The sequence below is a fragment of the Adiantum capillus-veneris genome, chromosome 22 (genome assembly GCF_014529385.1).
Source record: "Adiantum capillus-veneris isolate H3 chromosome 22, ASM1452938v2, whole genome shotgun sequence".
NCBI lineage: Eukaryota > Viridiplantae > Streptophyta > Polypodiopsida > Polypodiales > Pteridaceae > Adiantum > Adiantum capillus-veneris.
In genome coordinates, this window is record NC_140952.1 from 845,639 (window position 1) to 917,727 (window position 72,089).

A 72,089-nucleotide genomic window follows, 5' to 3' on the forward strand; every position below is an offset into this window, starting at 1 on the left:
ATTAAGTACACAGAGGTACTTACAGCTTCCGCCCAAAGCTCAAGCAGTAGGCCTGCATGTAGCCGCATGCTTCGTGCTCGTTCCATGATTGTCCTGTTCATCCTTTCCGAAATCCCATTTTGTTGAGGTGTCCTTGGGGTTGTCCTTTGCCTCCGAATGCCATTGCTAGCACAAAAGCTTTCAAAAGCTTGGCTGCAATATTCACCTCCATTGTCGGATCTGAGGCATTTAACCTTGGTACCTGTTTCATTCTCCACAAAGGCTTTCCACCTTTGAAATATGGAAAATACATCGGATTTATTCTTCATGACATAAACCCATGTTTTTCTAGTCGCATCGTCTATGAATGTTACATAGTACAATGATCCACCAAGTGATGGTGTACTTGCAGGACCCCAAACATCAGAATGAACCAACTCAAGTTTTTTATTTTTTCTTTCATTTCCTGATTTTTGAAATTTTACCCTCTTTTGTTTACCATAAACACAATCTTCACAGAACTCTAAGTCCACTTCTTTCAAACCTGGTAGAAGCTTCTTTGTTTGAAGGATTTGCATTCCTTTGGCACTCATATGCCCAAGTCGGTAGTGCCATACCGCACTGTCAAATTCTGTAGTTGCTGCACAAGCTGAAGGTTGCGTGCTAACAGTACACAAGTAAAGTGTACCGACTTTTTCACCCTTGGTAACCACCAAAGATCCCTTTGAGATCTTCCACTGTTTGTTTCCGAATGCAATGTTGTGACCTTCATCGTCCAATTGTCCTGTAGAGATCAAATTTTTACGAAGAGAAGGAACATGCCTAACATCTTTAAACTTCCATTCATTTCCGGTAGCAGTTTTGACAGAAACTGTACCTTTGCCGACAATCTCACAAGCTTCATCATCTCCCAAGTATACATACCCAAAATTACCTTTGGTGTAGTCTTGGAAATGTTGCTTGTGTGGTGTCGCATGGAATGAAGCCCCGGAATCTACTATCCAGGAATTAGACACATTGTCTAATGAGAGAATTAGAGCATCTTGCTCTACTTTACCTGCCACATTGGCCTCCGATGTATGCTTGTTGTCTTGAGACTCTGTCTCCTTCTTCTTCTTGGACTAGCAATCCTTCTTGACGTGGCCCTTCTTGCTGCAGTTCCAACATTCAAGAACTGACTTTGTGCGTGACTTGCTCCGCCTTGAGCGATCACGACCCTTTTGGTTTTTGAACCTCTCCTTAAGCCTTCCTCTTGTTTCCACTGATAGTGCAGCACTTGATGATTCTCCTGTGCTTCTCCTTCGCATTTCCTCGCTTAGGAGAACACCCACAACATCATCAAACTTAAGAGTATTTGTGCCAGAGATAGAATTACTTACAGCCATCACAAGGCTGTCCCAACTTATCCGGTAGAGATGATAGTATAAGGAGAGCTCGCACTTCGTCATCGAAATTGATTTTCACTGATCAAAGTTGACTTATGTTTGTGTTAAAGTCATTTAGGTGTTCTGCAACTGAACCATTCTCTGCCATCTTTAGATTGAACAAGCGCTTCATAAGAAATACCTTATTGGATGCCGATGGTTTCTCGTAGAAGTCGTCAAGTGACTTCATCAAGTCCTCCTTGGTCTTCATCTCCAAAACATTGAAGGCCACCGTTGACGCCAAGCTTAACCGGATTGTTCCCAGTGCCTTTCGATAAAGGACAATCCATGCTTCATCTGCCATTGTTGCGGGCTTCTTCGCAAGACCGCCTAGTGGCAAATAGAGGTCCTTCTGGTAGAGATAGTCTTCAATCTGCATCTTCCAATGTTGGTAGTTTTTGCCGTTGAACTTCTCAATCTTGAGCTTCCCTTCCTCCGCCATAACTCCCACTCAATTCAAGGAATCCTTTCCTTGAGATAATTTAGCTACGAGAAAACCTTGCTCTGATACCAGTTGTTAGGAAATAAGACGTAGCTAAATAGATAATTGAGTAGATTACTTAATGGAGAGAGACAGATTTATATACACGAGATTATAGAGTAGAGAGAGAGAGAGTACACACGATATACGTGGTTCACCCAATGTGGGCTACGTCCACGGGAAAGCAGCCACTCAATGGCTTTAGTACTTCAAAACAAGAAGTAGTTTACAAAGGGATTATACCCTTAATGGAGCTCCCGCCTTGCTTCACTCTCACCACCTCACACTCACCTTGTTGCATCAACTTCACACTATGAAATGTGTGTAGAAATGGCCTCCTTTTATAGGCCAAAAGGGCTGCCCTCTCTTATGAGAGACAGCCATGTGTAGCCGCCCTTGTGCGAATAAGTCCAAATCGGACCCTCCAATCCGCCCATGTGTGGCCGCCCTTGAGAAGACAAGTCCGCTTTTGAATTCGGCCACCGGCCACCGGCAATTGACTTTCGACCACCGGCCATTGACTTCCGACCACCGGCCATCGGCCATTGACTACCGGCCACCGGCCAACCGATCGGTTGTATTCCGACCACTTTCCGGCCACCGTCCGGCCATAATATTCCGGCGAAAAAAAAGTCTCGGGGGCCTCCGCCCCCGAGGCCTTTAAAGTTGCCCCTGATTCTTGTCCGTGAAAATTTTGGTTTCCGGTGAGTGATTTTCCTTCACGCACGATGGCTTCTCCTCATAATGGGGGCCTTACAAATGTGCGCTTTTACCATAGAAAATTACAAGGGTAAATCAGGTTCCATACTTAACAGGTACAAGCTCAGAGTTTTTGCAATGAGGCACTGTGATGTATCCATGCAAGCGTAATCGTGTAAGGCACGTATACTAGGGGCTCACATGATTGAGGCTATCATTGAAGCCAAGGGCTTATTATTCTATTTTTTAATATGTATGCATGGTGTACTAGTACAATGGACTTACGGCGACAGCCCAACATTGTATACACTTTTGCTATATCACTAGCTCCTTTGTCAAGGACGAGGTCAGTTATTGATATCTAAAAACAAAATTCATGTTTATTCACAGGCAAAGTGCCATACTTATGTCACACAATCACATACAAGGTAGGTCGGTCAAGATGTGACTTTTGGTACCTCTCTCTACGAGAGCATTGTACAAGTACATTGTTATATGCTTATAGGATAAGCTACCACACAACTATTGTCTTGCACAGAGGCAAATGCAGTGGGAATACAATACAGTAGAATAAGGGATTTTCCTCTTCCCATCATTCTCTCTCTCTCTCTCTCTCTCTCTCTCTCTCTTTGAAAGAAAGGTGAATTCAGGCATGCTTTTACTAAAATATTTTTATGTCAATATGGTAACAGGAAGGGCTAAGAGCCATCTGTTTTTGAAGGGCTAAAATGTACAAAGCTCCTTTGGAAAGATGGTAGTCTTTACTTATGTTCCATTTGCAGCTTCAAATCTCCCAACAAAGATATTGGCAAGTATCTTAGCTAGCTCCTTCTCTTATATGTGGGCTTTCTCATTTGAAGAGATATCCACCACCTGGTAGGGAGGAGATTCCCATTGCTTCCTTGGCCGTCTGCAAGGCATTCTATGATAAAAAATTCAAGTAATTACAATGGAATTTGGAGACTATGTTCACCAGAATATTCTCTTTTTGCTGAAATATTATGGCCGGCGGAGAGTGATCAAAAAATGCCCGATCGGTTGGTCGGTTGTCGATAGTCAATGGTGAGTGGTTGGTGGGCGAAATTCTTTGGCTGGTGGTTGATTTCTAGGGGGACTTTTCTTTTCAAGGGTGGCCACGCATGGGCGCATGGGAGAATTCAGCTCGGAATTGTCTACACAAGGGCGGCTATGCATGGCTCCCTCTCATGAGAGAGGGCATCCCTTTTGGCCTAGAAAAGGAGGGCCTCTTCTACACACAAATGGATTGTGAACTTGATTAAACAAGGTGTGTGTGAGGTGGTGAAAGTGAAGCTAGGAAAGATCTTCATTAAGGGTATAACTCCTTTGTAACCTTCTTCTAGTTTGAAGTACTAACACCATTGAGTGGTTGCTTTCTTATGGACGTAGCCCACATTGGATGAACCATGTAATCTCTCTCTCTCTCTCTCTCTCTCTCTCTCTCTCTCTCTCTCTCTCTCTCTACTCTATAATCTCTTGTGTGTGAAAATTATCTCTCTCCATTAACTAAACTAGTCTAATATCTACTTAGCTACATCCTATTTCCTAACAATCAGGTATCGAAGAAATGTTCTCTCATAGCTAAAGTATCTTAAGGAAAGGGTTGCTTGAATTGAGTGGGAGTAATGGCGGAGGAAGGGAAGCTCAAGATCGAGAAGTTCAACAGCAAAAAATACCAACACTGGAAGATGTAGATTTAGGACTATCTCTACCAAAAGGACCTTTATTCACTAAATGGTCTTGCAAAGAAGCCCACAATGGATTTTCCTTGACCGAAAGGCATTAGGAACATTTGGGAGGTCATTTGGAGGGCCTTATTGAGGAAAGAGAAAAGGAGGCACATCCAATGAGCAGCAAGCCAACGTAAAGTAGAAATAGGAAGAAATAAATCAAAAAATGCAAAGGAAAGTGAAGAACATGAGGGAAAACCTTGTTTTTACGGGGTTGAAGGTATCTGTATGTGGGCCCAAGGTCAGTATGTGATTATGGTACTGAAAGAGAGCTACGATACTGTATCATTCTCCCGCACCAAAAGCTCTTGCTCCATAACCAAGCGTTCAAAAATGTAATGGAATTGGCCTATTTAACTTGAGAGTAGCGAAAATTAATGAGAGTACTCTCTCTCTCTATCTATCTATCTATCTATCTATCTTTCTCTCTCTCTCTCTCTCTCTCTCTCTCTCTCTCTCTCTCTCTCTCTCTCTCTCTCTATCACCACAATCTCCATCTCACCAAAACAAAGGTTTATGTAAATACCACCTTTAATCAAGTTTGTCCTCACATCTGGAGGGGTTTCCATCATCTATGTCTACATTTCTCTCTCTCTCTCTCTCTCTATGTGTGATGTGCTATGTTAGTGTTATTTGAATTGATGTTCCTTAAAACAACACCTTGTACTTCAAGGGCAATGACCACATCCTCAGGCGAGTACCAATCTCTAGTGAAATCACGGAGATGATCTCAAGTTTCCATGATGGTCCTTGCAACGACCACTTTGCTCTAGATATTATTAGTGGAAAGATTCTAAAGTCAAGATTTTCTTGGCCTATTCTAAGCAGGAATGTGCATCATTGGTGTAAAACATGCAGAGTTTGTCAAGTATCGAGTGATCGGACACTAACCTATGAGCCACAGACTCCTATCGTCTCACATAGCCCGTTTGAGAAGTGATGGATAGATGCAATTGGTCCTTCACTAAGGGCCCAGTCGGGTAAACTATACATTATAGTTGGTGTAGACTACATGACCCGATGGGGGGAAGCAACGGCCACCGTACGTATTACAACCCAAGAAGTGGCGAAATTCATATTTGAGCACATCTGTTGCCGCTTTGGCACACATCTAGAGATAATATCTGATAGAGGACCAAGTTTCAGAGGCAACTTGGTGGGAGAACTGATGAAAAAGCTAGGTATCACACGCCGACACTCAACTCCCTAGTATCCATAGTGCAATGGTCTAGTGGAAAAGGTAAACAACATAATCTGTAAGATCATCACAAAATAGGTGAATAACCACACAAGTGATTAGGATAAGCATCTCATGGCCTCTCTTTGGGCCTATTGCACAACATTCTGAGCATCACTAGGTTTCACCCCTTTCGATCTGGTAGATGGAAAAGAGGTCATTCTACCCATCGAGGTACAGATAGCCAGGTTGCGAGTCATGGCTAGGTAGTTACAGTACCCAATTGCCCATCTCCAAAACCACATCTTAGATTTAGAAAGGCTTCAGTTAGACAGGGAAGATGCGATCAACTACTATACGACACAAGCAGAATGACATCAACTCACATTCAATCAAGGGCTTAAGGAAAAGGGTCAGAAGAAAGGCATGTTAGTATTGAGATACGACAACAGATTTGACACTAGAAAAGATAAGAAGTTTCAGCCAAGATGGAAAGGGCTATTCATCATCAAAAGGTGATACCAATGGTAGCTACAAATTGATGGAGACAGATGGTCGAATTCACAAGACCAGAGTCAATGGATGGAGGCTAAAAAGTTACTTCTTAAGGTTTGATCCGGAGTTCATGGCAAAAATTCCAGAGGGGAGAGAGCCCTCTAACTCTGTCGCCCGGGGGATTCACCATGGAAAACATACCACACCACGTAAGTGCAGGGGAGGAGGGTTTTTTTACAAGTTACATAAGCTTATAAGTTAGGGGCACGCCCCCAATAATTTATCTACCAAGCTTAAAAATAAGGGAGGGGGTATTACATTTTGGGGGGGGGGGGGGGGGGGGGGGGGGGGGGGGGGGGGGGAGAGAGAAGTGAGAAAAGGTGAAAATGAGAGGAAGTTTTTGTGTTTCAAGATCATGGCTTCCCAAAAGAGTCTGCCCTCAAACTTGTGAGTCAATAGCTACAAAGGTACATGCAAGAACTAGCAATCCTTTGTATTAATTTCTTGTTTTGTGATTACAATATATTTATTGAGGGATAAAATCTATAAAGAGTTTGTATAGATGCAATTTACATGGAGAACTTAACCCAACTTTATAACCATATTTTTTGAGTAATTTAGATGGATCAAAATTGGACGAGTAGATAGAGTGCAGGCTGAAGGAGCACATAGTTTGAAATTCAAACTAAGACACATTGAGGGTACATCTAGTTATCAACATAAGTAGTTCCTTAATACATTGCCAGTCACTATGCTACACACTCTTTAACTAGTTTTACTCAGTTAGATCATGTGAGACCTAAATTTTATATGTAAGATAGGGGTCTCGTAGTTTTCTGCATTGATTGTCGTATAAGTGTAGAAAGGGGGGTCATATTCCCTAATATGAGTTGTATATAGGGGTTTTATCAAAGTTGTCCGCTCGCAGGTGGCGTCCCATTTTGTATATAGAGTGAATCCCCCAGGCTCTGTCGCTAGAGAATCATAACTAGAGTAAGAGGCATGAATGCCTCTAGCTAGAAATGGGAGGGCTAATGATGGCCCACTTTTGAAGCCGTAGCCGCCGTAGGAACTAACCCACTCGGGGGAGCATTATATAAGTTAAAAACTATATTTAAAAAACCATTTTGTTGGTTGCAAGCTGCCACCACCCCCTGTCTCAGTGTTCATAGAGGGGGCCACCCCCCTTGGAACCACCCTTTCCCTCTCCTCCATGATCAGACTCTCTCTCTCTCTCTCTCTCTCTCTCTCTCTCTCTCTCTCTCTCTCATTTTCCATCAGCCAGGGGACGCCATATCTCTCTCTCTCTCTCTCTCTCTCTCTCTCTCCTCCATTATTGAAAGAAGCTCTCTCCCTCTCTCTCTCTCTCTCTCTCTCTCTCTCTCTCTCTCTCTCTCTCTCTTTTCCCGTGTTGACAGCCAAAAGAAGTAATCCCTCTCTCTCTTTCCATACACACACACACACTCAAAGGTTATCTCTCTCTCTCTCTCTCTCTCTCTCTCTCTCTCTCTCTCTCATTCAGCCCTTCCTCTAGTATCCTCTCTCTCTCTCTCTCTCTATGTAACTTCAGCCCTCTTTCTCTCTTTCCATACACACACACACACACACACACACATACTTACATACACACACACACACACACACTCACATAGACACACACACACACACACACACACACACACACACACATTTAGCCCCTCTCTCTCCTCTCTCTCTCTCTCTCTCTCTCTCTTCATTATCAGCTAGAGACAATATCTCTCTCTCTCTCTCTCTCTCTCTCTCTCTCTCTATGTAGCTTCAGCCCTCTCTCTCTCTTTCCATACACACACACATACACTTACATACACACACACACACACTCTCTCTCTCTCTCTCTCACTCACTCTCTCTCTCTCTCTCTCTCTCTCTCTCTCTCTCTCTCTCTCTCGTTCAGCCCCTCTCTCCATCTCTCGTTCTATGTAAGAAAACTCTCTCTCTTTCCACACACACACACACACACACACACACACACACACACACACTCACAAGCACATACATATACACCCACATACATACACTACATGCATGAGCACATGCACCATACACACCAACAATGCACACACACGGCATGCACGAAAGCAAAAAATGGAACAAAAAACGGACAACAATGCATTGATAAATGGACCAAAAACACACGATGGCGACCACAATTCAAAGAAAGACGCCAAAGGCATACCCAACCGGCACCGAAATCAATGAGTGCGCTACACCAAAGCACCAATAAAACTTGCAATTCACCGGCATCTCATTCATGATGCACTTCCTTAGTAAACATCTGTAGGGTAATCCATTTCTTTCAAGCCAAACCTTGTAAAAATCATTTGTATATTCCACCTCTCTCTAAGTGATGGTCACAAAGGCCCACCTAGGAGAGTACCATTTTTCTAATTCCTCCCGAAACAAAGCACCAGTCAACATTCGGGGACCCGACTGCCTGCTTTGTCTCTCCAGCTTAGGGCCCTAAACCTAATCAGTTTATGTTAAACTAATGCAGCCTACACCTATAAAAGAGCAGTGAGAGGTCACTATCGGGGGGGGGGGGTCAGCACTTGAGAGGGAAGCCATGCACACACACTGACTCCAAGGGTCACTATGCATAGGAATAGGACCTCCACACACGTGAATTTTTCCTAGAGAATGCACTATAGGCTCTCTCTCTCTTGCTCTCTCTCTCTCTCTCTCTCTCTCTCTCTCTCTCTCTCTCTCTCTCTCTCTCTCTATCACCACGATCTCCATCTCGCTGAAATGAAGGTTTTTGTAAATACCGCCTTGAATCAAGTTTCTCCTCACATCTCGAGGGGTTTTCATTTTGGTAACTTGAGTCTTGTGGATATGTACACACATTGTAGGCAATTATATGAGCAAGCAAATGTTGAAAAAATGCCATTTTATGGTTCACTCCCATGTATGCCTTCTTTCTTGTACTATTGAGGATGTATGCGGTGGGCTTGAAAAGTTGGCCACTCACAAAGCGGGAGATCTTCAAAGTATCAAGCCGGAGATGATCAAATGGACGGGATATTTTACCCATGAGTAGATGTGTGATATGTTTAACCTTGCACTTCAACATGGTATGCCTTATGATTGGAGTACTAATTGGGTTAAGCCTTTGCATAAAGGAGGGGATGTAAAGAATGTAAACAATTACTGAACTATAATGATTGGTTCTCTTATGGGAAAGTTGTTTGGGTGCATAATGGAGATGAAATTGAGTGATTGGGCTGAAGATAATGACAAGCGTGCAAAGGGACAAGCGGGTTTTTGTCGATGCCATAACACCATTGATCATATTGTCACTCTTCGTGTTCTCATGGAGGAAAGTCAGTTTGAAAGACAAGCGATTATATTGTTATTTTGTGGACTTTGAGAAAGCCTTTGATATGATTCCACGCAACAATTTGTGGAGAAGGATGGAAGAACTCCAAGTGCCAAATGAGTTTATGCTTGCGGTCTCTCAAATCTATGAGAAGGTGATTTGTCAATTGCGTATGGGAAGAGAAATTTCAGAAATTTTTGTAAGCACTATTGGGGTTAAACAAGGATGTCCGTCCGTTGTCACCAACTCTTTTTGGTCTATGCATCGATCAATTGGAACAAATAGTACTTGACTTTATGCAAGAAGAAGGCATTGAAGAGGTCACTATTTGCAATGCGGTAATCATGCTTTTGTTGTATGCGGATGATGTAGTGCTTCTAGCACACACTTTAGAAGATGTACAAAAGCTTATGGTTGTCCTTGAGAACTTCTTCTTGCATAGTGGGCTGATTGTGAACAAATCCAAGACAAAGGTTATGCTTGTGAAAACCAGCCATAAGGAGAAGCCATGCATTGTGTACAACAATGAGACACTTGGAGTTGTTGAGAGCTTGAAGTACCTTGGCCTTGAGGTTCCATCCAATCACAAGTGGCATGAATGTGCTATGTGTCGTTTGGAAGTGGGAAAGAGAGCATATTATGCATCTGAGAACACGTGTCATGCGGGAAACATCAAGTGTTGGGTTCTCAAAAAGTATCTTTTTGATGCAATGGTGACACCGGTTCTTCTTTATGGAGTTGAACTGTGGGGTGGGAGCATCTCAAATTCTACTTGGAAAGAGTTTGTTCAAAAGCGTTTTCTCATAAACTTTCTCCAAGTGAAGACACAAACACCATATATGCTCCTACTTCTTGAGTCGGGATGTCTTCTAATTGAGGTTATGGTCATGGAAAGGGTTGTGGAGTACATGATAAACATGTGTCAAAACCACTTGCATCGACTTCCTACAATTGCATGGGAAGCAAGCAAAAAAGTTCAAAAGACGCATAAAAGCAAGATCTTGAGCACGGGATGGATGCAAGACATAAAGAAGTGGTTCGGGAGATGGGATGGATTACACTTGGTACATGATGCTTCAATTGACTCCCAAGTGAATGAAGCTTTTCTACAATGCCAATTTGTTACGTCTTGAGCCAACTACAAAACCATGTTCTTCGCTGAAAGAGGAAACCATACTCACAGTTACATGATTGAGCCTATCCCCTTGTCGGTGATATGCACTATCGCAGCCATTCGGCTTAGCTCCCATTTCCTTTGATGCGAGATAGGGTGTTGGGTCAATGGAGAAGAGTCCAATCGATTGTGCACATTATGCTCACTGCAAGTTCGAGAGTCTGAGTACCACACACTACTAGAGTGCTCAGCTTTTGGTCACATTCAAACTTGCTTCTCCCACATTTTCAGCCATAACTTAGACCTACACACTTTCCTCTCCCAACCAAAGTGTGGGCTCTCCATTGTGACTTTCATCTCACCACAATTTTGGAGCATTGAGAGTCACTCATCATCTATACACATACTACATCACATGTAACTTTAGTCCCATAGGTCATATTTGACCTCCAAGGACGATAATAAAATCTATCTAAAATCTCTCTCTCTCTCTCTCTCTCTCTCTCTCTCTCTCTCTCTCTCTACGGTGTGTTATGTTAGTGTTATTTGAATTGCTGTTGTCCATGTCCTAGCCACTCGAAGCTAGGTGGTACCCCTGGTTCACTCCCCGTGACGATTTTGGCATGCACGGTCCTTGCGTAGAGGCCGTTGGGGTCCGTTTTGCATTTGCGCTTGTCAGCATTACATTCAATGCTCATTCAGATCATTAAAAAGATTCCTCTAGGTTTGCCTAGAGTACAAAAGTCATCTTTTAGAAACCACACAGTTAAAGTGTGTCTAGTTCAGTTGTGTAGAGGTGTCTTGGGAGTAGTTTGTATTTGTTGAGGACATTTAGGCTTGGATTATGTCATTTTTTAGTGGTTGATAGCTTAGACTATGTGAAATTCTGAGTATGGATGCACTTTTTGAGCGAAAAAAAAGAAAAACTAGTGTTGGTGGACGCTTTCCACTTTCTTTTGGGGCTGATGTGATTAGGAGTAGGGTAAGTAGGAATTAATGAAGGTTTCCAATCTATCTCACTCTCTAAATTGACATTACTAGAGTACTTGCACAAAATTTTAGAGTTTTCAGGTTCTACACTCATAAGGTGAGTCCAAAAGCTTCAAAATAGCATTTTTGGTCAACATTAATCTTGGAAAAGCTATGGTTACCCATGGGTAAGTCAAAAATCAGCCTTCAATAAAATTTTTGAAGTTTGATCAAAATTCTTCCAGTAATAGCTGCATGCAAAAGTGAGTTTAATTGCTTTGTGTAATATCTTGTATAAGACTTGAATACCATCAAACTTCCAAAAAAGTGCAGATTTTGTCATAAGCGCTTTCTTTTCTCAGGCTTAAAATTGAAGTTTTTTCCACATGAATAGCTTGCCTAGCTGTTAACGGAGCACTTTTTAGACGGTATAAGTGGTTATAGCTTCAGTGTGATTCCAATTTGGACAAAAATACTCCATTCTTTGAACAAACAGACAATTGAACGTGAAAATACTCAGAAGTTAATAGAACCTGACCAAACCTCTTGACAGATTTTAAAACACCTTGTTGAAACCATGTGAGAGAAAAAATTTGGAAAAAGTGCAAAAAATCACCACCGAGATAATAAGCGTGCTTATTATCTAAGGGATTAAGAAAGCAAGTTGTCAGCATAGTGCAAAGAGGCTTTGAATCAATTTAGGTAGAATTTGAACTTGTAATTTGACAGATAGACCTAGAAATATTTGAAACCAAAATGCAGACACAAAATTTGGCTTAGAAACCTCAAAACTAAACCAAACTTTATGGAGCTTCTTTTGTGGCTTGCTTAGAGTGTAAACAACCTATACAAGCCAAACTAGTGTGCCATGATTACTCCGTAGGGAACGATTCAGTTCGAGTCACATTCATGAAGTAAATCACCATTAAAAATACTGCAATAGAAGGGTAGTGATGTACCTGTATTTTGTGTCAAAAATCAATCCCGAAGCACGTGTGTACGAGTTGTCGTGCTCACTCTTGCACAGCCTTCTCCTGCCCCGGTCTCTGCGTTCATCATCGTCATTACTGTCAGCATATCTATTAGATCTATCCTTGTAATAATGATGCTCTTTGGGAGTCCTTCACTCCTCTTAGGGACTCCTTCGATCACCATTCTTGTGGCTTTGATCCCTTGTGTATTCATCCCTCATGGTCTGTTCCTCTTTCATACCATTTTCATGTTGATCTTTTCTATCGTGATTATCGTAATCATGGTCTCGTCGTCTTTCAGACCTCTCATGTCGATTTTTGCATCTGTAGCATAGACTGCATATCTTTTGTACATCTGAAAATAGAAAGCGGCCTCAGTTGAATAATGTGTATGTTGAAAGGAAGCTATGACAGACTTCAACGCTACTTTTCCTATGAGTAGCTCAATAATGGATTCATCAAAAGAAGAATGCCATCAGAAAGCTTTTCTTCCAAGTAAATCAAGTCTTGAGATAGTATTAACAAGCAAAAACCATTTCCACCCATTCCTTTTCCAGCCTGTGACAAAAAACGCTATTTGTGACTTCTCGAACCTTGTTTCGCATGGCATAGACATAGGCTTTTGAATGCATTTTTCTTATCGTTTGTGTCTTCCATGAATCGATCTTGCAATGGCATTTCAAACTCTTTTCCAATAGACTTTTGCAGATCAATTTGCGAGATCCCTCCAACAAGCGAGTCAATCACGCTGATGTGTGTTTGCTTGATGTTAGCCTTTTTTCACCACGATGAATGCATCATACAAAAAACAAAAACAAACATAAAGCTGAAGGGCTTCCAAGGCTCAACCGTACTTTAGAGTGTTCTACATCCATTTCACTCGGTTGCTGCTTAAGAACTGAAGCTCCATTTTCATTACCACCTGCTGCTGCACCTGCCCTCAGCCTCCATTTTTCCATTACTAGCAACATTTCAAGCAAAACCTCATTATGATTTGCGAGGATAGTAGCTGGTGTTGTCTTGGCCCTTGATGTCGGCTTTAACAGTAGGACATCTTGTGAATAGTCACTTGAAATATAATCGCTCAAGTCGAAGTCTGGCTCAAGAAGCACAAACCAGTGTTTGATTTGAACCTTGAAATTGGAAGGAAGTGCTCAATACTGCACTTTCCTACTGCTAATCTTGTGACATTGGGGGTGTGCAGGCCGATGGAAAGCTCCAAAGTTTATAGTCCCAGTACAGAGCAAGTTCTGTATTACAACAGAAGAGTTCAATGATGTTCATGGCCTCTCCCTGGCTGGTGCCAACCCCAAACTAGTGAGGTGGGATCAGATCAGTGATGTGGAGTGGTTCAGTGTTTTCAGAGAGTCAAAGAATCGTAGTCACTATCGCATTAAATGCAGTTGTTTGCATACTGATATGTTCAACTAGGTGATGTAGCTGCATTACAAGGTGTACCAGAAGCGCCCAACAAACATGGAGATCAAATTTGCATTCTCCAAGGGGTTTGTAAAAGAATTCAGCCCGGCGGCAATTGCAAGTAGCTCAGCCATGCAATTCAATTGGGCTGAATTCGCTGTCCAGCATTTGTAGGACCTCTGAGAGAAAGGGTACTACGAGGCCCATGTCAAAAAGTGGAGGATGCGCAATGTATGTCTAAACATCAAGGAGGCGCAAGCTGAAATGAAGAAGGATACCAAGGAGACACCCATCTCTCGCCATAGCACTCACCAGCAGGCTGAAAGCCTGTCAATTTTTTGCGTTGAGAATTTGCAGCACATAAAGGCTGCCTCTGAAATTCTCCGCAAACAACTGCAAGATGCTAAAGAACATCTTCTAACTGCAAAATCAGACTTTGAAGCTGCGAGGGTTGTCCAAGCAAGCAATGCTAGGGTCACCCCAATTGTGCTTGCTATGAGACAAAAGCTTCACGACGCTGAAAATGAATTACAGAGGTTACTACAGAGCGACAGCGTGGATGCAAAGAGGGAAATAGAGTGTAAAGTAAAAATAGAGACATTTAAAGAGACATTGGAAGGTTTGGCATTTCCTGACAGTGAGGACACTCTTGCTGCTGACTCAACTTGTCAGCATGTAAGTTCGTGACTTTTATGCTTCTACCGTATGATTGGAATATGTGCAGAACAAACCTATGTACTTACCATGCTCCTCTTTTTTTTGGTGTGCAGATTAATGTGGAGGTTATGGAAGCAAAAGTGAATGCATGTGAAGGTCAACTGCAGCTCCTAATGCACATGAGAAAGATGCTACAAGGCTCCTCCATTCCCACTGCCCTGTGTAATATGGCTATGGGCACTTTTATCAAAAGTATAGAAGGGGTATGCGATGGTGCGATGATCAACCCGTGCAGTGGCTGCAGTTTGCCACTTGAAGTAAAGGGAATCTCCGCAATGGTCAAGATGCCCTGTGGGCATAGCTACCACTTTCTCTGCTTTGCAGCTGCATGCTCCTTATCGACAAAATGTAGAGTTGTGACCTGCCAGCAAAGGATACCACAAGAATGGTGTTGGAAACCCACAGGGCAAAGACATCCAATCACACCAACATCTGGTAAGATTGTACAGGGTGTGCTAATTAGCATACCCACTGTGTTAATTAGAATATTTAGTGTGTTAACTGGATATGCTAATTAGCATATCTTGTATGCTGATTAGCATACTGGGTATGCTGATTAGCATGTCCAATATGCTGATTAGCATATTGGGTATGCTAATTAGCATACCCAATGAGAATATTGAGTGTGCTAACTGGATATGCTAATTAGTAGACCTTGTATGCTAATTAGCATACCCTGTGCTCAGTGAATAGATTAGAGTAAGTTTGGCATATTAGCATATCTAGTAAGTTAACTACCATATCCAAATGTTAACTAGAAAACTGTATATGTTGATTAGCATACTGGGTATGCTGATTAGCGTACTGGGTATGCTGATTAGCATACTGGATATGCTAATTAGCATACCTAGTGAGAATATTGAGTGTGCTAACTGGATATGCTAATTGGCATACCCTGTGCTCATGAACAGATTAGAGTAAGTTTGGCATACTAGCATATCTAGTAAGTTAACTACCATATCCAAATGCTAACTAGAAAACTGTATATACTGATTAGCATACTGGGTATGTTGATTAGCGTACTAGGTATGCTGATTAGCATACTGGATATGCTTATTATCATATTGGATATGCTAATTAGCATATTGGATATGCTAAATAGCATACTGGGTATGCTAATTAGCATAGTGGGAATGCTCATTAGCATACTGGGTATACTGATTCACGTACTGAGTATGCTGATTAGCATACTGGATATGCTTATTAGCATATTGGATATGCTGAATAGCATACTGGGTATGCTAATTAGCATACTGGGTATGCTAATTAGCATACTGGGAATACTAAATAGCATATTGGGTATGCTAATTAGCATACTGAAGACAGTCCTTGTATGCTAGCTACCAGCAGTCCCAATATGCTTATTAGCATATCCAGTATGCTAATTAGCATACCCAGTATGCTCATCAGTATACCCAATATGCTAATTAGCATACACAATATGCTCATTGTAAAGAATGAGGATGCAAGAGAGCTACACAAGACAAGAACAAAGCACACAGAGATGGAAAGCTTCTTCTTCTTCTTCTTTACAGAAAAGAGAGTACAAAATGACTAAGTGCTAAAGCTGAAAAGTAGCACATATGTACATGCGGTCACTAAGTGTGAACTCGCTAGAAGCGTACTAGGCTGGCACTATAAGTATAGTCCAGCTGTAGAATCACTGGCAGAGATCCTCCGTGTCGGTCACCTAACACGCCAGTGAGTAAATGCCGTAAGCGGCCAAGACCCGTAGTGGATGCCAGCTCAAGGTGTAGAGCTCGACATCTCAACACTCCCCCTCGAGCTCTGCATGTCGCAGAGTCCAAGCATAGTCCGGAAACGTCGAAGCTTCTCAGCTCCGAGGGCCTTGGTAAAGATATCCGCTATCTGCTCCTCTGTGCTGACGTAGACCAAGTCTATGTCGCCCGCCAACACTCGCTCTCGAACGTAGTGGTAATGGACCTCTATGTGTTTGGTCCTAGCATGGAACACTGGGTTCCTAGCCAACTGCATGCTGCTGAGGTTGTCACAATGAATGACAATCTGCTAGTCCACCTGCACTCCCAAGTCCTCAAGTAATGTGCGTAGCCAAGCTACCTCGCACGCCGCAACTGCTGCACCTCTGTACTCGGCCTCTGTGCTCGATAAAGCAACCGTAGGCTATTTTTTGCTGCTCCAAGTAACAGCAGCACTCCCAAAAGAGAACATGAAGCCACTCGTAGATCTCCTATCAACAATGCTACCTGCCCAATCTGCATCTGTATACCCATACAATGCTAATGGTGCATCTGCTGCATAGAACAATGCGTAGTCAAGAGTCCCTTGCACGTACCTAAGTGTGCGTCGTACTCCATCCAAATGTGGCTTCCTCGGAAGCTGCATGAACTGACTCTCCAAGCCTACTGTGTAGCTCAAGTCTGGCCTTGTGATAGTCAAGTAGATTAGACTACCCACCATCTTCCTGTACATATTGACATTCTCAACAACATCACCCTTCTCTGCACTCAGCTTTGCATTCATATCCAAGGGAATGGAAATCGGCTTACAATCAGCCATACCATACTTTGACAACATGTCCAAAGCATATTGTCTCTGTGACAGCCATACACCCTCTGGAGTCCTGATCACTTCAATGCCAAGAAAGTAGTGCAACTCGCCCAAATCTTTCATTTCAAACTCCTGTTTGAGAAGACCCTTCACATGGTCAATCTCCATAGCATTGTCACCAACAATAATAAGGTCATCTACATATATGGTAATGACCACAATCCGCACATCACTCTCACGTACATAGAGTGAATGATCAGCATGAGCTCTCCTAAAACCAATACTGACAAGATACTTGGCAATCCTGTCATACCATGCTCTAGAGCCCTGCTTCAAACCATACAAAGCTTTGAGAAGTCTGCATACATAATCTGGGTAACCTGGATCGACATAACTAGGTGGCTGATCCATATACACTTCCTCTTGCAACTCACCATTCAAGAAGGCATTCTTTACATCCATTTGATGCATAATCCATCCTCTAGATGCAACCACTGCTATGAAAGCTCTCACAGTCGTCATCTTTGCCACTGGAGCAAAGGTCTCCTCATAGTCTATGCCATACGTCTGTGCATAACCCTTTGCGACCAGCCTTGCCTTGTGACGCTCAATGTTACCATCAGCCTTATGCTTGGTTTTATACACCCATTTACAGCCAATAGCTTTCTTGCCACTTGGCAATGGCACCAGCTCCCATGTGTCATTTGCTTCCAATGCAGCCATCTCTTCATTCATTGCATCATCCCAATGCACATTTCCAACTGCATCCTCAAAACATGTGGGCTCCACATCCTGTATCACCTTAGCCATGTAGGCTTGGTGATGCGCTAGATACCCATCATAAGTCAATTTCTGAACTGGATTTCTGACTCTATTAGATCTGCGCGGTCCTTGGTCACTCCTTTGCCCTCTAGCATCTTCTTGTACTTTCCTTACACCAGGTGTCCTGACAGCCGGAATTCCAAATTCCTCATCAAGACTTTGTTCAGAACCATCTGAATCCATGTCTACATGTGAAAAACCTGATGATGCATTAACCATAAAGGGAGGTTCATCAACCTTTTCCTTTCCTTTTCGTGATACATTCCCTGTACCTGTTGGTGGAGTAACCTGCGTACGTAGTCTACCATTCCATGGTTTCTCAACAGAGCCACGAGAAGAGGACTCTTGTGGTCCACTCAAAACCTGTGACTGTGGCCTCACATTTTGTACAACCACATCATCTTTTACATTAGCCCCAATAGTGCCATGTGCATTACTGTACCAGTTGCTCATCTCATCAAAGACTACATCTCTGCTCACTCGTAATTCTCGTGTAGTAGGATTGTAGCACCTGTACCCCTTTTGTTCAAGGGAATATCCCACAAGAATACATTTCTCTGCTTTAGGATCCAATTTCCTACGCAACTCATCTGGTACATGCACGTAAGCTATGCAGCCAAACACTTTCAAGTGTGCCAAATCAGGCTTTGTACCTGTAAACTTTTCCTCAGGTGTTACATCATGCACCGCAGCTGTAGGTGTCCTGTTCATAATGTACACAGCTGTATTTACAGCTTCAACCCAGAAATGATGAGGCATGTTCTTCTCATTCATCAATGCACGTGCAACCTCTGCAATGTGCCTGTTTTTCCTTTCTGCGACCCCATTCTGCTGTGGAGTATATCTGCATGTAAACTGCCTGTGTATACCATGCATTCGCAAAAAATCTGAAAAATCATTGGAGAAGTACTCTCCCCCTCCATCTGACCTCAATGTCTTGATTTGCATATCTGTCTCCTTCTCAATCATGACTTTGAAGTCTTGAAAGTGACCAAACACTTCACTTTTGTTACGCATGAAGTAGACCCATACTTTCCTTGTATGGTCATCAATGAAAGAGACATAATACCTGCAACCATGTATACTTGCAGTATCGATTGGACCCCAAACATCTATGTGCACCACCTCAAGTGGCCTTTTACATACATTGCGCTCATGTGGAAATGAGCCCTTTGACTGTTTTCCAAACTGGTATGCTGCACACACTTTATGCATACCATCCACCTTGAATTTGGGCAAACCTTTTACAATCTGTTTTGATTGCATGCTGCGCAATCTCTGCTCATTGACATGGCCAATGCGTTTGTGCCAAATGTCAACATCAGCCACAACACCTGTGCCCTGTGCAAATAATGCAGCTTTTACCTCAGGCATGTCTACATTCAGCGTAAACATTCTACCCACACATTTGCCCTCTGTGATCAGCTTACAGCCATTTTGGAAATCTTCTACATAACAGCCATTTGGATTGAAGCGAACCTGCAAACCCTGCTCAACCATTTGTCCAACAGAAACAAGATTCTTTGTAATGTTTGGGACATGAAGTACATCTGCTAAGTACTTTGATTTCCCACTCTTTGTATTTAGAGGTATGTCCCCTACATGAGCAATGGGGTGAGCTGTGTCATCTCCTGTCTGCACATAGCCTGACACATCTGGTTTGCGCATATCTCTAAACCACTCTCCACGAGACGTCATGTGATTAGAGGCACCTGAATCCACATACCAAACATCATCTTGGGTGGAATTCTCTGCAGTCATTGTATTCATTACATGCTGCATAACAAACATGCGCTCGTTTTTGCTGTCATCTGCATCTCTGCTAGTAGATGCATAGTTGCCCTGTTCTCTCTTTCTACTTGCTTTTCCCTTTGGACAGTCACGTGACATGTGACTCTTTCACCACAAGTCCAACATTCTCTACTATCTGGAGTATGTTGCTGCCTGCTTGATCCTGCACCACGACCTCTTTGACTCCCCCTGCCTTGAGACTGGTTTCCCCTGCCACCTGTATTGTTTTGATTTGATTGACCTTCCAGAAATTGGCCCCTGCAACCCCTTGGGCCTTGACCACGACCTCTACCTCTACCTCTGTTGGAGTTAGAATAGAAGGCCTGTTCAGAATTATTTCTGCCATGAGAAGAAGATGTGTCAAGGTTCTTCTCCTCAAGAATAAGCATAGAAATCAAATCTTGGAACACGGGGATGTCGTCTCTTGTATTCATGGAAGACCTAAAATGTACATACTCATCTCCTAGACAATCCAAGCATGCACGGACAATGTCATCATCTTCCACTGAGACTTTAATAGATCCAAGAGCCTCAATGATACTCTTGATCTTCAAGGCATAATCATTGATTGAGAGGTTGTTCCTCTTAACCTGATTTAGCTCCGACTTTAGTTGAAGCTTCCTGGCCTTGGTGTTCACCTCGAACACTCTGCCTAAGTTTCTCCATGCAATGGCGGGGGTTTCAGCATCCTGTAGATAGCCCATCATGCCATCTGTGATGCTCATAGACAACCAATACATCACTTTGCTCTGGCCTTGTTGCCAGTCCCTCAAAGCTTTCCTTTGTTCTGCTGTAGCATTTGCCTCGGGAATCTCTGGTTCCTTTTCATTGTCTCCTTCTACATAGTCCCAATAACCTTTTCCTTTTAGGAAATTTGTTATTCTGAACTTCCATGCAGGGTAGTTATTTTTCTCAAGCTTCTCAGTAACAATCTGACTGAAACCGTCAGACATCTTGAAGCACTAAGACAAAATAGCTGCAATCTGCAAAAACCTGCAAATCTGCTGAACCTGCTATCGTGGTTCCTGTAACGCTTTCTACACTCAACGAGTGTCCACAATCAAGCGTTTCACAACCACTGTACTTGTGCAGTAAATCTCTGTATACTGCACTTTGGAGAACGAACGAAGGGATTGTGATGCTCTTGCTCTCTTAGCCTCTCTTGCCTGCACCAGGATCTGATACCATGTAAAGAATGAGGATGCAAGAGAGCTACACAAGACAAGAACAAAGCACACAGAGATGGAAAGCTTCTTCTTCTTCTTCTTTACAGAAAAGAGAGTACAAAATGACTAAGTGCTAAAGCTGAAAAGTAGCACATATGTACATGCGGTCACTAAGTGTGAACTCGCTAGAAGCGCACTAGGCTGGCACTATAAGTGTAGTCCAACTGTAGAATCACTGGCAGAGATCCTCCGTGTCGGTCACCTAACGCGCCAGTGAGTAAATGCTGTAAGCGGCCAAGACCCGTAGTGGATGCCAGCTCAAGGTGTAGAGCTCGACATCTCAACACTCATTAGTATACCCAATATGCTAATTAGCATATCTTTTATGCTAATTAGCACACTTGTGCTCACTGTACAGACTAGAGTAAGTTTGTCATAATGGCAAATCTAGTAACTAAGCTACCATCTCCAGATGCAAACTAGCATATTGGATATGCTAGTTAGCATACTCAGAAATTCGAATTAGCATACTGGGCTTGTCAGCATAATGGATTCCAATGTATGCCAGGCTGCACACATAGTCACAGCATATCAAACATTTTCTAGCATACATGACATGCTTATATGAGTCTTAATCCATGTTTTTTGTTGCAGGCCTGGGGCAGTCCCTCCGCAATGTGGGCAGTGTGCATGACACGAAGGACAAGGGAAAGGCTATAATGGAGGACCTTTCGATAGAGGAGAGTGATGAGCTGGATATAGGTGAGAACCCTTCAACGGAGAAGGGTGTTGAGCTGGATGCAAGGAGTGAAGGGGTGAATGAGGGCTCCCAGCAGATGCCAAATGAAAGCATGAAAACAACGGAGGAAGGCCGTGATGTGAGCAGGAACTCAGAAGATGAAAAAGAAGATGATTTTTTTGTCATGGCTCCTCGTGTGCCCCATGTGCCAGCGATGCCTGCTGCAACTGACAAAGCAGAAGCTTCTTAGCAAACAGTGGCTAGTGGCTCAGGGGAAACTTTGAAGAATGACAACATAGAAGATGAGCAAGAAGTTGGTGACAACATCCCTCTCGAGGGTTTTTTGCGTAAAGCTCAGCTAAAAAGAAAAGTTGGCCTTGAAGAGGTACCCGAAGACATTGCAAGCACAGCCTGTGGTTCGGACAAGGCTGAAAGCTCCAAAGGTGAAAAGAAAGCCACCCGCTCAAGAGCTTGCAAAAAATTGTGTTAAGACTTATTGCTCCCTACCCGATTGTTCCCTTCACTGTATATGCTAGACCATTTTGAAACCCAAATGCGTATTGTAACTGACATGCATTTTGTTTTCCAATGAAAATGTATTTTTGTGCAATATAAATCTGAGCAGCAGTTCATTGTAATTTTTGCGGTTTTTCTTTTTTAAACTTATTCATTTCGTACTGCGGTTTCCCTGCAGAGGAAGAGAAACAGGCATTAATCGTCATGCCTGATGCAACTGCGGCCATGCAATGGCAGAAATTACGGAGATGGCGAGTCCACAAAGCGAGACAGTTTTTGAGACAGAAAATGGAGATTGAAAAATGCCTTGAACGATATTCACAACTTGCCCGTAGTATTATTGAGCGCCTAAATTATGCACCCAAGTGGGACGGTTATTTTTGCTGAATGGTATCCTCTACCAGACCTAATATGGGTGCCTAAGCATTTATGTGATGAAAAAAGGGCTCTGGTGCTGGACCTGAACGGTCTTTTGGTGGCAGTGGTAGAGCCTCGTTTTGGTGAAAAGCCCCCGGCATATGCAGATGAAATGCTGAAATACGATGTACTTGATAAGCAAGTGTTCTGTCGCAAGGACAACCATTTTTTTTTGGACTGGTGCCTGCAGTTCTTTAATGTGTTTATATGGAGCACAAGCCTCAATAGTAACGTCATGAGTATTTGCCGTACTGTTTTTAAAGAGCAGATGCCAAAGATTACTGGGTTTTTTGCTCAAGCGCACTGTACAAAGCAATCCTGGCAGATCCAGAGAAAACCTGTGTTTATGAAAGACTTATCCTTGTTCTGGAAACACACTCCGGGGTACAACGCCCAAAACACACTTATAATCGATAATAGCTTCTACAAAGTGTTTCAGAACCCACCACAAACTTGGCTTGTTACTCCCATTCTAGAGCACCAGAGTGCTGAGCAGAGGGAAAAGTTCCTTATAGAAACTTTGAAGTCCTGGATTTTTCTTTGGCTACAAACGGATGAGCGGAAAGCATATGTTGCTGATAATGTGTTTGAGACAAGCTCAGATGAGTTTTCTGATGCAGTCGTCAAACGTTTGCTTGACATTCAAAAGAGAGATATAGAGGCTAAAAGACTGAAAGAAATTCGTCGCAAACAACGGGAAGTTGACCTAGAAGTAGAAAGAGAGAAAGAAAAGCTAGAGAGGGAAAGAAGAGAAAGTGAGCAGCATAGTGCCAACCTAGAAGCAAAGGAGGAAGCAGAGAGAAAAGAAAAGAGGCAGCAGGAAGAAGACAAACAGCGAGGACATCTCGGTCACTACAAGCGCGCTCCGAGGAGGCCTTAAGGGTTTTTGGGGCAGTGACTGTCATTGTAAAATTGAACCCTATGTAAATAATTTGATGCTGGCAATTAATGTAAACAGTTTTATAGTTAGCATGCTGACCAAATTTATAATAAAACTGCATACCCTTACAGCAAAGTGGTATATAGAAAATCCCGTGGATACAACTTAAAAGCTGAAGGGCATGCTATTACAGATTGCTTCATAGCTTTCTGGAGTGATTGTGTACACCTGCCTTCTCCTTGGGACGTGCTCCATGGGTATTTTGATACATCGCACCAGATGTGAAAGTAGGTGGACGATAGGCTGCTTGTGGTCTAGCTTGAAGGTGTATGCATCCAATTGCTTGTAATACAGTCCTTTCACAACATATGAGCCTCTGTCAATTACATTTCTCCATTCATCAATGTACCCCTTCTCCACCTTCTCCTTTTCTGCAACACACTTGACTAGATAGAAATCCACATCTTCGGCGTTGGTTAAAGCATCTGGATTTATAGCAAATGTGTCTCCAGAACATAGAGCGCTACTCAACACATCATGATGACCTTCGTATGTGAAGTCATCATAGCCAACGACTTTTTATGTCAAAACTTCATCTGTTTGCTCAAGTAATGGCTGCAGAATCTGATAATCCCAAGCCTCCACGCGAGCTTTATTGATGCAGCGATTCCACCTTCCGTTCATGCATGCATCACAGAAGCATGCCAACTTTCTTGTTGCAAGGGCAGTTGGATCTTGCGGGTTGTGACCACGAATAGCATGCAAAGAGCGAGTTTTTGCCACAGTGGCACAATTCCACTTAACTTCCCTGTTAACATCTCCCTCTTTAACCTCCCAGAACACACGAGCACATTCCCTTTCTTTTGAAGGATATGATGAAGGTGCTCCATGCGATAGGTTGGCCTGGCAATAAGCAACCACATCTGCTGCACACTGTAATATAGCTCCATTAGGTTTTAGTTGTTCATGGGTCAAGGTTCTTTTCACAACTGCTCCTGCACCATCATGCTCGCCCTTGCCATGCCCTGATCCAAAGAAGAACCAGCTCATCCCAATCCCTGTGAGTCCACCATATCTTGCAACAAAATAGAAAGGCCTGGCTCCCTTGCATTGCGAGGCCGCACCATCTGACCACACCCAATGTTGTTTACAAGTGACACCCTCTTGTTGTAACCATCACAGTGTAGCATGAAGCAATGTTGCACAAACAGTGTGTCATGGACCCTATCATTTGATATGAAGAAGTGGATTGTTTTGACTGCCTCCCCTGCCTTGCGGTAGTACGTTATGTGTACAAAAATAGTTACTTGACTAGAGTGACAATGCATTGACTGAATCTCATTTTGCTCCTTGAAGGCGTAATTTTCAGCAAAGTCAACAACTGAGACAATGACATCATCCGGAAAGCGAAGTATACAATCCTTAAATTGTTGTCCTTGCCATTGTGCCACATAGTTATGAGTGATGAAGAGCTTCAACTTGGTCTGCAACAGTCAAAGAAACTCCCAGCACTACATTTCATTATGGAAAAGATCTTTTCTTTTCTTACTGTTTCCATGCCTGTCTTTTGCTTCTACATACGCAAATACTTTCACATTAATACTCTTACCTGGCCTTGCTGTTTCTAAGCAACATAATTCTAACTTCTTTACTCCACATATCTTACAGTCTCCCATCAATCATTCCCTTCTATGGAAAACTGCATCTGCTGGCTTTGGACAGAGAACGGACTCCCACATCTGTGTGACACCTTTGAACGTGTGATGTGAAGCCAGGCAGCCGCTGCTAATGTTCTTGCCTGTAGCACAGATATTGCATACACAGTTGCAACATGTATCATGCAGCCCAAAAGCACGAGAGCGCATGTGGTTCAGTGCGTCTTTCAAAAAGGTCATCTGCACATGGTATTCGCAACAGCATGTGTACCTATCCTTCAGCCTCCTGCAAAAGAATGGCTTTAACATCTCAAACATCCTCATGCCAATCTTGCAATCTGGATGTTTTTGTTTGAATCTTTGAAAGAGCTCAACCTACAATATCCATATTTGATCAGTATGTTTACTAGGAGAAATAATCCAAACAGGACTATACGCATTGCTACTTAATACATCCACCATAGATACAAATTGGTGTGTTAAACAGCACATTGTATAGTCCTGACATGCATGTAACTGGATATAACATTGTATACTAAGCATGCTAGTTAACATGTTGAGTATGCTAACTAGAATACTAGCTGTGCTAACAAGCACAATCAGTGTGTAATGTAGCATACGAGGCATACTCATCAGCATGCTGAGTATACTCATCAGCATACTGAGTATGCTAACTAGCATACTAGCTGTGCTAACAAGCACAATCAGTGTGTAGTTTAGCATACGAGGCATACTCATCAGCATGCTAGGTAGCATGCTGAGTATGCTAGTTAGCATAGCTGAATATGCTAACTAGTATACTAGCTGTGCTTACAAGCATAATCAGTGTGTAATTTAGCATATGAGTCATTGTTAACCACATGAATGTGTGCTAAGAAGAATAGAAGGTATGCTAACTAGCAAACATATTGTGCTAACTAGTACACTTATTATGTTGAACAGCATATCCAACACACTACGAATGCTAACTAGCATAAATTAGCTTACCCGTTATGCTAACTAGCATGCTGAGTATGCTAGTTAGCATAGATGAATATGCTAACTAGCATACTAGCATAAACCAGCTTACCCGTTATGCTACTTAGCATTCTTAGCTGTGCTAACTAGCATACTCAGCATGCTAGTTAGCTAGCTGAGTATACTTACTAGCATGCTATATTGCTAGTTAGCACAACTGAGTATGCTAACTAGCATACTAGCTGTGATAACAAGCAAAATCAGTGCGTAGTTTAACATGAGTCATGGTTAACCACACAAAGTGTGCTAAGAAGAATAGAAGGTATGCTAACTAGCATACATATTTTGTTAGCCAGCACACTTGTTATGTTGAATAGCATAGCTAGCACACTAGCATAAAGGTGTTAAAGTAGCATATATATTGTGCTAACCAGCGTAGTCCTCAAGATCACTAGGCATGCTAACTAGCAGAAGATTTATGCTAAACACCATACCCACCATACAGGAATGCTAACTAGCAAATACCATAAACCAGCTTACCCATTATGCTAGTTAGCATACTACGAAAGATAGCTACCATACTCATTGTGTCAAAGAACATACAAAGCATACTAGTTAGCATAATAGGTATGCTAACTACCATAAAGGATGTTATAGTAGCTTACATATTGTGCTAGACAGCATACTTATCATTCTAAACAGCATACCCAGCATACTAGGAGTGAGACTATGCTAGCTAGCACGGTATACATAGCATAACATATTGTGATAACTAGCATGCTCTGTATGCTAGGTAGATTACTAACATGCTAGAATGCATAAGTTATGGCGCAAGTATGTCATTGATCACCTGAGACTCATCCAAGAGGTGCACAGGGTGTTGTATGTAGCTTTTCCTTCCCACTCTCTTTCGACAAACATCCTTCTTGTTGGGTGAAACACGAGTCTCCTCTGTCCAAAATGTGTAGACCAATTCCTTAATTTCATCTGTGATAGGGCTATGACGGTGTTGCTTGTGACATTCAGCCAATGAAAACAGTCGAGCATTGACACCAGACTTCACCTGCCGTGATTTTGCTTTGAACAAGTTGCGACGGTCGACTTTTAGGACCCTGGAGAATTTGGCAATAGACATGTTTTCCTTTGAATTTATCATCATCTGCAATGCTGCATTCTTCAAAAACAGCTCGTCGTTAGAAGCTGACTGCTTGACGATAGCTAGTGTGTTGCGGACATTGGAGACAATTGCACTCTGCACAGCAGCCTCCTCTTGTAAAGACTCATCACGGATTGCCCGAACAAGCGGATGTTAGACAATAAGATTCCAAATTTCGCACTTTGCTTCTTTGTTGAAACCTTTAGTCCTCCTCTTGAAAGCTTTCACAATCTCGAAGGAGATTTTCCTTTTCTCCTCATCGTCGACGATAGAATGTCCTCGTTTAGTTGTCATCTGTCTGTGCTCCCGTTGTTTACGCTTTCTTTCTGTCTCATATTTCCTGATAATAGAAAGAGTTGGATGCTGGCAATAATGTTGTCTGCTGGTTTTCCATATCTGCAAGTCTGCTAAGCTTTGACAACTCAACTTCGAGGTAAGAAGCAATGCGAGAGAGAGAGAGAGAGAGAGAGAGAGAGAGAGAGAGAGGGAAGGAGGGAGTAGGAACAAGGCAAACTATAAACTGGTCTGAGAGTGAGACAGAGAGGGAGTCTACGCCGCAGAGAGAGAGAGAGAGAGAGAGAGAGAGAGAGAGAGAGAGAGAGGCCACACCCCACGTCGTCGTCGTAATCGAAATCAGAGTCCACACTCCATATGGGAGGGAACAAATAATATATCTTAGGTTATTAAAATTTCAAACTTCACTTGCTCTTTGGTTTTGAATAGATGCTAACAAGCACCTCTTACTAGCATTGTCCGGGACACCAAAAAGGATGACAAGTTAACATGCTTATACCCATAAGTAACTGCATCAGGAGACACACTCTCCACCTGCCTCTCTTCAAAACGACTCAACGCTTCTTCACCATGACCATGCTCAGCATATCCTGCAGTTAATGAAGTCCAAGAGACAACATTATTTACTGCAAGCCTGGCAAAGACATCCTCCCCTTTTGCGAGCCATCCGCACTTTGCATACATATCAAGGAAGCCGAATTTTGTGTACGTATCAACCATTGTGTTGCCAACAAATAGATCTTTCTGAAGGAGACCAATTCGAGCAGCCTTGGCATGTATGTCAATGCCCCTTTCCATATCTTTCAATTTGATAAGAGCCTCAATGCTTGGAGATAGAGAAATATCCATCTCCTGGTAAAGATGGAAAGCAGAATCAGACCTTGCATTTTTGACATAGCCACTGATGAGAGAGTCCCAACTCAATGTAACTCTGAGAACCAACCCATCAAAAATGCGTTGAGTAGTTCCCACACTTCCAATTCCTGTGAGCATAGCGACGAGGTAATTCCCCAATGATATGTGGCCCTTCCTGACCATTGTGCATTCCAAGAGCACACTCCGGACAAAAAGCTCCTCAAGCTCTTTTTCTGCTCTCTCAAGTGCACCGCATTTAGCAAACATGTCAACCAAGGCATTGCCAAGCACGACATCTTTTTCAACAGCCCATGACTAACAATATCAACATGAATTTTTATGCCCATATCAGCATCTCGCTTTGCATCCGCCAAAAACGGCTTAGACCTTTCTGGCCCTGCTCCTGTTGCGCATATCCCGCAATCAATGCATTCCAAGAGACGATGTTTCCTGTCCACAATGCATTCCAAGCGACGATGTTTCCTATCCACAACATTCCAAGTGACGATGTTTCCTGTCCCCCAATCAATGCATTCCAAGCAACAATGTCCACATGCTAGCCACATGCCTTCAAGATGCATGCGTAGGTGATTGCATCTGGAGAGAGGTCCTCGCTTTGCATCTGCTGAAAACAGCCCAGCGCTTCCTGGCCATGTCAAGCATATCCCCCAATCAATGCATTCCAAGCGACGATCAAGGCATTGCCAAGCACGACCCCTCTTTTCAATAGCAGCCCTTGCATTGCATCTCGTGAAAACAGCCCAGAGCGTTCTGTGAAGTGCACCACATTGGGCATACATATCGATGAAGGCAGTGCGAAGCACAACACCTCTTTTCAATAGCAGCCCTCGCTTTGCATCTGTTGAAAACAGCCCAGAGCTTTCTGTGAAGGGCACCACATTGGGCATACATGTCGATGAAGGCAGTGCCAAGCACAACACCTCTTTTCAATAGCGGCCCTCGCTTTGCATTGCCAAGCACGACATCTTTTTCAACAGCCTCTGATTAACATGATACAACATTCCGGACAGGCAGCTCCTCAAACACTTTTTGTGCTCTTTGAAGCACAAACACTGCATTTGGCATACATGTCGACCAAGGCAAAAATTTCAAGGGTGCATAGATACGTTACTTTATCTTTGTGCATCAATCGCTCTACAAGCTTTGACGATGGACAAATAGGTACACTGCATTGATCTCTCTCTCTCTCTCTCTCTCTCTCTCTCTCTCTCTCTCTTTCACGACATCTCCCTCTGCTTCGGTCCTGGTTGACAACAGTTGGTGCTCTGATTTTGCGTAGCAGCATTGCTCTGCTTGCTCGTGCTCTGATTCTCGTTCTCGCTTTGAAAACGCAGTTCGCACGTCTGCTGTTTGCTTTAGTTATTATTAACTTAAAAATCCTCAAAAACTCCTAGGTGACGTGGAACACTCTCCTCGCAGCATTAGAAAAATCTCTCTTATAGAATCATGGTAAAAAAAGTTGAAAAACTAGTCTTGCTTGGTGGGCCTGTGCCGTACATAATTTGACAGATCTTGGAGCGCAGTTGGTTAGTTGGTTGTCATTGTTTTTGCCTTGGGTTTTGTTGTGGTGATTCGAGAAAATGAGTAGAACCTATTGATAGGCACCAATAGTAGTTTAACTTGGGACTTGATGAGCATTGGAAAGAAGCAAGTTGTGTCCTAGAGTGCTCCTTATACGACAAAGAGCTACTAAAGAGGGTAATTGAATTGAGCAAAAGGGTTGCAACTTAACTTACTTTGGTAGTTATTTGTAGATTGTACCATTCAATCCAGTAATATTGACCATTTAGTCTCTAAATTGTGGAACTATCTTTGAGACACCCATCTTATTCTCAATCAAGCATAGTCAATTAACAGACTATAAAAAGTGAACTACACTACCGACTTGATAATCCTGTACGAATGTCATCCAATTGTGCCAGTCGGCGGACAATGTTAGTCGAGCTACAAAAAAGCAATGTGAATAGTTAAATATATCGTCTTGCAATGAAATGTCACAAACTGAAATTGCAAAGTATACAGTGCACGTCATGCAGAGGTGGCATACAAAAGTATGGTGGAGAGTTGGCACTGTGGTCTCTCCAAAAATTATAAGAAACGGAAGCCATATCATGTCTTGTAGCATTTGTGTTGCGCCAAGCAAACCCATAGTCATGGGAAGCTGGATACAGATAACGAACTTTGTAGTATTGTCGAGTTGAAGTCGTGCTTGTTGCAATTGAAATGTCCACTGTTGTGAATATATGTCCTCCCTTGCTAGACACAAAATACACGTTAAGACAAATAGAAAAGATGTAGGATATAGATTAAACTTAAAGAGAAGTGGAGCTAACTTTATTTTCTACATCATAGACGTATTGGATTCCTACGTAGTGCGAGAAGTATCCTCACTTTACATCCTAAAACCAATGAGCCAGATCTTTGTGGCCCAGTTCTTGTTGGGCATATCTCGCAATCAATGCAATTCAAGAGACGACATTTCAGACATACATGTCAACCAAGGTTGTGCCATATGCCTTCAAGGGGATTTGATATACGGCCAAAGCACTGCGAAGATTAACGAGGCCTTTTTCTCAAGTCCTTGACTAGAAATCTCCTTGTTTAATTTTTTTATGTATGTGTGTTAAGGTGGTAGAAGGTGACCTCCTCGTATTGGTTGGCTTTTGGCTAGAGAACAAATACAGCCTTCAAGAGAACGCAACATTTCCTTCAACAAAGGTCTCCTATGGCAAATTCGCAGTGGTGATGGAGCAAGGGGGCATCATCATGTATGCTTCCACACCGGTCCCTTGTCTTACAAGGTGGTGGGCTTCTCATCCATAGACAGGAACAACATGACAGTCTCCTCTGTCCACTACCCTTCTCGCTACGCGGTCATCACCTTGACATACAACAATGAAGGGCATCAGCAAAACGCTTGAATGCTACAACTCCTTCCAACGACAACAACTTTCACATTTTCTTCAGGCTCGATTAGGATAGGAACTTCTGTCGTCTGCATTGCCAACAGTCTCATAGCATCAACATAAAAATGTGTTGAACAGGCCTGCAAAGGCAACACACACAACCGCCTGTTGCCATGGAGAAGTGATTTTTCCAAAGAGTGATGTACATGAGGTACTCTTCTCTAACTCACAACACTCTTACTACACATAGAGAGACATATCCACTAACACACACACACACACACACACACACACACACACACACACACACACACACACACACACACACACACACACACACACACACACACACACACACACACACACACACACACACACAATATACACATACACTTGCCATACCTCTTGAAAATACTTACATGCCACACTCTGTCATGTTTCCCCAGTAACACAGGCACACACCATGTCTATCATGCATGCGCATTGCCTAAAGAAATATGAAGCTTGCGTAGTTTAGCAAACCTCTACATGGCTTCATGCCAACTCTCGGGGTCCTTGTCGACAGAGATTGGTAATTTGCAGGCATTGACAAAGATGGATTTCACTCAAAATATCCTATCCGGCCCTATTCCTGACTCCATTGGCCACCTCCAAAACACTCTCATCATGCCCTACAATCTTTCCAATGGGTCTCTTTTAGTTTCAATGAGGAACTGCAAAAGTCTGCAAATTGTGGATCTCTCTTTAAATTAGCTTCGAGGTCTGCTTTTTGATGAGCTTGCGAACCTTCAGCTTGTCATTTCCTTGTCTTTGGAGAATAACCATTTCAATGGGCCATTACCATCTTGGCTGGGCAGCTAGACAAGGGTAACTTCTCTCTTGTTGGCAACCAATAAGTTCTTAGGGAGCATACCAAAAGAGTTGGGTGACTATTCTTCACTCATCACTTTAAGCTTGGATGGTAATAAAATCTCATGCTCTATACCTGGTGAGCTCTCCAAGCACCCCACCTCTCATAGCCATTCTTGAATAGGGACTTTTTTAATGACACTATCGATACGACATTTTGGAAATGCACTGCTTTGTCAGACATAGAACATACTAGCAATCAACTCACAGGGAACATTCCAGGATACTTTGCAGGGATGGAAATGCTAGTGGCAATGACCCTCGCCAAATGAGCTTTGGGAATCCGACTCCCTTATGGAGATATCAGCAAGAGACAATTACCTCACTGGAAGTTTGTCTCCCCTTGTAGGAAACCTCAAAATATTGCATGAGCTGTGCTTGGATAGCAATCTTCTCGAAGGGCCCCTCCCGGCTGAGCTGGGTATGTTGGCGAATCTTACCACCCTCACTCTTAGCTCCAACATTTTCACTGAAGCAATTCCTGTTGAGTTGTTCACAGCTTGCAACCCTTGATTTGGGCAGTAACAATCTAGGTGGCCAAATACCTGAGGCAATTGGGAACCTACCTGGGATAGATTGCCTTGTTCTATCGCATAATCAGCTCGTTGGAACAATTCCAGACAAGATATGCTCTTTTACTATAGAATTCAACATACCAGACTGCATGTTCACCCAGCACTTTGGAGTATTGGATCTCTCTTACAACAAGCTTAATGGCAACATACCTCCTTGAATCGGAAAATGCTATGTTTTGGTCTATGTGTTGCTTCAAGGTAACATGTTGAGTAGCAGCATTTTGGGGGAGCTTTCTGCCCTCCATAATCTTACTACCCTAGACCTCTCACAGAATGGTTTGGTTGGCAGTATCCCTCCGTGTTTGGGAGAATTGGGCAGGTTGCAAGGCTTGAACTTGGGCCACAACAAGCTCACCGGCCAAATCCCTGCAGAGGTCGGTAAAATACGTAGCCTGGTGAAGCTCAATGTTTCCCACAATGAGCTCTCTGGACATCTACCTATTCCTTTGAAATTTCTTTCAGAATTATCACACTTGGATTTAAGCCATAACCATCTGACATGGGAAATCCCTTCTGAGTATGCAAGGATGGTGTCCATGGTGGGCTTCTACGTCAACAATAACAACCTAACAGGAGGCATCTCCAGCTTATTCATAGACAGCTTCTTATGGAATCAAGCACAATCTCTAGATTTCAGTAGCAACTATTTTGATGGTGTCATTCCCAAGAGTTTGGGAAACCTTTCCGACCTTTTCTACTTGTATTTGACAGCAATCAATTTCATGGCTATTGGTCTCTTTCAAGTGGCTTATCTAGATTTTTCTAACAACCACTTATCAAGTAGAATTCTAGATGAGCTTTGTGAACTTAATGGGCTTAATTTCCTTGATCTTTCCCAAAATGAGCTCGAAGGAGATGTTTCGCCATTTTGCAGCTGTGCCAGATTCTCCTCTAGTTCTTTTCTGATGAATGATGCTCTCTATGGTATTGAACAAGTATAGTCAATTGATGGGTTGAATTTTCCATCGTAATGAAATAATGGCTGCCTTCTTGCGCTCATCGACCCATCAGAAGGCATCCATCTGTGCGTGATAAGTGGACTGCCTCCTTGTTCTTATCCATCACCTCATTAGGAGACATGCAGCTCGGGGAGGAATTTCAAGAGAGTGATGATCTTGCAAGGGAACTGCTTCAAATTGGATGGCCAGTAATGTGCATCATCGATAGTAAAGATGCAAATAATGGCTCCCTTCTTGCGCTCATCAACCAATGCAGCAGGAGGCCACCAGCCTACCAAGGTCAGAAGCAGCGTCGATAAGAGTCACAGAGACCCGAAGAATCAGCTTGGCCAAGACCCAACGCAAGGAAGGAGTGTCCGCAAGGTCCTCTTCATATTCATGCTCCATAGATTCTTCAATGTCTCCTTAAAAATACTGCTTGAGAGAAGATGCTGATCTGCAATGTGCTACAATTGTGAGAGAAGCCATGTTTAACAAGGCCTTAAAATGCATGCATAGGTGATTGCATCTGAAGCTCAATGCGTATCTGGAGCTCAATACATGTCAACCAACGCATAGGTGATTGCATCTGAAGCATCAATACGTATCTAAAGCTCTATGCATCTGTTGAAAAAAGCCCACAGTTTCCTAGCACCACATTTGGCATACATGATGTCAACCACGGCAGTGCCAAGCATGACATTTTTTTATCAACAGCCCCTGACTAACAATTTCTCTGTGAACTCTTTTGCCCATACCAACATCTTGCATCATGCTAGATGCCTTCAAGATGCACGTGTAGGTCATTGCATCAAGAGCTCAATGCCACATGCCTTCAAGATAGAAGCGTAAGGTGACTGTATTTAAAGAGTTTTCTTCTCTTTGCATCTGCTGAAAACAGCCCAGAGCTTCCTGGCCCTGCCACTGTTGGGCACATCCCGTGATCAGAGCATTGCAAGAGACGACATGGAAGCTCATCAAGCACTTTTTGTGCTTTATGAAGTACAACACATTTGGCATACATGTCAACCAAGGCAGCGCCAAGCACAACTTTTTTTGTCAATAGCTCCTGACTTATAAAATCATCACGAACTCTTTTGCCCATACCAACATCTTGCATGATGTCGAATACCTTTAAGCTGCATGCGTAGATCATTGCATCCCTTATCTTTGCATCTGCTGAATGATGTTTTTTGTCTTTTGCCCACACCAACATCTTGCCTGATATCAAATGCCTTCAAGCTGCACGTGTAGGTCATTGCATCGCAAGACAAGATCATGCCTTTGCAAACCCTCCGACTAGCTCATGTAAAAGGGCATGCCTTAGCAAGCAGTTTGTCAAAAACGGTGGTCTTGATGCATACCAGTGCAAGTTTATTGGTGTGCGCTACTTTTTGGATTCGATCATTTTGGTTGGACGGAATCTCCTGCCACTCTTGTGAGAAACTGTTGAAACCTTGCTTGTCATGCTTGCAGAGTCGTGGTGGCCAGCTCTGTGCAGACCTTCAAAACGCAAGCACAAGTTAATAAAAAACTAAATTGGCAGTCTAAGATTCAGGGCACAGGGCACAAATGAGATCTCAGGTTTTGTGGCTCATGTGAAAGGGCCTGCCTTCGCCAACAGTTTGTCAAAAACGCTGGACGGAATCTCCTGCCACTCTTGTGAGAAACTGTGCTTTGCCATGCTATGCTTGCAGAGCCGTGGGGTGACCAATGCAAGCACACGTAATAAAAAGCAACAATATTCTTGTTACTTGTTTTTCTGCGAGGCTTCTGGCCATGAGATTCCACTTGTGGGCAATGGCTCTGATCATGCCAAGTGGCCACCTGTGGGCTCAAAGATCCAAAAAAGGACCTTTGGCTCACCAAGTAATCAGCTAAGTTTGACCCTAGAGATAATAAGTGTGCTAATTATCTCTTGCCCTAAAAATTTGAGCTTTGCAAGTTTTTTCAAACGGAATTGGGTTTAGGGAAGTAATAGAGTGCTTGTGTGAAGTTTCAAGTGATTTGAACAATATTTGACTTGCATGACCACCAAAATTGCATTTGAATCTATCAGATTCAGAAGGTATTCAAACCAAGTTGAAAGAAAATGAAACAACCTCAAGAAGCTTCTTTATCCCAAAGATAAAAGGACCTAGAACATACTTGACCAACGTGAACAAGACAAGAAAAATGCAAAATCATCACTTTTGGCATGGTAGATAATAAGCATACATATTATCTACTACTAGCTAGGAAGGTCAAGATTAACATTTTTTGGTCCGAATAGTTGGTAGACACCTTGAGCAATTAGCCTAGCAAGTTTGAGGTTATTTGGATATTGTTTGCTACTTGAAGTTGAGATTTCTAGAATTAAAGATTGCATACTGACATTGTTGACTGTGCTAACAGGGTTGTAGCAAAAAAAAGCATCAAGAGTTCTTGCGTATCCATGTGATCATTAGACTAACTTAAATACTCTTGACTTCATAGGGAGATCAGAAAGAACTTGAAAATTTATCCATGTGATCATTAGACTAACTTATATAATCTTGACTTCATAGGGAGATTAGAAAGAACTTGGAAATTTTCCAAATTGAATTGACTGCATCTAAAACAGGTTGGTATTGGTACAAGAAGCCAGGTATTCATTTTCATTGAGGAGTTCAAATCTTTATGTACCTAAGGTAAGGCCATTTTGTTTCGAATCAAGGTTATAGCCTAGAATATCCACATAAGAAAGCATAAACCAAGGGAGGCCTTTATAGACTATAGTGGAAGAAGTGACACACTTAATTTGACTCGAGTTCCGAGATGTCGTCTTTTTTGACCCAATCGAGGACTAGAACCTCATTCACATTCAAGCACATTTTGACCTTTTAATAGACTAACAAGCATGGGGCCCAAATTTATCTAGATCCTAACAAGGAGTATGTAATAAGGGTGGATGACTATACTATTGAGTTTGAAGAGGAGGTTGGAGCAAACAAGTAAGATACCTTCTACATGGTCCAAGACGCGGTGAAATACCTTAAAATACAAAATCTTGGCACTATAGACTGATGGGAATTGGAGGTTGACACTATGATTCCAAACATGGATGTGAAAGAGAGACCAAGAGTATTAGAGCTAGAAGGATACGACCTGATAGACACCAAACCTTTGAAGCGCATACCTACCAACAACCCAAGGCTTAGAGTCTATTGTTGAGAGGACAACAATGTTACAATCTTGATTTGGAGTGCTCATGCCAAATGACGGCAATTGAAATCCTTGAAAATCATGTATATTTTCAAGATAAGGGAGAAGGGCTTAGCAGAACTTCCCATCCCTCTCTTTAGGGATTGTTATAATAATAATTTTGTTATAATGACTTTGTAAGAGATCGAATAGATAAAATACCAAGGATACTCAATTTGAGAAGTCATTATTGAAACAATACCTGCAACAAACCAGAACTTGGGGCCAAAAGGAGAGAGCCTATGGTAGCATAGCTGATCAGTGGGGAAGTATGGCCCGATGTAGTCACCTCAATGATGAAAATTGGGATAGATATGTGAAAACCACCACTAACCAAAGAAGAACAAACGACACCAAGAGAAGAAGAGGTCCGGATGAGTCACACCTACCAAGGAATTGGTTTGGCGCGGCTGAATGGAAGAAACACCAGCCAAAAGAGTGGGTGTGGAACATCACCATAGATTTAGGCCAATCAATTTCCAAAAATGGGTCAAAAAATGCATTGGATCAAGGGATTTGTATGACCATTTAGCAAGCTTTAGACAGGTTTTGATAGCTGAACAACAGACTTCAATACTTAATTTGAGGGATTTGGGATGACCTTAGAGGGAAAATCTTTGAATTGGTTCTAGACCATACCTCCTAGATCAATTGATATATCAACCTTGGCCTTGAGATTTTTGTTTCTTGCTTGAAAATGGGAATCAAACACAACATTGTGGAACAATCTATTGGTTCAAACCAAAACATGGAGAAACAATAAGAGACTGTGTAAGTTGGATGAGGCAATACATCAATAGATACTCAAAGTTTGAGATTGCAATCGATGAAAGACTTATCTCAATATTCCTAGAGGGATTACTCAACAAGAATTTGCATGCCATTTTGTATAGAAGGAAACATACGACTTGGGAAGCACGCAGCCTAGATGCAATCGACTTTGGGGATAACTACAAGAAAGCACTATTAAGGATACTCAAAGTAAGAGGACCATGTCAACTGTGCTAGCATAGGTAGGACCAACTATGGCAGCTCTTGTCAATTCTATGGAGGACATGATGTTAGCATGAAAACAACAAGGAAAATGAGTGCCTCTATAGCCTTGCACGAGTCACACTGTCGGAAGGAAGAACTATTACACCGTCGAAACCACCTGATAAGTACCTGTAAAGATCTATGAAGAACCCTTCAAGCATGAAACACAATTAGAATTAGGAGACACCAAGGACATCATGACGTAGCTCATCTTGTGGAGATTCTCGTAGAGTATCCATAGGCAAAAAACAGATGAAAGAGGAGAGAGTTATGGCCACTCAAAACTGGGGGTGTACTCTCTCTTGCTAAAAAATGAGCTCTCTAGAAACTGTGTAGGTGTTGCAACTATAGTAATGGGGGCTTTTCCTATCTTTTTTCTCCAAATATTTCTTCTCTCTCCTCAATCGACAAGGCTTTCTTGCAAGATTTCATTTTATTAGTCCTTTTTTGGGCTCAATTTGGGTATAAAATGGGCAGCCAATGACTTTTTGACCAAGGGAAGGGGTGGGGACAAGTGTCCAAAGGACCAAGTAGGAATCCAAAATGGCCTCCCGTCTCCCCTAAATTTCCACAAGCCCCCATTAGCCAAGCTTTCAGAGAGCTCCTCTCACCTTTGATACACCCTTAATGGGCACCCCATCCTCCCCTTATACCCCCCACTTTCCCCTTTCTTCTTCTCATGTGGGATAATTCCATTTCCACATAGCACATTCCTCTCACTCTTCCCCAAGTCCCTTCTCTCCCCATAGAAAATTTCTAGCTTGACCTCTTCTTAGGACCAACTTCCCCGGAGTATAGTGCACCTCTCCGGGCATCAAATGCGATGTCGTAAAGCAGGCTTGATGCCTATTACTTTGGCTATCTCCATAAATTTAAATCTCAGAATTTCTAGTTTTAGATCATCAAGATGTCCCAGTTGCCTTTTTCCGCATGTATCTACAACTACTTTCTAAGTCAAGGCCACCCACTTTGGATGCACATAACTCATGATGTACAAGTCCGATTCACAAGCTGTAAAGCACGACTAGAGATACTTATTGAAAACCATGTTTTAGGGACTTGAACTACCCAAAAATCTAGTACACAAGCTCGGCACAACCAAACCTTTGTACATGAATTTTACATGGTCACTACCAAGACTTGTAGGACTATGTACACACATATGTACATGAGGCTAGTTAGCAATATTTTTGGCTAAATCTAGTGGCTTTATGCTCATCCAAAAAATTCCTAACATAGCTTTCCAACCCCCCCTAGCCTGCTTGATCATTCATGACAAGTAGAGGTCTCTAGGGTGAACAAATGTTGTAGCTCATCCCTAGAAACCTCATTCACATTCTCAAATGTCTTCAAACTATCTTCTTCCATTGATGGCATCTCATCTATTACAATTGTCATCAAACGTGCCACCTATTTCTTCAATTTGTAACCATTAATATGGTATTACCCAAATTTGCCAACTGATATGTCCCATTGTCAAACTTGCTCACAATAGTAAAAGGAACTTCCCACTTAAATTGAAACTTTTCTTGAAAGGTATTGTCCAACTTACTATTGTATCACAACACAAGATCACGTTTTTCAATTCCCTTATCCTTCACACATTCATTAGCCTTATCTGAGCTTTCTTAACACTTCATCATAGTAGATTAAAGCCAAAACTCTGTCCAATTGCAAACATTGTAGATCCAATAGCCTTTTCTGCCAAGTATCTCTTTGCTCTTCATTTCCCAATGACAAAAATTTGAGTGTAGGAATCTCCAATTCAATTGGAAATAAATCTTCCTTGCCATAGGCCAAGTGGTAAGGAGAAAATCCGATGCTCGTTTTGATAGCAGTTCTATAGGTCCATAATCCACAAGGCAACTCTGAAAACCAAGTTTTCCCATGTAATTGAGTCTTCTTTGCCCAAATTTTCACCAACTCTCCCTTGAACCTCTCATTGAGACCATTGCATTGTGGATAATAAGGAGAACTGTACTGGTGCTATAAATTGAGCTTTTTGCATAGGAGATCAAACAGCTCTACTATAAATCCTGGCCCTCTATTAGAAAGTAGTTCTAGTGGCACATTAAATGTGCAACATATGTGCTTATATACAAACTTTCCCATTTCCTTACTAGTAATTTGTTTGACAACTTTGGCTTCTGCCCAACATGAAATAATCCACTACTGTCAAGATGTAAGCATTCCTTTTAATAGTCATGGGTAAGGGTCTAATAGCATCAAGACCCCATTTTTCAAACACATCAAAAGCTAGAATTTTCGCTCGTAATTCAGGCTTCAAAATTCTCTTCCCCATTTTTTGACAAGACAAACAAGACTTGCACCAATGGTTAACATCCCATTGAATACTTGGCCATACATAGCCCTCTTGCAAAATTTTATGCAATGTAATCTTCATCGCAAAATGGCCTCCACAAGATCCCTCATGATTTTCTTCCAAAATCTTATAGATTTCCTCTTTCCAGGGCACAGGACGCAATACTAAATCACTTCCTTTCATGTAAAGCATATCACCAAGCATTTTGTACTTTCTAGCTTTTCTTATAAAATCATACTTTTTTGAGGATGGTAGATCTTCAGGTAAAACACCTGTCTCAATAGAAAATCCACCTCCTTTGATAACACTTCCCTTCCATGATATAAAGGGGCATTAGCCTTCAGTACAAACACACAAGTGATCATTTCTTGGGCAGCATCATGAGATTCTTCATTTTGAGACCTTTCAATATGTTGCAAACTCCATGCTTCAAAATTTTTGAGTAATGATTTCACCTTAAAGCATAAATCTTTTAGTTTAGGATTCTTATTCTTTTATACTCCCAATACTTTCTTCACAACTAGCAAGGCATCTCCTTTGATTTGTAGGCATCTAATATCCCACTGTAAACAGATGTACTCTGCTTCATTTGTTACTTTTTGCATCAAGTTTCAGCCCTTGTTTTTTTACAAGTTTTCCTTGTGTATCATTACTTAAAATGCCTCCTGAAGCAACATCATGACTTCTTTGATAAGAGCCATCAAAATATAACAGTGAAGCATCAGATATGGCAAGAGTCTCCACTTCCTTCTTTCGCACCACCTCTTCCTTAACCAAAACAGGAGTTTCTTTATAAGTGAGTAAATTTGCCAAGGTAGCATGAGTATTCTCTTCTACCAAAAAGGTGAGCTGAAACTCCTGAAGTTCAATAACCCATTTCATCACTGTTTTTGATATATTCGAATTATTGAACAGCTGAGGAAGCAATGAATAACTGGTGAGAAAAGTGAACAACTCTTGCACAGTAAGTAATGTCTAAATTGTCTCCAAGCATAAACCATATTGGTCATCACCAATTTGATTTCCTAGTAATCTCTTTCATGAGGAGTCTTCACTCTGCTAGCATAATGAACATGCTTCATATACTGAGATTACTTCCCCCTTTGCAACAACATGGCCCCAATGGCATCATCTCCCACTGATGGGTTAACATAAAAATCCTTTTCCCAGTCAGGAGCTTGCATAATGGATAGTGTACTCAAAACTTCTTTGACTCTATCAAAAACATATTCACAGTCATGTGTCTACTCTAAGGGATCATTAACTGCTTACTGCAATGGATACAATAACAGTGATGCCAAAATTATGAATCGGGACTGAAGTGTCCAACTGCCTTGTATCCTTTGGAGATGACAGCAATAACAAAGATTCCACTTTCTCTACATCTGCTTCTATCCCATTTTATGAAATCACATGTCCAAGAAGATTCACCCTTGGCTGCGCCAAATGACACTTCTTAGGGTTCAACTGACCCTTGCATTCATCATACCTTGTAAAAATCATTTCAAGCTTTTGAACATGCTCTTTCCTTGAATTGTATACACAAAAATCATCTATGAATCCTTTGAGAAACTTCCCAAGGAACGGGGTAAGGACCCAATCTACTTTTGTTTCAAAATCTCCAGGCCAGTTTGTTAACCCAAAAGGAAGGCAACAAAAGCAAAAACAACTCCATGGAGTGATAAAAGTAGTTTTTTTCCGGTATTCAGGAGCAAGGATAAGTTGAAAATATCCTAAATAACCATCATAGACAATCTTCTAGTGCCAAAGGTTGCTTGGTAGTCATATCAAACACCCTCTTTGTACCCTTCTTGCCATACACACACATTGTGCCCTTTCCCCAATCTTGCACAGCACCAATAGCTCTCAACCAAGGTCGTCCCAAAATGAGAGGAAAAGCTCCCAGGCTAGTCGGCATAACATGAAAGTTTACTATAATCTTCACGTTAAAGACTTCAACTTCTAAATTCTTAATTAGCCCCAAACACTTCACTTTGGCATAATTTGCTAGTCAAATCCTAAACCCAGAGCTCCCACATGTAATGTGACCTATTCTCTTGACATATGACTGTGTGATCACACAAACTTGAGAACCTCCATGAATGTAGGCCACTCCCATAACCACACCTTTGTGCCAAGCGTTTCACCACATGACAAATATCGGGTAACTCTCCCACATCCAACACTTTGACTTGTCCATGCTTCGGCTCTTTCTTTGGATTCACTAATGACTTCTACTACCTCTTAAGTTTGGGCACCATATCCATCAACTTTCCAAAAGTACAATCTACTTTCCTCCCAATCAGGTCTTCCTTTAAATTTTAAACCATTTGGCCTTCTCCCAAAGGTAAATCTGCTACTTCAAACTGTCTACGAGGTCTTCTCTTCCTCTTAACTTTGCATCTTTGCCCTCTTTCTCTTTCCATTTCTTCCTACTGGGACTTAGAGAGGCATAGCCTTCCCTCTCTCTTTTGCCTACGAGCGTCGTATCTCTACTTTCTTTTCATCCCGCGCAATACCCACATGACTACCAGAGGTTGAGGCCTGATTTTCTTGTTCACAATACCTTGATCTCCTCGTATATCGAATGCACAATCATTAGCCCTGTTAGGAATCTGCTAAGGAAGGGGAAACATATCACCTCCCATCCTTGTTGGCTTTGGACAATAAGTGTTAATATGACCAAGTTCACCACAATTATAACAGGTAGGAATGAACTTGCTTTGGGGCTCAAAGACACCTTGTCCACAACCCACATTAGCATTAGGCTGAGCTTCACACGGTTGGGCCATTCCTCTACCATGACCATGACCACCTCCAGAAACATTGAGCCGCAATTCTTGCATCATGGCCATCATGTCTTGAATATTTTGTTGTTGTAATTGTTTAGTGTTTGCAACCCTTTGAGCAGGTTGGGCTGCACCCTCTACCTGATTTCCCTCATTTTGGCCACCACATAACTTTGCACATGGACCGCTTTCCCATACTCATTGAGTCTTTGAGCCTTCCATTCTTTCTCCCTAGCGATAGTGACTACTTCCTTGAAGGTAGCAAGCGTTTTTAGCTCAACTTTGAACTTCAGACTTTCCTTTAAGTTGCCACAAAATGGTCCTTTTTTAACATGGCCGGAGGGATTTCATTTCCCAAAGCTCAGGCCCATTTATCCCATAACAAGTGAACTGCATGACCAAATCATTAGCACTTTGATTAACCTTCTAAATGTACCCCAAAATTTCATGCCAAACTTCATCAAGTACTTCGATGCTTCTATATTGTGCCAAAAAAGCTTGCGTCACATAATTGTAGTCCAAAACCACCCTTGGAGTTTGTGCTTGCACCAGCTCTTCATGCTTTTGTAACCAAAATTTTGCCTCATCCTGTAAATTGTGTTGCAGTAATCCTATAATATAGCTTGATCTAGTATATTTTGTAGTAACCAATTGACTTCTAGTTTCTCAATAAAAGATCATGCATTCTTAGTAGGCAATCCATGAAATTGTGGAAACTCGTCCGCTGCTATGTTCTACTGTCACAAAAACACTTACATGTGACATCAAAAGTTCAAGGATGTCGATGGATCACTCTAGTACAGCTAATCCACCTCACGCTCAGTAACCCGGCCCCCAGTGCTTGGCTTCATAAAACCTCACGACCCTCCAAAGGGTGCAATCCAATTACATGACCGCCTCAAGTGTTGTCCACAATTTGCAAATACATAGGCGGTTCTCCATAAGGACTCACGTCCCTTTTATTCTTTGCCTACAAAATAGACATATTTCTTAAAAATTGGAGCACAAGAGCACTTGCTCCTCAGTGGGGGAATCAAAACAATGTTAGCATGCAAACAACAAGGAAAATGAGTGCCTATATAGCCTTGCACGAGTCACACTGTCGGAAGGAAGAAGTATTACATTGCAAAAACCACCTGTGATAAGCACTTGTAAAGATTTATGAAAGAACCCTTCAAGCACAAAACACACTTGGAACTAGGACATCGTGATGTAGCTCATCTTGTGGAGATGTCCATAGAGTATCCATAGGCAAAAAACATATGAAAGAGGAGAGAGTTATGGCCACTCAAAAACTGGGGTTGTACTCTCTCTTGCTCCAAAATGAGCTATCTAGAAAGTGTGCAAGTGTTGCAGCTATAATAATGGGGAATTTTCTTATATTTTATCCCCAAAGATTTCTTCTCTCTCCTCAATCGACAAGGATTTCTTGCAAGATTTCATTTTATTGGTCCTTTTTTGGGCTCAATTTGGGTATAAAATGGGTAGCTGGTGACTTTTTGACCAAGGGAAGGGGTGGGGGCAAGTGTGCACCAGAGGACCAAAATGAGGGTCAGCGCTTGGGCAGCTGAGGGGGAATCCAAAATGGCCTCCCTTCTCCCCCAAATGTCCATGAGCCCCCATAGTCAAGCTTTGAGAGAGCTCCTCTCACATTTGATACACCCTTAATTGGCACCCCATCCTCCCCTTATACCCCCAAATTTTTCCTTTCCTCTTCTCATGTGGGATAATTCCATTGCCACATGGCACATTCCTCCCACTCTTCCCCAAGTCCCTTCTCTCCCCACAGAAAATTTCCAGCTTGACCTCTTCTCAGGACCAACTTCCCTGGAGCATAGTGCACCGCTCCGGGCATCAAATGCAACTCCGTAAAGCACGACTTGAAGCCCATTACTTTGGATATCTCCATAAATTTAAATTCTCATAATTTCTAATTTTAGATCATCAAGTTGGTTTGTTGCATGTATTTGCAACCACTCTCTAAGTCAAGACCACCCACTTCGGACGCACATAACTCATGATGTACAAGTCCGATTCCAAGGAAAGAGTACTGTATGTACTTTTTAGAATGGAATTGTATATTGGGGCGAAGATGTTATGATTCGGTTAAAAATCTGCTCAATAGATTAAATTAACTTGTGTAAAAATTAAAAAAAACCAGAAATTCACAAATAAAATGAGTTGTAATGATCATATAATGTTGATTTGATATTTTGGATTATGCTTCACTAATTTACTGTTGTCCTTTGTATTAAATGACAGTCACTTGATAAATTAAATCTCTGGTTAAGGTTCCTATTGCATTAGTTCTCCTATACACCTGTTTGTGGGCACTTTATACTGGTTTCTGTAAAGGCGTCCTGACTTCTTTTATTGCTCTTTTTCTTATTCGTGATAATGCTAAGGGTTGCTACACATCCGTTATTGAATATGAGTGGCAATACATACTTGGTTTGTATATGGAGCTAAAGTATGGCAGCACATACTAGGATTTATTAAAACTGGTTCCAAGATTCTGGTTTTTTTCACATAAGATGATGTTTTTTTTACTGTTTGGTAAATTACCTTTACTTCAAACTGGGAAATTGAGTTATATATGGCTTGGCCGGGTTGGAACCTCGGCTATTCTATAAAATTTAATGGTCTTCATTTGCTAGTTTCAAAAAAAACACTCAAAAAATATATAGGACCTGATTCTAGCATCTTGCACTATATACAATAGTGCTTCTAGGAATAGGTTATAAAGGCCTCGGTTTTATGGAAAGTCGTATAAACTCCCTTTTATACTGATCCTTTCTGGTTTTTTATATGTCGTATCTGTCTTGGACCAGGTCCGAGTCTGATCGAAGGACTGACTCACCTAGGGCCTTATATTTTTTAATTAAAACAACTGTCTATTTCTGGCTAGTGATACAATATAACAAGACATGACATGATAAGCATTAATATTTCTTGAGAAATATAGTCTTCTTAACAGGGGGAGGGAACTTAGATTTATAAATGTATAAAAATCTTTAAAGTTTTTTTAAAAAAAGATATCTCAAGGTGATTTTAAAAATCGGTCCTTATAGTAGGATTTGCTCTAATTGTTTTCAAACCACAAGGATGAGGTTGTCCTTAATTGAGCTGTGTTTTTGGCTTGAGATTAACTTTACCTACCGACAAATGAGTGAAATTCTCTCTTATCATATAAAAAAGGAAGTGTTTCGTTTCTCCAAAAAACTTAGTGTAGCAAAAGATGTTTCAAAAAAAAGAGAGATATATGTATATTAAATTGAGGAATGAAAAGATACATTGCTACTTTATGGGTGTGCAAGTTCCTTTATCAGATTGCCAAAGAATGGTTTATTTCAAAACTAAACAATATACTTGTTAAGAACGATATGCGTTTTTAAGGTGACATGGATAACAACTGGGATGCCCTGCATCACCTGCGTACAGTCACGTGCTAACGAACTGTTTTCTTGTGGCTATGGGTGCAGGTGAGGGCTACCTTCCTTGATTAAATTGTCCAGTTCTTAACAAATGGAGGATATCTTAATGTGACGCAAATTATCCCAGACTTTGGGTTTATGGATTCTTGAACTATATCTTATTATCTTCATTACCTTGTACAAAATTTATTTTCAACTACAAATAAATTATTGTGTAATGCCACTGTACTTTTCTAGAATTTATGGTCTGTGAACAGCTCGTGTTCGTTTGAGTATATGTATATAGATTTAAAACTGCTATACACACACACACACACACACACACACACACACACACACACACACACACACACACACACACACACACACACACACACACACACACACACACACACACACACACATGCACACACACAGACACACACACATGCTCATGCACTCAAAAGTTTCTTCCCACACATGATTCATTTGATAAAACAATTAAAATGTAAGTTGCAAGAAAAACTTGGGTGACTAATGTGAAAAAAACACCATTCATATTGAATAATATTTTTTGAAGATTACAAAGGTGGGATACCATTATCAATGTTGATAATGACCATAGCTATGGGTGGACTAATTGGAACCATTGCTAGAAGATTACAAAGTTGAAAGGCGAATGCTAAGCGATCATTCCTCTTCATTTGCATTGACATTTGATGGTGCCTCATGTTCATCAAGTTTCAACTGACTCTCTTTGGCCTTGAGCATTATTGCCTTTGGAATCTTGATTTTTTAAGGAATTCGTCCACCCTTGGGCTTCCATGCCCAAATGATGCACCTAGTGTCTTCCCAACGTTGAGGATCATTGATGTTATCTCTCCAATACTTGTTCCACAATCCTTGTAAACCTCCACATCACTTGCATTCTTCTTCTTTGAAATTGGTGCCCAGTATTGTATCTTCACTTGAAGATAGATTGCCGAGTCATTGTTCTGATCAATATCTGTTGCTACCACTCCTAACCAAATTGGGTAATTTTCATCACAAGGTTGCACAAGTACAAAGTCTCCCTTTGACACATCAAGAGTTTGGTTGAACTCCTCAGCAGGTTTGTTGCGCATTGGACCACAATAGTGGCCCTCTATTATGTCAAGTGCTTCATCTAGACCATCTTCCAATGGAACTTCAAGAGGATGATCTTTGTTCACGCATACTCCTTGGCCAAAATTCATCAAATAAAGTGTTTTCACTTTGTCCAGGGTTTTGCATAGCTTGCATGAGATTCTCCCAGTACATAAGAACTGGGTTGATCCACTTAGCATACTCACTTTCATCTCCTTTCTCTTGCAAGTGATCTTTCCACCAACTAACATACTTCTTTATTCCTTCCATAACTTTCTCACTATCTTTAACATTCTCAAAGGGTGGTATTACTTTTGGAACACCTTCAGGAAGCTTGGCTCCTCCTTGGTCATTTCTCTTCCATAACTCTATACCATTTTCGGGTAACCAATCCACATTTTTAGGGTGCACTTTGTACTGCATCAAAGGTATTCCATCACTCATATAGAACCTAAATTGCAATGGCTTTGAATGACCCACTAAGCTATCTGCTCCATCATACAAATCCTTTAAAGTTTGCCACCTTTTGTAGGAGAAAAGGTGCTGGATGCATGCTAACACACTCATTGAAGATCTTCATCAAATGTGGAAATGTAAAAATGGATTGTTTTCTAAGCTTCTCAGAAAAGCGACTGAACAATGCATCAATGTCTTCATGAGTGTGACCAACCATAATAAATCCAAGTTTTCCAGTGTCAAATACTCCTCATGCAACCAAAAATGATAGGTATGCAAACACATATCGGTTCTTATTTTCTAAACCACAATTGTAAAGTTGCAACAACAATGTTCTTGGCAACCTCTTGAACCCAAATACATTGCCATCCTCATGTACATGTGCATTAGTAGAAAATATTGATTGCATCATTGGACAATCATTTCCCTATCTAGAAGCAAAATTCTCAGTGTCCACATTCACATTTGTGATTAGATCAGTCTCTGCCTCTTCATTCTAAGCACTCTGTTCCTTGCAGTACTGTTTTTTCTCCTTAAGCACTTTCATATGGTGATAGAGAGAATCTGTAGACAAAACACAATAAAAAAGATTTGTTCGTGGTTCTACACTTGAGTTTTCTAAGCTCAAGTCACCAAACATATGTTTATCTCTTCTTTCTAAGTTTCTTAGACATTTTGAGAGAGATGAAATTGTGAAGTTGGGATCGGCCATAATCCCAATGCAAAGTGACCAAGCTGTTTGTCCATGTCCATGAGTGAGCATTCGTATCAAGGATACTGGAAGCCTCTCAACTCCATTGACAGATTTTGGAACTGGTTTAATTTGTGGTATAGCTGTCTTACTTTGGTCCATCTTGTCATGTATAATGCACAAGAACTTGGTTGGGTTCATTTTTGAAGAGATCCTCCAAGCATAGTACAGATTTCTATAGCTCATTTGTTGCAACATGTGTGCTCTCCTCTGTGCCATGTATCTAGCACGCTCCACTTGAGTTTAGAGAATGTGCTTGATTTTGATAATGTGACTGTCTTGACGACTGTGTTCCACAAACTTGAGAATGTTGGCTGTGACAACGTTTTGTATTCCATTGTGACAAGTGTGTCGTTTACTTCCCACAAAATGTCCACTTGTTTGTACATTGTTGGTAGAACACATTGAGTTTCCCGAGTGCCATGCATGTTTGTCCTTGACTTATGTGACATTTGATCTGCATTATTATCTATGAAGCCTTGTATGAGTGCTTTTGCCATCTCAACATGTGTCAAGCTCTTCCTTATTATTCCAATGTTTCCATGATTGCCATTGCATGCTCCATCCAAGAATTTTTTACGCAGCCTGTAAAATGTTGACTTTTGTAATGGAATTGGCCTATTTAACTTGAGAGTAGCGGAAATTAATGAGAGTACTTTTGAGAAATAACTTTGTGAGCATAACGGGTGAACATAATTGAAGATAGCAACATAATCATAGCAATTAGTTAACTTGGCATGAACAATACTTTTGCAAGAGAGAGAATTTAGAGAACATGACAACAGTTGAGGATCGGATTTATGTGGAGCCGGTCCCCCCTCCAATAGGCATTTGTATTATGATTTCTCCCATTAAGAGAGACTTGTTACAATACGGTCTTTGTGTTTCTTGTGACCTAGGTGATGCAATGAAGATGGAAAGCTTCATGCATCACAAACATAACATAAACTTGAAGAAACCTTTAGCTATCCCAAGCCTCAGTCCCAAGACCTCAAACACCTTAGAAGGTGGAGAGAGCTAGCAGGGAATGAGGGTAGGGAAGAGGAAGAAGAAACATTTCGTAGGAGAAAGAATTAGTTCCTCACTTATCATAACTCTTGTTGCTAGCATACATAATAGCATAGTAATGAAGAAGAAGGAGATGGCAAGCTTAAGCATTGAAGCATGGCTCTTGGTTGGATTTGCACTCCATAGCCAAGAGTGTTGGTGTAGGCTCTCAACCTCTACTTGCTTGGAGAGGGAGCTCTTGCACTTTGCATAGCACACAATGAGAGTGTTTGTGAGTGTGTGTGGGTGATTATACCCCCTAATCAACCCCCTAGCTTTCTTGGGTCGACCCCCCCTTGTAGCTCATGCTTGAAGCTCATTGGACCCCTCCAGGCCTAGCCAATCATAAGCAGGAGGCATTACAAGTAGTAGGGGTAGCCTTGAGACAAGTGTCCCCCTTTCCCCTTTGAGAGAGAGGGCTAGATCAATGCTAAATCAATTAATTAAATCTCCTAAATTACTATTGGACCCCTTGGGTGGCCAACCAATAGGCTTCAGGCATCTCATGAAGGTAACATAGGTAGGGGCCTGACATGTGTCCCTGCTGCCTCTTCAAGCTTGGGCCTTCCTTGTGTGTGTGAGTGTGTGTTCTCTCTCTATCCCCTAGGAAAAGGGTTCGCCCCCCCTCTTGTAGGGATACTTTTGACTTTTGGTGCTCAAGCACCTTAGTCATCAAGCATGACAATGCACTTGAACTAGGGGTGTTAAAGCATGACAATGCACTTGAACTAGGGGTGTTAAAGCACCTCGAGCACCTTAATCAAGTAGCAACTCAAGCACCTCAAGCATGTAGCAGGTCAAGCACATCAAGCACCTTAATCAAGCACCTCAAGAATGACAAGCACCTCAAGCACGACAAGCACCTCGAGCTTGGGCTGGGTTCCCGCCTCAAGCTTACCTAAGGTCAAAGGACTTTTACACACATTATTGGAGGTCTTCAATGAAGCTAACCCTAAGGTCTTATGCTCCATTGGTTAGCCTTGCTCTTTGATAGACCATCTCTCATTTGGGCCCCTTTACCATTGGCCCCGTGTTGAGATAGATCTATAAGCACATATCTATATCTTAACACTTGTTCCCGTTTATTCTCCCACATTAAGTGATCAATTTAATATGAGAAAATCATTTGGATTGATTATTTATTTGTTTTTATGACATTGCCTCTCTCTTGAAATCATAGTCTTCCTCGACTATGAGGTAGAAGAGATAAAGCCTTAGTCATTAGTCAATCTTACTTAGCGGGTAGAGGATCCCTTTTTACCCTACGACATCTTTCCAAGATGGATGACTAATCCATTTGGTGCTTGGGAGACATAGCTGCCGCAAGCATGTCTGCTCTTTAGTCCATTTCATTCTCCCAAAGTAGAGTGACAAATTCTACTTGGTGTTTGAGAGACGTCGTCATCACAAACATGATTCTAAGCATGCATACAATTAAATTTGTGCACAATTAAAAAGAGGACTAGTCTTATAAGACAAAAACATGAGTCATTTAAAAGATCCTTGCATCCATCTAGCATCTTTAAAAGGATAATTTTTGAACTTAATAAGATACCGTCAGATAATCTTACCATGTCATAGTACCTTGTATTCATGCCGAAGGACAACTTCGGGTTGTAGCACCTCTTCTTGGTCTTCAACTTCGGGAGGGTCTTCAATGATTGGTTCAGTTGGTGGCTCTCCTTTGTAGGGCTTAAGTAGGCTTACATGCAAGGCATTCTGTATGAGCCAATGGTTGGGCAACATGAGTTGATAAGCCGTCTCATTGATGGGCTTCAAGATTTGTAAAGGACCATAGTATCTTTTTGCTAGTTTAGCATAATACTTTTGATGGCCCGTAGGATTTTTGCCCGTCGTTTGCCTTAATCAAGCCTTAGGAAACTTGAGTAAGACCCAATCATTTTCTTTGAACATTAAGGCTCCTCTGTGCTTATCAGCAGCAGCTTTTTGCCTTTGTTGAGAGATGGATATAGCCTCCCTAATCTTTTGAAAAGATTCTTGTAAGTCACGGCTATACTCATTGGCAGTGAAGATCTTCCCATGTACTTTGAGTAGCAAGGGACTTTTAGGTCTTCCCTCAATGATCTCAAAAGGTGATTTTCCCGTAGAAGTATGTACATTATTATTGTAGGCATACTCTACAAGAGGTAAGTACTTTTCCCACTGTGAGAGTTGATCTACTTCGGTAACATAAGTCTTGAGTAGATTGAGTATCGTAAGATTTGCTATCTCACTTTGGCCATCTGTTTGTGGGTGGTAGGCCGAAGATAAATTCAATCTTGTTCCTAGATTTTCAAAGAGACCTTTCTAGAAATTACTGGTCATTCTAGGATCTCTATCTGACACGATGGATGTGGGTAATCCATGGTTCTTGAAAATATGAGATATGAAGAGAGTTGCCATTTGATGTGCCTTAATAGTCTTTTTGACAGGAATAAAATGTGCTTGCTTGCTAAACTTGTCGACTATTGTCCATATTCCTGTATTCCCATGGATAGACTTGGGTAATCCAAAGATGAAATCCATGGATATACTCTCCCATGGTGAATTTGGAATAGGTAATGGCTGGAGTAATCGAGGTGGCTTCCCTCTATCATACTTGGTCTTTTGGCATACTACACATTTTGATACATACTCTTGTATGTCCACTTTCATGGTAGGCCAATAGAAGTACGTCTCTACTCCTCGGAGAGTAGGTTGAATACCTCTATGCCCCGCATATGGAGGAGCATGGGATTCATACATAACTTTCTCGCGACGGGAATGGGTAACACATAGCCTATTGCCGTGGAGAAGATAACCATCCTGCAAGGTGAATGGTTCCTCTTTCTTCCCCAAAGCAAGGGCTGACATTATGTCTCTAAAGTCAGGGTCAGTAGCATACTCATCTATCATAGAGGATAGATCATTGTGAGTAGCTATAGACACCGCATTAACTTTTGGTCATCGTGAAAGTGCATCGGCAACTTGCTTGTGCTTACTAGCTATGTGAGCAATATGGAAATTAAATTGCGAAAGAAAATTTGCCCACCTCATTTGTTTGTCGGAAAGCTTGGTTTGTGTCATGAAATACTTGAGACTTTGGTGGTCGGTTCGTAGGATAAATGGAGTCCCCAATAGGTAGTGCTTCCATTTGTCTAGGGCATGTAGAATAGCTAAAAGCTCTTTCTCATAAATGCCCAAGACTCGTTCATCAATATTGAGCCTTTGGCTCTCATTTGCTATGGCATGCCCTTCTTGAAGCAAAACTACTCCAAGGCAATCACCACAAGCATCACATTGGACCTCAAATGGCTTTGAGAGATCCGGAAGCACGAGGACTGGTTGGGAAGTAAGTTTCTCTTTGAGTTTTTCAAAAGAATTTTGCTCCTTAGCAGTCCATACAAACTTAACGTTCTTCTTAGTTAAGTCGTGTAGTGGTCCTGCTACTTGAGAGAATTTTGCTATGAAGCGTCTATAGTATGCGCACATACCAACAAAGCTTCTTAGCTCATGTAGATTTCTTGGGTTAGGCCATGCTTTTATTACCTCTAACTTTGATGGATCCATTTGGATACCATCTTTAGAGATAATATGACCTAGGTATTGAATCTCTTGAAGGAAGAATTCTCTTTTCTTTTGGTTGAGATAAAGCTTGTTCTCCCTCAATGCTTGAAAAATTACTTGGAGATGTTGCTTATGTTCCTCCAAAGACTTGGAGTAGATGATGATATCATCAAAGAACAGTCCAGTGAATTTACGATATGGTCTAAAAAATTTATCCATCAAACGATTGAACGTAGCTGGTGCATTAGTCAAGCCAAAAGGCATGACTAGATATTCATACAGACCAAACGTTGTGCGAAACGCGGTCTTTAAGATATCTTCATCCACTATCCTTATTTGATGATAGCCACTCTTAAGGTCAATCCTACTGAAGTAGGTAGAGCCTTGTAGCTTATCAAACAGATCTTCTACCCGAGGTACGGGAAAATCTGTTTTTGATAGTGATATGGTTTAGTGCTCGATAGTCCACACACATACGGTATGTACCATCTTTCTTTTGCACTAAAAGGACTGGAGAACAAAAGGGAGAGGAACTAGGCCTCACCATCCCTTTGTCTACCAGTTCTTGTACTTGCCTCATGATCTCCTCTTGTTGAGCTTGTGAGACTCGATAAGGAGGCTTGTTAGGTGGTGAGATTTCAGGAAGGAGCTCAATGCGATGGTCATTATCCCCTCGTTTTGGAGGTAAGTCCATAGGGATATCATCGATGACCACATCTTGGAATCTTTTTAGAAAATTAGACAAGTCTAACTCTTCTTGATTCCCATTATTTACATTTGATGAAACATTAGTATCTTTTAGAGACTCTTTGACAAAAATCATGTACGCAGAAACTGAGCTCTTCATTGACTTATCAAAATCAAGAGGATTTACAAGTGGAATAGTGCGACCATGCTCACTAGCATCTATATACATGTTATTTCCCCTGTAGGTGAAGTAGATTTTCCTTTTAGGGAACTTCATGTTGGCAGCCATGCGATCAAACCATGGTGCCCCTAGGATAACATCCTCATGTTGGAGAGGAGAGATGAAGAAGTCTTCTTTGTCGACATAGCTTTGGACATGAAGCCTCAACTTCCAAATCAAGGGAGTAACGGAGGCTTGTTGTCCCTTGAAAGCTGCATCAGCCACTACTATATCTCCTATCTCAAAAGCTTGAATGCCCAACTTGGTGGCCAACTCTATTGATATGAAGTTGAGAGTAGAGCTAGGGTCAAACAAGATAAAGGCATCATGCTCTCTTACCTTTCCCCAAGCATAGGAAAGTGATGATCCTTTGCAATGAGCATCCTCTTTTGGAGCTTCGATGGTAGAAGCCCTAGGAGTCTCATTGCGAGCATTCTTCTTGGGGCAAGAACGATAGCCATGTCCTTGCTCCCCACACTTGAAACACTTATGGTCCTTGCAAAAAGCTTAAAGATCTTCAGGAGAGAGTTTGTTTTTACCTTTGTAAACTCCCTTCTCCTTGGACCAATTGTTGTTGTTGTTGGAATTGGCTTGGGAAGTATTTTGAACATTGGTTTTTCCCTTTGCATCATTTTTATCTTTGTTTTCCATGGGCTTGACATTACGTCTAGCCCCTTGATGGAAATTGATGCGTGAAGCAACCATGGTGTGATGGATTACTTCGCTAATTGTACTAGGCCGTTGAGAGTTGATGTATTCGGCCATCTCTTCAGGTAGCCCCGCATAGAATTGCTGCTTTTGCTCGGCAAAGTCTATCTTTTGAAAGACAGTAGCCTTGAGATGTAAATCCCAAAACTTGTCTACATATTTGTGGATAGACTCATGCGGGAGGAGCTTCAAGCTGCGCCATTCGGTAAGCACTTTGTCCTTTGCATCGCTTGCAAGGAATTGCTTCATGATGGAAACTCGTAGACTTTTCCATGTCTTTGGGGATTCACCATCTCCACGAAGGCTAGCCCACCATTGACGAGTTGATTTTTGGAAGTGCATAGCTACATGGCGTAGCTTGGAGGACTCTGTGAAGCCCTCATCTCCAAAGGCCGCATCAAATTGCTGGATGAAGGCCAACACTTTGTCGGTAGCACCGAAGGTGCCATCATAAGTGAGAAAAGAGATACTCTTTCCTCCGTCCTTGAACTTCTTTAGCTTTTGTGACCTTCGCCATGTAGGAAACGATTTGCGATGTCCTCCCCTCTTCTATTCTCTAGGAGAATAGCCATAACTTTCATCGGAAGAGGAGGAAGGTGAAGAAGAAGGAGAAGAGGGTGACCTCTTCCTAGCCCTTTTCTTCCTTTGTTTCCTCTCTTTCCTTTGAGAGTGATGAGGAGAAGGACTATGTGTTGATCTTTTCCTCTTGGGAGGAGTAGGCGGTCATCTAGACCGCCGTCTTCGTGGAGCCACATCTTCAGAGGAACTTAAACTTTCCTTGCTTTCTTGCTCTTTGGATTCCTCCTCTCCAATGGGAGAGAGTCTTCTTTTGGGGGTCTGTTCAAGAGGCCTCCTAAGCTCTCCCTCCTAAGCACGAAGTTGTTGAGTAACTTCGACTTGCAAAGCAGGGTTTCCCAGAGCTTGCTGCAACCTAGTGACGAGATAATTCACAAACATGGGAGCATCATCATTATCACCTTCATGTGCAAAATCAAAGCTATCAATGTTCATTCTACTCTCTTGATTGTTGTCATCCATGTTAACAAAATTTATATATGTACTTAGTATATTCTTTGGCAATTCAAAACCTTAGTTGCCACTCCTCTTAGCCTTTGAAAACCGGCTCTTAAGTATCTCTCGGAGTGGTTAATTATAGAGAGTAGAGGAGTAGGTCTAACATAGCAGAGTTGCCAAGGGCTAGCTCCTTTCAGACTTCTTATGGCTCAATAATGGTAAAGCCATAGGCAAGTCTAAAAAGACTCCATTATTAAGTCCAAAGCTCCCGAGGTGTGCACCATCCCCCACATAGTGGGCTCAACAAAACCGATAATAGATCCCAGTTCCACTTACCCTATTATAATTAACAACATCAACCATTTATAGGCTACTTAAGGACCTCTCTTCTTAAGCAAGAAAAGAGAAACTAAATGCTCTTATACCAATGTAATGGAATTGGCCTATTTAACTTGAGAGTAGCATAAATTAATGAGAGTACTTTTAAGAAATAACTTTGTGAGAATAACGGGTGAACATAATTGAAGATAGCAACATAATCATAGCAATTAGTTAACTTGGCATGAACAATACTTTTGCAAGAGAGAGAATTTAGAGAACATGACAACAGTTGAGGACCGGATTTATGTGGAGCTGGTCCCCCTCCAATAGGCATTTGTATTATGATTTCTCCCATTAAGAGAGACTTGTTACAATACAGTCTTTGTGTTCCTTGTGACCTAGGTGATGCAATGAAGATGGAAAGCTTCATGCATCACAAACATAACGTAAACTTGAAGAAAGCTTTAGCTATCCCAAGATTCAGTCCCAAGACCTCAAACACCTTCGAAGGTGGAGAGAGCTAGCAGGGAATGAGGGTAGGGAAGAGGAAGAAGAAACATTTCGTAGGAGAAAGAATTAGTTCCTCACTTATCATAACTCTTGTTGCTAGCATATATAATAGCATAGTAATGAAGAAGAAGGAGATGGCAAGCTTAAGCATTGAAGCATGGCTCTTGGTTGGATTTGCACTCCATAGCCAAGAGTGTTGGTGTAGGCTCTCAACCTCTACTTGCTTGGAGAGGGAGCTCTTGCACTTTGCATAGCACACAATGAGAGTGTTTGTGAGTGTGTGTGGGTGAGTATACCCCCTAAGCAACCCCCTAGCTTGCTTGTGTCGACCCCCCCTTGTAGCTCATGCTTGAAGCTCATTGGACCCCTCCAGGCCTAGCCAATCATAAGCAGGAGGCATTACAAGCACTAGGGGTATCCTTGAGACAAGTGTCCCCCTTTCCCCTATGAGAGAGAGGGATAGATAAATGCTAAATCAATTAATTAAATCTCCTAAATTACTATTGGACCCATTGGGTGGCCAACCAATAGGCTTCAGGCATCTCATGAAGGTAACATAGGTAGGGGCCTGACATGTGTCCTTGCTGCCTCTTCGAGCTTGGGCCTTCCTTGTGTGTGAGAGTGTGTGTTCTCTCTCTATCCCCTAGGAAAAGGGCTCGCCCCCCCTCTTGTAGGGATAGTTTTGAATTTTAGTGCTCAAGCACCTTAGTTATCAAGCATGACAATGCACTTGAACTAGGGGTGTTCCCACAAGCATCTCAGGCAAGCATGTCAAAGCACCTTGAGCACCTTAATCAAGTAGCAACTCAAGCACCTCAAGCATGTAGCAGGTCAAGCACCTCAAGCACCTTAATCAAGCACCTCAAGAATGACAAGCACCTCAAGCACGACAAGCACCTCGAGCTTGGGCCGGGTTCCTGCCTCAAGCTTACCTAAGGTCAAAGGACTTTTACACACATTATTGAAGGTCTTCAATGAAGCTAACCCTAAGGTCTTATGCTCCATTGGTTAGCCTTGCTCTTTGATAGACCATATCTCATTTGGGCCCCTTTACCATTGGCCCCGTGTTGAGATAGGTCTATAAGCACATATCTATATCTAAACACTTGTTCCCGTTTATTCTCCCACATTAAGTGATCAATTTAATATGAGAAAATCATTTGGCTTGGTTAGATATTAGATTTTATGACAACTTTCCTATTCCATGCATTACATACCATGCTTTACTACATACCTTCTTTCCATCAAAAGTAAACTCAAAGCATTCCTCTTCTTGATACTTTCTATGAGCCATGCTCATACAATCCAATACAAATGTGCATCGACTAGTGTAGATTTGTCCCCAAAAGTCTGCCCTCTCTTGCATGATTTTGGATTTGTTTCTAATCTGGCAGCATCGCATCTCACAACAATCAATTGTTGCAACTTTGTGAATGTTTGCAGCATCACATTGTTTGTTGAAAGAATGAGCATTACCTTTTTTTTTTCTAGGCCTAAATCTATGTATAGAACTCCTTTTCTTACCTGTCCCATCTCTTATATCATAGTCACCGGCAATGGCATCCTTCTCTCTATCATTTTGAGTATGAAGAAGAAGACCTAGTTCTGTACTGGTGGTACCTTCTTCAAAACTAGTTTCAGTGTTGTTATCTATGCCATCATCCTCATAGTCATCACTGGAAGCATATAAGCTGTCAAGGGAATCTCCCGTTTCTTCCATGAGGAAATCTTGAATACCCTCAATGGCAGAAGAGGATCCAGTGTCTTTGATCAAGGGCTCACCATTCTCAAATGTGAGCTGCCTAATAGGCCAGCTTACCAAATTCAAACTTGAAATATCACTTTGATGTGGATGCATCGACCCTTCCATAATGACACTCAAGCTACTCTCACCTAGTTCAGTACAGTTTATATCCTCATATGGGTGGACCAGCAATACCACTCCATTACCAAGTTTTGTAGATCTATTGTCAGCCCAAAGGATGACTCTTTTCTCTTTCCAACTCGCTCTATCTATCAAGCCATCTTCTCTAACAAGAAAATCCTCATCTATTGTGGCAGATTTTCCTCTGTCCATAACAATATTATGCAATGGCCATTTGATGATGCTTCCAACTGCTTGAGACATGGTTCTTGCATCCATTGTGATGAATGGAATCAAGAAGGTGTCATCAAAACTTTCTAGTACATGTATCTCCACACATGTTATGCCAATCAATTCAAAACCACAACATTGAGATGCATCAATAGAATGAACAACCCCACGAGCTTTCCTTGTGGAACCATCAACAAGAAACACTAAATCACCTTGTTTTGGAACCTGCAATTTTTGAGAAAATCAAGAGATATCAGTAAAATTGTATGTCTGAACATATAACTCAAAATTTAATGCATTCCCAAGATACACTCACAATTTTGGCAAAATCTTGCATCCCATTCAATTAAGAAAATCTACACTGAGTCAATCCATGGAGGATGGTAGGAGGCTCGAGCTCAAGTTTGAGCCTGTATGTACATCCAAGTGCTAGAAATATAAAGCTGACAAGAGTTGCAAGATAGGGACTATGTTACATTGCAGAGGCACCCATGGAATTTGATAGGAGGCTTTTTAATGCTTTTAAAACCTTCTATATTATAATAAGTTTGGATTTTTCTACAGACTGTGATGAGTTCGACGACGGCGCGACAGGTGAGATTCTTTACTCCCGCATCTCCTCGCCCTCTACGAATCTGCTCGCGGTCCAACAAGGCTCTTTTTCACAACTCTATATTAATTCTCTATCTCTCTCTCTCCCTCTCTCTCTTCTACATTAAAACAGGGTTTCGGTTTTTGTGCAGAGTGTGAAAAAATTGACGACGACGTGACAGGTATGGCTCTTTACTTTCCCATCTCCCTCTCCTCTATGAATCTATTTGCAGTCCCAAAACGCTCTACATTAACTCTGTGTGTGTGTGTGTGTGTTCATATCTTTCTGTTTTTTATTGCAAGTGAAGATCTGAGTGCAGTTTAGATTTGAAATTTGAATTTCAAATTCGAAAGGCTTATCTAGGTGCACTTCTTTTTCTCTCTCTCTCGTGTGTGTGTGTGTGATATATCTTCTTCTAATCTTTCTGTGTAATTACCCTCAGCTCCTCTTAATCACTCCCTAATCTCTCTATGTAATCTCCCTTGCCTCCTCTTAATCACTCCCTAATCTCTTCTAATCTCTCTATGTAATCTCCTTTGCCTCCTCTTAATCACTCCCTAATCTCTCTATATAATCTCCCTTGCTTCCTCTTAATCACTCCCTCCCTTCCTCTTAATCTCTCCTAAACCTGTATCTCAAAAGTTCAATCTTCAATATCATTCTACTAGTTTCTAATCTCTATTTAATCTACTTCTAATGACCACTTATACTCATTATTTCTAATCTCTATTAGTTTCTAATCTCTATTTAATCTACTTCTAATGATTACTAATACTCATTCTATTAGTTTATAATCTCTATTTAATCTACTTCTAATGACTACTTATTGTTTGCTACCGTCTCCTTGATACACCTTTTAAAATCTATCATTAAGTTAATCAAACTACAACTACGTCTAAAATCACACTCTATAAATTGAAAGTAAGTGGCTATTCTTTAGTTAGAGTACTTAATCAATAAGTACTTTAATTTACTTTTTTAAAAACTATAATTAAGTAATTAATCTACTTAAAGAAAAAGATAGATAACAACACTTACTTGGTTGGGTACTGAGTGTGACATTTCTTTGCTTTTGATATTTAGCTCGTTTTTGGTGCCTTGTTTCCTTGAGAAACTAGAACAATGAGCTGATGTAGCTTAAACCTCACCTTCTAATGCTCTCAAAGCACTAGCATATTCCACTCTAGTGTGACCTCATGAGCTTATTGTGGATATTTTAGCATGATAGTGTTTCCTCATGCAAGTGCTTGAGACTTAACCAGAGCTAGAGCATAATAGCTCTTGGGAAAGCGGCTCAAATTTAAGTTCGAACCTCGCCTACCTATGATATTTTAGCAAGTCTGTCTTAATGGCATCCTTGTGGCTACTTAGGGAAAGAGGCTCGAGCTTAAGTTCGAACCTTGTCTACATATGCTAATGTAGCAAGTCTGCCTTGAACTTAAGTTTGAGCCTCAACTGTATATGTTACTTTAGCACTAGGGTGTACGGTTAGCCTCATGACATCTGTGTGGCTACCAATGCCAGTAGGCTCAAACTTAAGTTCGATCCTCACTTGCATATACTAGAGTAGCACCATCATGTAGGGCTTGTTGCTACCAAGGGCATAGAAGAACACCTTTAGGCTCAATCTTAAGTTCGAGCTTCAAGTGCATATTCTTTAGAACTAGGATGCAAGGCTTGCCTCCTAACATCCTTGTAGCTACCAATGGAAAGAGCCTTGCTTGCTGTGTAGCCCTACTATGCAAGGGCACAGCCTCATGACATCCTTATCAAGGACATGGAAAAATATCTTTAGACTCAAGCTAAAGTTTGAGTATTTCATACTGTAGCGCTAGGGGGAAAGGTTAGCCTTGTGAAATCCTTATAGATACTAAGGTCATAGAATAGAATCCTTGTGGAAAACAATGGGAAAAATCTTGCACTTAAGTGTAGAACTTTCCTACAAATGTCAGTATAGCACTACGATGCATGTATAGCTTCATGACATCCATGTGGATACCAAAGGAAAAGAAAAACACTTTGAGGCTCGAGCTTAAGTTCGAGCCTCAATTGTATAAGCTATTGTAGCACTAGGGAGTATGACTAGACTCATCCTTTAGAGATAATAATTCCAAGAGGCTCTTGATCCTCACTTGCATAGGCTAGTGTAGCACTAGAATGCAAGCCTAATGCCATCCTTGTGGCTACCATGGGTATAGAATAGCACCTTAAGTTCAACGCTCATTTTCATATGCTAGTGTAGCACTAGGATGCAAGGCTTTCCTCATGACATCCTTGTGTCTACTAAGGGCAAGAGGCTCGAACTTAAGTTTGAGCCTTGCCTACATATGCTAGTATAGCACTAGCATGAAAGTCTAGCTTCATGACATGCTTGTGGATACCAAGGGAACAAAACAACACCTTTAGGTTCAAACTTAAGTTTAAGCCTCAATTGTATATGATATTGTAGCACCAATGTGTAAGGCTAGCGGAGGGATATCCTTGTGGCTACTTAGGGAAAGAGGCTCGAACTTAAGTTCGAACCTCGCCTACACATGCTAGTATAGCAAGTCTAACCTAATGACATCCTTGTGAATACTTAGGGAAAGCGGCTCAAATTTAAGTTCGAACCTTGCCTACATATGCTATTGTAGGCTATCTTAATGACATCCTTGTGGCTACTTAGGGAAAGAGGCTCTTGAACCTTGCCTACTTATGCTAGTATAGCAAGTCTAACTTAATGTCATCCTTGTGTCTACTTAGGGAAAGTGGATCAAATTTAAGTTCGAACCTTGCCTACGTATGCTATTGTAGCAAGTCTGGCTTAATGACATCCTTGTGGCTACTTAGGAAAAGAGGCTCGAGCTTAAGTTCGAACCTTGCCTACATATGCTAATATAGCAAGTCTGCCTTGGACTTAAGTTTGAGCATCAACTGTATATGTTACTTTAGCACTAGGGTGTAAGGTTAGCCTCATGACATCTGTGTGGCTACCAATGCCAGTAGTCTCAAACTTAAGTTCGATCCTCACTTGCATATACTAGAGTAGCACCAACATGTAGGGCTTGTTGCTACCAAGGGCATATAAGAACACCTTTAGGCTCGATCTTAAGTTCGAGTCTCAAGTGCATATTCTTTAGCACTAGGATGCAAGGCTTGCCTCATGACATCCTTGTGGCTAGCCTTATTTGCATATGCTATTGTAGCACTAGGGTGTAAGGCTGCTAGCCGAGGGACTTCCTTGTGGCTACCAAAGGCAAGAGGCTCGAGCTTAAGTTCCGAGCCTCACCTAGATATGTTAGTATAGCACTATCATGAAAATCTAGATTCACTAAGTCCTTTTAGGATTCATGCAAGAATAGAAAAACACTTAGGATTGAACTTAACTCTAGCCTCATGGAATCCTTTTGGTTACCAATGACAAGAGGCTCAAACTTAAGTTTGATCCCCACTTTCATATTTGAGTGTAGCACTAGCATGGAAGGCTAGCTTGATGACATATTTGTGGCTATCAAGGGCGTATAATAGCACCTTTAGGCTCGATCTTAAGTTCGAGCCTCAAGTGCATCAGGGAATTAAAAATCACTTTTAGGCTCAAACTTAAGTTTGAGCTTCCTCTCCATATGCTAATGTAGCACTAGGGTGCATGCCTAGCCTCATGACATCCTTCTAGCTAGAAAAATCATAGAGCTTCACTTTTAGGCTCAAATTTAATGTAGCACTAACTTGCAAGACTACTCTCATGACATCCTTGCGGCTAGCAAGGGTACAAAACAACATCTTTTGGCTCAAACATAAGTTTGAGCCTCGCCTACACATGCTAGTGTTTTTTTTAAAAATGTGCTATTTAACTTAAACATATGCTCCTTGTTTAGGTTCTAACATTGTTATTTTTGGTTGTTTCACGAATGGAGGCTTTCAATGTACTAAGTATACCAGATCAGGGTGCACAAGTCTTCACACTCGATGTTCTTGGAATGTCCACTCACGCCAAAACTAGTGCTCCAAGAATAAAGGTTGACAAGACCTTTGAGTTAAAAAAAGAAGAAAGAGTGAAGTGGTTTGTGGATACCTACGATACAGATGCAAACTACAAAGGTGACATCCATCTATATTTGTCACAAGGTGATATGAAATATGGAGACATGGGGTTTGTTGTGGGTGTCAAAGATGATGTGGATGCAACAGCAATGCCATGATTTGCATGTAATGTGATACCTATTGGAGAGACCACAAAGGCAAACAAGTTTTGATTATCATTGGGCACTTTTCATGTAGCAGACATGAATGGTAGCAAACTAGGAAAATAAAATTCTATTGTAAAATTAGGATTGAAGATCTCCAGCTTCACTAATCAAGAAGACTCAGGTGTGGACTGTGTGGAAGACCTAGTGAAGGCAGTGAAACATGCAAAGCGAGTCTTGAGCTTACCAAAGAAGATTGTACCTGCAAAGAAACCAATAGGGGCACTACCTAAGAAAGTTGTGGAGAAGACAGGGAAAGCCATAGTTAGGAGTGCACTTGCAGCATCAAGAGGTGCCCATGCAAGCGCTTCAACACATGTAGAGAAGATCACTACCACCATTAATTTAGAGGAGCAAGAAGGTTCACAAGGGCAAGATGCACAAGGACTCAAAAGAAAAATAAAGGCAAAGGATGATTCTACTCTTTAGGAAGATCGACAAAAACTAGCAAAGAGGAAGATGAAAAAGAGTGCATAAGAAAAAGAGGTTTCTGAAGAGGAGTTGATGGACATGGAAACTCCATCCGACGATAACAAGGCACGGACCTCTTTAGAAATCAAGAAGGTATTCTATCCTTTTGGGATCAATGAAGTCTTTAGCATTGATGTGACAAGGTGTTTTCCTGCTCCATCAAACTATGTGTATAGAAGATTAAATCTAGATTGGGTCAGGATTTTGACTTTAGACTTCATTCAAGAACCAAAGCAAGAGGAGATACTAGCAATTTTGATGCCTTGTGATCCTTCCAAAAGACATCCTCTTGAAAAAATTTCCAAAGAGGATGTTCGCAATGTTGATTATTGGATCATCTCTATACAACACTCCATTAGTGCTGCAAAACGTTTGCAAGGTGCAAATGTTGCAAAGGTTACCCCTCAATTGCGTCAACAATTCAAATATGGACGATCAAAGTTTATTCTCAATTGCCCACCGAAGATCTCTCGTGAAATCTCCAAAGATTCGAATCTATCTGTTGCAATGTCAATGCAAAAGGAGCCATTTCTTGACCAACTTATGCAAGCACGAGCACAATGGCACGCAAATGGTTGTCCTTCTAAGCCACCGCCTGGTGTCAACCAAACCAAGAAGGACTTTGAGGCTTGGAAGGTACTTGTTTGATTCTTTGAAAACACGGATGTGAGTCTTTTTAATTGATATCTATTTGTAAACTAGAGTCTATCATAGGCTCAAGCAAGACCTCCATGTGCTCATTTAGAACTTAAATTGAGGTTTTAACTTAAGATTTAGTGTCACTTGCATATGAGGCTAAGCGAGGCTCGAACTTAAGTTTGAGCCCCACTTACATATACCCATGTATTTTGGACTTTGCATAGATGTATGTGACCATATAAATAAACAATTCAATCTAGCTAGGCTTGAACTTATTAATTATGCGTCTCAATCCCACAAGTTAGAGCCTTGTCAATATTGATGTTGGAATTTTCAATTTTGCAGACCTTTGTTGAGACAACAGAGCACACACTTCAAAAGGGATTTGTCAAGACCGACTTGCATTTGCTTCTATGTGATGAGAAGATATGGAAGAATTGGGTCAAGATCATGCGACAATATGCTCGAGGCTTGCTACCAAATACAAAGGGAGAGACAATTGACAAAGGTTCCAATGAAGTTCCTAAATTTCTAACTATGAAGGGTGGTCAGATTCGACAAGCACCTAGCACAACAACACTGGCACCTACATTGTTTAGGTACATTTTAGGCCTCGAGAATAAATAAGTTCTTGAACTACAAAATGCAATCCTGGACAAAACCATCTTGCTAAAAAATAGCAAGCATACCCCTCATAGAATGGACATGGATGAGATGGCTTGGAAGCTTAAAACAGATCGAGTGTTGAAAGAAGCAATAATATAATTCTTCTTTGATTTGACAAGGGAAAATTTATCTTGGGAGAAAGTTTGTGAGAAGTACAAGCTAGGAGATCATGAGTACAATCAAATGAGGAGCTATAGCCAGTACTATGTCAAGGACTCCCTCAATAGAGCAAGAAGACTCCACCCTCACTTCCAAAAAGTGTAATAACTCTCCTCAATCATCTTTATAGAGCTAATATGGGCATAATATCTCAAGATGAGTCTATTCCATGGAGAATCAAGGGGGTGGGCTTTGATACAGGAAAGATCAAAGACTTTTGCAATACAGAGCACGTACCATTTCAATTGGTTGTCTTGGATCTTCATGGTACTAAAGAAAAGCTCTCTATAGAATTTTTTTGCAAATTTGGCACTCAATCTAAACACATTGAATGCACAATACGAACATGTGCTAGTGTGTTTCATTGATTTCATCAATATCGGAATGCTTGTTGAAGGGGTTTCTAGCCAGTCAACTAAGGTCCATATTGAATATGGAAATATCCAAGCAACAAGAGATGACTGATGGATAGATGAAACTGTGGACTATGCAATGGTTGCTCTTTTTGTTAGCAAGGTTGATAGATTTGAGGCTATTGACAAAGCTCATACAAAAAGAGTCTTTTTCTCACGCTCTTATGGCAAGGATCATGAATTTATTGATAGAAACTTCATTGATGGCCTTATCACAGGGTTTTGTCCTGAGCAAAGCTGTGTGTTGGAAATTTTTTGCGGTGGAGTTGTGTTGGAGCAAAGCTTGTCGAAGAAAAGAAGGAAAATTGCTCTATGTAAAGATGATTTTGAAGCAATGGAGTTAGAATCTCAATGCTCTAGTCTTTTGGAGAGCAATCCGTCCTTGCAGGAGTGGTGTGGTGCAAGTCAAGCATCAATTGCGAGACAAACAGTGGAGCTTGATGATAAAGAAAAAGAAGACCTTAACAATCTTGACATCGATGAGTAACAAAACAGTGGAGAGGATGTTGATGGAAATGAAGACAACGATAACGTAGACAACACGGATGATAGTGAAGTTCAAGAAGATGCGAATTTTGATCATCAAGGGGGGCAGAGTATGTTGGAGAAATGAGTCTAGTTGTGGATGTTGAGTGGGAAAAAAAAATGATGAAGATAATGAGGATGATGATGCAGGCAATGAGGATGCACAAGAGGATGATAGAGCCCCTCAAGACATTGTAGTAGCTGATGAAAAAGGTGTGAATGCTTCTTAGAGTATTTTTGATACTAGGTTTAATGATACATGCCATTATCATGTACCAACAGACTCCTAAAGTATAAAAAGTCAGGATAGTGTATTGAATTGATCAATTGTGATACTTTAAGTCCTTCAAACACTATTTTCTTAATACTATCTTGTGTCTTTATCTAAAAGTATGTCATTTTAATTAGATTTAATTATTTTTGTTTTAAAAAATGATGGGGGGGGATCAAACTTGAGTTTGAGCCATCACAAAGCACACGTCTTTATTTATAGTGTCAATTCACAAAGCATAGCTAACATACATATGTGTTTTAAGAGTAGGAAATTTTGGTTTTGGTGACTCAATAATGAAGCATTACCAAACACTACTGAGGCTCAAACTTAAGTTCAAGCCTAACAAGGAGAGATAGTGAAGCACTTGTGTATGAACTTCAATCAAAAAAGTCATGGGGCTGAGTTGTTCTAAGTGAGACTTGAACTTCCATATCCTAGTGTAGCACTTGCATATGTTACATGAAACTCATAATGTCTTTGTACCTAACAAGGCATTGAAATTTAGTTTGTAGGATCGAACTTAAGTTTGAACCTTGCCTCCACATGTTAGTGTAGCACTACCATGTGAGGCTGAGCTCATGGGCACTACCATGTTAGGCCAATCTCAAGAGCATTGTAGTAATATAATCTTCCAAATAGCAATACTTACGGATCATGAAGTAAAAAGGATCATACCTTGAAAAATTCATAGTAGTTATGAGGTTTTTTGAATAGGCCCTAGATGTGCACAATATAATATTTTTATACATAGTGAATGCATAGAGACTAGACATGGCTTGATATTTAAGCTTTACACTTGAAACATAAGATTAAGGTTAAGACTTAAGCCTTAGGCATGAACTTAAGTTTGAGCCTCAAAAGTCCTTGTCATAGAATCCTACCTCAATACTTCCAAGTGAAGCTCACAATTTCATATCCTATTGTAGCGATTACATATGTTAAGAAAGAGAAAGATTCATAATCTATAACAAGAAATTGAAATTTATTTTGTAGGATCGAACTTAAGTTCGAGCTTTGCCTTTGTATGTTAGTGTAGCACTACCATATGAGTCTAGTCTCATGAGCATTGTAGCAAAAAAATGTTACAAATAACAAAATACTTATAGATTATGAAGAAAATTGGATGATACCTTGAAAAATTCATAGATAAGGGGTTTTATAAATAGGTCTTCAGTGCACATAGTATAAAAGGTTTTCACATAGTGAATGATGAAGACTAAAAAGGGCTTAGGACTTACATTTTAAACTTCAAACATAAGCATAAATTTTGAGACTTAAGTTTTAGGCTGAGACAAAAGCCTAAACTTTGAGACTTAAACCTTAGGCTGGAGCTTAAGATTAAGCCTCACTTTCAAATGTGCTTTAGGTATCATTTTAGGTTAGCATTTTTGTGTTAATGTGCTAAATGGAGCCTTTCTAGCATGATGAAAATGAAATGGATTCTATGGTTATTGAAAATCCACTAGACTATTTTCTAAATAGGTAAAAATTTGGCTCTTTTCATCTTTCAGATGAAGACAACAAAATAGAAGACGGAGATAACATATCTCAAGCAGCACAAGTGCTACCCACCATTGTTGGAGAGACCCAGTTTCATAAAGGTGATCTTGTAGAGCACAAAAGTGATCTTGTAGAACAAACCTCTCAAACAACTTCAAATGACATGACTAAAGAGAGTGAGAACATGCTACCCACAATTGGAGAGACCCAAATTCATGAAAGTGACATTACGAATAGGGAAGAGGAGATGGTGGTGGTAGAGCATCAAAGTGATTTTGTTGTGCAAAATTCTCCAAAACCTTCACACGACACTAACAACATGCCTCAAAGAGATGAGGATGCAGAGGGTAGTGAGAAGAAGGGTGAAGCCAATGAAGAGCTCCAAGCGACTTGTTGGAGGCTCGCCATAGCATAGGCAATCTTCCACAAAATCTATCAATCCGGAGAAAGAGAGCATGACCCGGTTAGGGCTCGGAGGCATCACACAAAGAATGTGCGAGAGAGTCATCGGATGCAAAGATTGAGAGGATTCAAGAGCGTGCATCCTCCAATGCAATTAGAAATCATCCCAAATCAACTAATGATAACCGCACATCAAGCATCAATTCAAGAAATCATCTACACACATCAAGCAACGAAGTGAAACACGCTAATCTTGGAGTCTCTCAAGCACAACTCTAATTACATGCATTGACGATTAGGCACATAAGATCGCATTCAAGTCGGCCACCCCAACCATGCCAATCATGGTGTCCAAATCAAGTCACACATAATCAAATTAAGCTCAAGGCTTCCTAAACTTACACACACACAAGCACACCATTAGAGGACAACTCTAATCCCTCAATCACGAGTACGTCCACTCCACTTAATCGAGAGAGTTAGATAAGGACTCCACTAATCGGAGTAGCTTATCATAAGTAAGAGTTAGATTAGAGAAGATCAACACTTAAAAACAATGAAGGAAAGGAGAGAGACATGATTGACAACATAATGAAGACTAGATTAATTAAGAGAGGATTACACTAATTACATGTGATTAGCACTAGCCTTCTAAAAATGGGCATTAAGCTCAAAGGCTAGGCCATCAAGACCTACTCTAGGGAGAGAGTTCTCAAAAGGACCTCTCAAGAATCACCTCTCATTAAGCATAGGGCTCTTTATAGCTTCAAACCCTTCAACTATGGGATAAAGTGAGCTCTCTACCCTAGACTCATACAAATTTGGAACTCCTAAGTGAGCCCAAGCCCTATACAATGAAAAGTAAATATTGTGCACTATGGCACATCCACAGCTTGGTGCATAATTGGTGTAGTTGTTAGCCGCTGCTAACACTCCCCCCTTTCTAATTTGGCGCACTTCCTCGTGTGCCGGTGAAGCAAGTCACGGTGACATGTTAGAAAGCAAGTCCAAGGAAGAAATGTTGAGCTGCAAAACATAAGAACAAGTAATAAGCATCAAAGGCCACCAAGAATGAATAAAACATGAAGCATAAATGAACAATCATGTGAAGTGATTTTTTTGCTTCTAAAAGATGGGTCAATCATAGTCAAAAACTAGACAACATAAAGCAAAACAATACTCAAACTATTGTGAAGATTAAACCACTTGAAATTTCAGTTTTATGCATGAAACACAAGCAATCAATTATGACCCTAGGCTAACGCAAGTTCATAAACCTACTGGCCTAAAAACTATGTGAACAATCTTAATAAATCATTCAAGTCTATCATGTCTATGGGCTATAAAAAAGCTCCTAATCTATTAGTACATTGTCAAAGTTTTTTGAAGCTCATGGAAGTTTTGATTTAGTCATTCATTGAAAGATTAAAGCACAATCACAAGGCTACCACACCAAGGCAAGTCTAGGTGCCGCTCTCAGCTCCTTGAACCCTCAAGAAGGTGTTCCAAAAGCCTACTAGCTTACGAAGGCGATGGCTAACCCTATCAACCCATGGAATCAGTTTAGGGCCTTGACCAAGCAAGCCAAGGTGATTCCCCTCGCCTACCAAGTGCCGATAAGGCACTAGGCCTCACACAGACACAACATAACATAGAATTTTTATTTTCATGTGCCTTAGTAGCACAATTACCTATGATTAACACACATAAAACCTAAATTTTTGATGAGTTTAATTTTCACAAAGCAAAGTGTTGAAACTTTAAAATGCCTAGCTTTCTAACATGAAAAAAAACCATAGCTTAGAAGAAAAATTTCACTTAAACCAAGCAAGAGAATGGAGAGATGAACAAAGAGAAAAATTCATGGAAGGATTACACCTATTCATGCTCTTTGTACATCCTTGAGCAAGAATCCCCTTTGTGTAGAGAATTCTCTTGTTCCTTTTTATTTGCAAAAGAAGCCTTTTGAAGCTAAGTGTAAACACAAGCTACAAAAGCCAATTATTGAAATCCAAAAAACATTAATGAAAACCTAAAGCTAGGGTCTTGGATACCCGAATTTGCCAAAGGGAAAAAACCCAAGGGAAAAAAATGCCTTTGGTTACGCACATGATGCTCTAAAGTAGCAAATTTATGCATACACATCAACAATGAAAGATAAAATGCTTCTACATAAGCAAATTTTGCAATGTTTACCATCTCTCATGCATGATTCAAAAAATCGATTAAGTGTTAGCTAACTTGAAATATGGAATTAAAAAAAAACAATCCAAGAGCTAAAAATAATGCAACTTTTGAATGAAATGAAGTGGCTCTTGATAGCCAAATTTTACAATTTAAAGCTTTTCAAAAAGTTGGCTAACAACTAGCTCAATAAATTTTACAATTTTAGAGCACACTCTATGAGCTAGAGATGACTGCAACTTGATGAAATGAAAGTGAGTGGCTCTATATAGCCAAATTTGTACTTGAAAGCTCAAAAAGTTGACTAAACACTAGCTCAAATGAAAAATTTTGCATTTTTAGACCAAGCTATTAGCTAGCATTACAATTTTAATCCAAACAATTGGAATGGCTCTAAGTAGACCAATATTGCATTATTTTGCAATGATGACCCCTTCTTGGACCATTTGAAAGTACACACCTGCCCACATCACTTCACAAAAGTCTCAAATCACCAATACAAGCACTAAAAGATGCACAATTAACCATGTCCCCAAAAGTTTAATGCTTACTCTCGGCCATTAAAACAAGCTCAATTCTAATGCTTTCCAATGATTTTTCATTCAAGTCCAGCATTAAAATGTACAAGCAATGTTAAGTTTAAGCACAAAGTCCTGACCAAGCATCAACTCATAAATCAATGCATCTCTCGTGCCAGCATGCATATCACAAAGAAAACATTTCCTTTTTGCAACCAAGCTTCCAATCGAGATGGCATGAAACCAATGCACAAGGCTCATATTGGTGCATTTAAAGTTCATTCATGTATTGAAGTTCTCAATCAAAGCATACATGAAACCAATGCCCATTCCCTTGCTCTTAAACTAGAAAATATGGCATACATAGGAAACAAGAGAGAGTTTTAGGATGATGAAATTTTGAACTCTTTCAATTGTTTAATCAAAACCCAATATGATACTTCATGGCCATTCAAAAAGTCTCGATTTTTAGTGCTATGTAGGGGTTTTCATTCCATTTCGAGCATTGAAATGCAACAAACCATGTCAAGCCCAAATTTTAATAGACACGCTTTGACCAAGCATCAATTTAATGCCAATATAGCTCA

General features: G+C 41.1%; 1 protein-coding gene and 2 pseudogenes across 1 annotated transcript; 2 read left to right on the forward strand and 1 right to left on the reverse strand.

Annotated features, from left to right (window-relative positions):
- Positions 1–27,329: 27,329 nt before the first annotated feature.
- On the reverse strand, positions 27,330–28,592 carry LOC147428830 (putative pentatricopeptide repeat-containing protein At3g23330). The gene is made up of 2 exons (XM_086496100.1): positions 27,970–28,592; positions 27,330–27,516 (listed from the first exon to the last, which is right to left on the reverse strand). Exons 1-2 carry the CDS (start codon positions 28,590–28,592, stop codon positions 27,330–27,332), a joined length of 810 nt encoding a protein of 269 aa, XP_086352226.1.
- A 3,188-nt stretch (positions 28,593–31,780) lies between these two features.
- On the forward strand, positions 31,781–33,677 carry LOC147428831 (uncharacterized; annotated as a pseudogene).
- A 137-nt stretch (positions 33,678–33,814) lies between these two features.
- Positions 33,815–35,547, forward strand: LOC147428832 (uncharacterized; annotated as a pseudogene).
- Positions 35,548–72,089: the final 36,542 nt, after the last annotated feature.

Coding starts and splice junctions, on each gene's coding strand:
- LOC147428830 (XM_086496100.1), bottom strand. CDS start 28,592: ATGTTTGCTAAATGCGGTGCACTTGAGAGAGCAGAAAAAGAGCTTGAG. Junction 27,517..27,969: donor CCTGATGCAGTTACTTATGG/GTATAAGCATGT, acceptor TTCTATTATCAG/GAAATATGAGACAGAAAGAA.